Source organism: Grus americana, chromosome 1 (assembly GCF_028858705.1).
Source record: "Grus americana isolate bGruAme1 chromosome 1, bGruAme1.mat, whole genome shotgun sequence".
NCBI classification, from domain to species: Eukaryota; Metazoa; Chordata; class Aves; order Gruiformes; family Gruidae; genus Grus; species Grus americana.
Genome location: NC_072852.1, coordinates 118387419 through 118449931, shown reverse-complemented (window position 1 = coordinate 118449931; position 62513 = coordinate 118387419). Strand labels below are relative to the sequence as shown.

The following is a 62513-nucleotide window of genomic DNA, read 5'->3' as shown; positions in this document are numbered from 1 at the left end:
AAATATGAAATTTCTACCATGAAATTATCTAGCATTTCTATTATTTACTGAGAGAAGTTTAACAAGTTGCTTGCTTTCAGTATTTTATCTCCCTAGCAGAGTCTAAAACAATTCATTCACAAATAAAACACCAGCAGAGCCACTACTGCCATATATCCTCTAAATACTGCATAACCCCAATCAAACAAAACAGGCAATACCCATCGGCTCAGCGTGTATGTGGTACCTGAAGACAGACAGGGACAGGGTAGGATTTTTACAGTGCTGAGTAACCACAACTCTAGTGAGCAGGGTCCAAAGATAAGACAACAATCCAAACTGGGAAATGTGAAGTTGGGAATTGTTTATTCAGATGTAAGTGCTATGAATAGCTAACCCGGTGAAGTGATCTACAGACGATGAAAACTGGCCTCCAAGACCAGAATTTTGTCCAGCTGACAATTTCCTTTATTGTCAGCTCCAAAATGAAGCCTTTGCAGAACAAAAACAAACCCTGAAGAATTTCCATTGTAAAACATCATTATTGTTCCTTCTCTTTTTTCATTATTTGAGATTAAAAAGATAAAAACATGCCTATACTAATGTGAGACTGGAGTTTGAATTATATTCTGCATTTGTTTTAAGTAGTGCTGGGTGGCATATATAATCTAAGTTTTCTTGACACAATTTTAGACTGAGAGGAATGCCACAGCATTCAAAGTCAGGACACTGCCTACATGTTGGGTTTTACTACTGTAAGAGATGGGTTCAATTAAAATTATCTAAGAACATAGATGAATTCCATGAGTTCTTGTCATCTTCATTATCTATATAGGAAAACACTTAAATGGAAAATTTAAGGAAACAACATGTTAAGCTAGGTACATTCTCTTCATTTTTTTAGGTAAACTGACCTCAAACTCTGTAGGCATGTCTACGATGCAGTTTTGAAAACCAAATGCACTGCACTACTCTGCATCCGAACCGTAACAGAGACAAAGGTCTGGCCCATGCTATAGTTATCAGCATTGCAGGGGATCCAGATAGAAATTACCTGCTTGTAATCCCCTTTAAAGTCAAAAAGGTTTAGAGCAGACCAGTCTCCTTACTGATTGCCCCCATATCTTTAGATCACTGGCTTCCCAAAGTAAAGCTCTGATGAACAGCCAGCCTCCTACAGCCTTTGAAAATGACGGCTGCATTGTTACCCAGCACGCTGGGGTGTCTGCAACCTCTCCTTCAGAAAGTCCCAGAGGCCCAGCACACCATTTATATCCAGCTGATACGGCAGCAGCTACAGCTTAACACTCCCAAAGTTTTGCCACTGCTGCCTGACTGCATCCTGCGCAAGCTACTGCATCCCCAAGAAACTGCCTCCACTGAGCTCTCACAATTGTGAATCCAATTTCTTTATTCTCACATGTCACTACAGCTACTGCATTCCCAGACATTTCCTTTGGCTAATAAATTCCAAAGTAAAAAATGGTAGTGACATGCTGTAAAAAGAAAAATAGTAAATCACACAAGTTTTATACAGCAGAACAGATCATTATTATTTCATCCCTCTCCTAACCCTTAAACTTTACACAATAACTGCTCGGCAAGTGTGCAAGAATCTGAAAGCAACAAAACACTTCAGACATGAGGGACATGGGAGAAAAGGTGGGAGGCAGCTTAAGGAGGAAAAAAAAAAAGAAATAAATTTTGGTTGAACAGTGGAAGTCCTGTCCAAAGATCCAGCCTGCCACACACGCTGTACAGCCTGTCCTCTGATTCTGCTCTCAGCCTCCCCTGGCAGCCTGCCCGGCACGGTCCCAGCTCCGTTCCCAGGACACGCTCCTCCTGCCACTATCACAGGGCGATGTGCTTCTCCTGCATAAGCTCCTTCCCGATTCCGGCTGGTCCTGTGAACAGCCGGTGTGTTCTGCCTCTTGTTCCCACCTCCTACAGCTGAGGTTGTATCCATCCACACAGCTGATTCTCCTTCCTCCAGTACCATGCCACAGCTGCAAAGGTTGTGAAAGGATCTGTCCTCTGTTTTTCTTTCTGTTCCTATCAGCAAAAACTATATTCTAATCAATTTCACCACGAGAAATGACATTTCTGAAGATGACTACTTGGCCACCATCTTCCACTTTGCTTCCCTACCCTGGTACAGGGTAAGTTTAATGAAGAGCAAGCACTGTGAAAGGGCTTAATACAAGAATTTGAAATACATCATTTGCAAAACTTTCAAACTTATAATTTGCTTGACTTGAATGTAAAAAAACCCCAGATCCCAAGTTAGACTTAAGAAGGAGCTTTATAGAGCACAGGGGATATTTAGAAACTAATTTGTATTTAACAATGGATACTACCCAGCTTACTGAGGACTCTTACAGTTCTGTCTTTGCACAAACCCTGTGAAAGCAGAGTCAAGGTTTGTTTGGAAAGTTCGTACATGCCAGCCGGAAGGGCACACAACATTTGAAACTTAATGACTCAAACAGCATTTCAAGTACTAGGTATGACTCTCCACTGTTGGATTACATCTCTTAAATGTGTGCACAAGCTATTACTAAATCAGAACAGCCATGTGTTATTTTGCTGACATACCATTAATGCAACTAGAGGACCATACACAAATTGTTCTTTCTGTTGCACATCAGAACGCTAGTCAAGTTACTATATTAACTGGATGGCTTCTGGAGCAATCATACTAAAGGCAGTCTGTGGGCAGTACATAAAATCCATTAAAAACTTTATACAGGGGTTTTGTAGCTTTTAAACTAAAGGCCTCAGATTTTGTTCTTCATGGAGAATAGATTACCATAAGAACTTTTGTGGCAGCACTCATCCTGCTCTTCAGTGAGCTCTGGGGCATGACTCATTTTGCAACACTTCCACCTTCATAAAAACAATAGCTACTTTATCCTTAAAAGACTAGCTAATTATCACACCTTTGTTCTGTGCTGATAAGCGATTACTAAACCCACACATATTATTTATGCCCAATATCTTTTGATCCAAGGCTTCCCCAAACACAAACTGTACCAGGGGAAGCCAATGTAAAACTCAGCCAGCCAAGCCACTCTGGTACTGTCCTGCTGACTCCCGATTAAGATTACCACGCCCATTACTGATTTGTCACTACTGACGGCAGGTTCACAAGCAATTGTTTCCAGCTCCATGGGCTTCTCACAGCACGAGGCTGCTGTGCTCTGTGGGAGAGGCTGCTGCCCTGTGTACACCTTGCCCCGCGGGACAGCTCGGGCAGGGCACTGGCACCCCTGCTGCCATGGGTTTTGGGGCGGCTGGCAGGATGTGGGGGAGAAAGAGCTGCAGGGTTATAGCCTGGGGGTGGCCAAACTCCACCTCGCTCCTGCCTCACAGTGTGGGGCTGCCCCGTGTGCCCTGCCCTGCCTCTGCCACCACACAGCTTGAAGCACTGTGCCAACATTTCCAGATTGAGCATTTGAAACGTAATAACCAGCATTTAAAAAAATGGGAAAACACCACTGCTTCCTCTACTTGTGATTTTGCTTGGATGACTTGTTTCAGTTACCATGATAATTATGTATTTCAGTCCTATCCTGCAATAATATTGTCACATTTACAGTTCCTTTTCTCTATTACATGGAAAGCACTCAATCCAGGTTTTTAATGAGGAAACTTCTAGATATGCAACAAATGAACTGGAAGTCCTGAGGAATAGTTTGTTATATCAGTTCTGTAGTTTATTTTATCTTTATATAATCTGAACAACATACATTACAGCTACAAACTTAACTGCAGAAAATGAAAGTGTATTTTCAAACATTATAATTTTTTTAGTATCAGAGTAAGCCAGTTGGATGAATACAAATTCCTAAGTAATCATTTATTGACATATATATCAATTAAATCAACTGACTAAATTTTCTGATTTTCACCTAATTCCATTTTGTACTGATAGTAAGACCAGAACAGAATCACTGCTGTATAGAGATTCCTTATTAGCTGCTCCCCCCCTGCCCCGGCCCCGCAACTGATCAGACTGTAGATCTCAGAACAGCCTCCTCCTGCTTTTAAGAAACCCTGTACAACCTCAAGAAGTAACTATGGTCCCTAGAAAAAAAATCTAGGGTGCTGAGAAAGCATAAGGCATCTGCTTCCTCATCCCAACTCCACGTCAGAGATCTGTTGGGGGGGGGGGGGGGGGGAGGAGGAGGAGGAGGAAAAGTGTGAGAATGGCTGGCAATGATTTAATTAGCAGTAAATTCAGGTAAACTAGGTCAGGCACCTCTGCATTAGGGCAACACCGAGTTACTCTATCATCTGGGCTGGAACACCCCCAAATCAGATTTCAGGCTATAGAGTCAGTGCTGTGAGCAGGCTAATGGAGGCAACTGGGAAGTGTACCCTAGTGTAGGCTCAATCCCAGAGGAGTACCATAACTGTAACCCTCATTGTAAAGATAAAGCACCCGGCTGCTGCTGTGGACAAGATGAGACTGCTCTGGGAAAATGCACCCTACCAGGGCACAGGCTAATCCACAGTCACACTACCACTTGCATAGGCCCACGTACGTAAGCTCACCAGGTTCGAACAGTTTTGTTACTAAGAAACTGGCCATGAGGACCATCAGCATCAGAAGGCAAAAGGGCCAAATAAACTGGGGTCTCAGCCCCTTCATCTGGCGATTTAGTGGCTTTAGGACCTGCCATGTCTGTTCTCACCCATCCAGGACAGCAGGCATTGAGAAGGATGTGGTCACCTTTTCTCGTCTCATTTAACATCCGCGCTTGGATCCTGGACAAGACCGTGACACCAATTTTGGATACTCCATAGGCAGTATTTGGCCAACCCTCTTTCTCATGCATACTTTTCTTGGTATCTTCCACAAATTTGGTCATGAGTTCCACCAGCTCGTCCTCAGTGATTGTGTCGCTGCGAAACTTTTGCTGTAGCTCTTGGCTGCAGCCTCCTAGAGCTGAGCTACTTACCATACTAGAGACATTCACCACTCTACCTGGTAAAAGAGAAGAAAGACCAGTTACTTTTACACGCACTACACAAGCCTAGATACTGAACTGGGCTTGCTCTACAGTTATGTATTTACTACTTAGGTGAACACCTGTAAAATATTTTGTGTGGGCTATTTTGCAGAGCTTCTAGAAGATCAGTTCATGTCAAGTGTTTCCAGTGAATTCCATTACAGAGGGCAATTTAAGGTGTGAACCTGCAAAAGCTCTCTGTTGAACTTCAGGTATGCTTCCAGGAGACAGCCTGTTACTACCATAAATATGCCTACAGATTGTAAGTGTTTTTCTCAGTAATGGCAGCCAGACTTTAAATATACTCGAGGTTCTTGTGGAAAACATTCTCACTTCTGCAACAGCTCAAGTAAAGTGCTGCAAGAATGTACCTCAAAAGCCAGAATAATACAGAATTCAACAAAAGCAATCTAGTTCTTAATGCAGTGAGACCACGAGCTTGTTTACAGAGTACCTGGAAATTTACAAATCCCAGCATGCAGAACTGCAGCATATTTATCTCTGAGCTCTTCAGTACAGAGGAATGAGTCAGCTGAATCAGTAATTCACTCATCTTCCCCAAAATTATATTACACTTTCTGTCTCACTTGCTAGTTCACAGCCATTCAGGCAGTGAACTAGGGAAGGAACATGAGAATTTAGATCTTAAGAGCCATAGAAGTTAATCTTTTCTGTTAAAGACTTAACACACTTGTCCTTCACCCTTAGTACAAAAAGGGCTAAATTGCAATTTTGGCACTGTCTATTCTCTCCCCTAAAATTAATTTACTCTGGCCTTTCCTTCCTCCCTAAGGACTAAGAGTTCCCAACTTCTCTCTCATCTACTTGACTTCTTTCCTCTTAAAAAACCTAGATGTATTTAAATGTTAGTATAGACTACATTTCATTTATAGCAGCAAGCGCTTATCCAAATATCCATGAAAACATCTAGTGATCACAACTCTTGAAAAGACTTCTATTTTAAAATACAAACAACTTAGATTTGGTGTGGGTATTAGATACAAATACCATCCTTTCAAATCATCCGTGATACGTCAGTAGCATTCCAGGGCACTTCCAGTGCTCCAGGTTTTGAGAACAGGACCATTCTGTGCAGGACAGTCATGCAAAAGTACAGACTATTTGCATGATACTAACACCTCTTTCTTACTGATGCATCTATCTTTGACCCTGGTACATTCTATTTATCATTTTTGGTAAAGTGTTTTCTTCTAGTTCCTCCTAACATCACCAAATCACAGAAACTTAATGTACATCTTTGGGTGCCATTTATAACTATATCACTAGACACTTGCACATATGGCAAAAGCTGTGATCTAGATACAGACAGACCAACAGCCTATTGAGGTTTCTTCAGCAGTAGCAAGAACAGGCACGTCACATCAAACTCAGCTGAAACACTGGTTTTAGGTGGTACTTTATCCTAGTTGTATTATCTTTTCTGAAGCAATAACAAATTATGTAGGACATGGACAGAACATGGGTAAGTTCTTCACCTCTTCTTGAGGGCACCATGAGAATTCCACTTCAATCCATAACAGAAGAATGTGACTGGCTTGACAGTAGATTTAAATATACACAGCAGAAACATTTTGGGAGTCAAGAAAGGCCATCTGTTCTCTTACCTACAGTACAGCACGGTATACTCCTCTTGCTATGGGGCAATGTGCTTTGAAACAGGACAGGATTTTCCCATTAAATGATGACCAAAATTCATCTAAAACTATTTCTCTACTTGTTATGTTACACTTACCATAAGGCTTCACAAGAGGCAACAATTCTGTGCAAACATTTCTGGTTCCAAAAAAGTTTGTTTTCAGTGTAACTTCTGCTTGGACCGCAAATGGAGTTGTGTCATGAACTTTTCATAAGAGGTGGTAATGAGGGAAGGGAAAAAGAAAGAATAAAATAAAAAGAATCAGGATTGTATTACTGTTTAAAAAGAAGCTACCAAACTACCGAATACCAAAATTTTATCTTAGTTCCTCTTTTTTTTTAATTAGGAAACAGACATATGATCAATTATGTATAAATAACAAAAGAAAGCAACATCACTAACACTTGCATTGTTATTAATGAAAAGATCCATCTCTGCAATATTATATTAATAATGAGCTAATTATGTTTTCACCTCTTCTTAGCTGAAGGTTTTAGCTTTGCCCCAGGGGACTCAGTTGCATCACTCTGCAGAGTCATTTGACAACCCACAGGCCGTATGTCTTTCTGCCTTTTACATGGAAGAGACAAGGAAAGACTGCTCTCACAGGGTGTGCTGCCCAACCTGCCCATTGACCTGCCTGTACTTACTCACACTCAGCGCTCAGTCTGGGCTGCCACTACTACAGGCAAGTAAGCTTCGAGGTGCCTTCTCCTCTTAAACACATAGCACAGCACTTTGCTGCCATCCTGACATACCAGGGGAGGGGGCAGAGGGGAAATCAGAAGGGAAGATCCCGAATCTAGGGTGCTGCCAACTGAAGATGCAAAAGTTAGACTACCACTCCAGTGCTAACATCCAACAACATGTCAGACAACTGCTTCTATATCCTGACTCTTATGTTGTCATGTCTTGGGTTCTTGGCCATAACCTGAAGTCCAAGCAGTGCCAAATTGCAACAAAAACTGTAAAAGCGTCTATAAAGAATGCAGGGGTAAGATTTGGTGCAGTCTGAAAAAACAGACAAACAAAAAACCCCAACCAACTCCTAAACTGATAAATACTTGTGCCATAAATCACCCCCTGAACTGACAGATCCGTGCTAACACAAGCACAAGAGTGGGAATTAGCAGCTAGGAAAGGGAGCTGACTTAGGTAAGCATAAGCAGACCATGGAACTGCACTGCAAGGGTATGATTTCATCAGACAGAATTGACAACTTGCCACTACCAGAAGTGGGGTAGGATGTGCCATAAGCTGACAATTTGGCTCCGCAATAAGCCATATGCTAAGCATCCTCCACTTTGAGGGGGAAGTAAGAGTTAAAGTAACAACATTCCCCCTCTTCTGCTACAGGCTCTCTCTCTGCAGTGATGAGAGGTGACACAGGTTAGGTAGGTCTTCACTTGTATCCATAGCCCAGACCTACGTAAACTCAAAAGAGAAGGAGTAACAGGTCATTTAGTATTTAATGTAGTTGTGTTTTTATTGCAAAACACAGCTTTAATGACTGATTTATACTCTCAAGCAATGGGCACCAGTAGCATCAAGTTTTGCAAATCACTTGGTTGCATTTAAATCTGAGACACAAAGCCAGACTATGATCTATTGCAAGAGTTAGGACAGTGGGAGAAAAAACTAAAAGCCTACACAACCCCAAACTCCTGCTTCCATACCCACCTTGCAACAGAGAAGCTTCCCCACACTCCAAAACCCACTCATTTGTCTAACAAGATACATTACTTGTAACATCTGATAGATACACACTCCCTTGATTTAACAAGCATTACTAGAACAACTGTTCTCACAGAAGCTCATCTAGAAGGCAACCCATGGGTACACAATCATTTCATACATGAACAGTTTTTGCTGGACTATCTGTAGTGCAACACAAACTGCACAATAAATTAGATTTAATGACAAATCTAAACTTTGACAGATAGCAGTAACACACAGTACTACAATAAAGAAAGGAAAGCATAAATTCTAGGATGCTAGCAGAAACCTGGCAAGGCGAGAAGCAAGCTTGGGTAGAAACACCAATCTCAGAAGCAGGAATTAAAGCTAAAATATGAGATAAGCATTACAGCAAGTTCTTACACAGGTGTTAGTTAAACCCTCTAGTGTCTGTGCTAGATACTTAGGCAACAACAGTTAGAACTGGCTCCGCTATCACATTTCTTAATTGTATGACCTACTGCTGACTCATAGTAAGTTATCAGCTTGAAGAAAGTCTAGGCTAAACATCTGAAAGCAACTCCTGAATAAAAAACCAAATCTACAATGTAGTAAAGGAACTCCTACAAGTCACACTATTTTACCTATTTATCTGTTCAGTGGCTCCATGATAATAAACCTAGAGATCTAGCATATCTTGTTGCAGCAATCTGAGGAGCTTTTGTTTCACCTGTCCAGGTACCCACCTCAATGGAGGCTACAGCTGCTGCAAAGTCAGCAACAGGAAACACACACTGCACTTCAATTGCTGTAGTTGCAGCCCAGTCTTGCTCAAACTTACTGTCACTAGTAGGTTGAGCTAAGGCCCTGATTATGAATTGAAGAAATACTGGTCTGAGCACCTCAGGGTTTATAAATGATAAGCATGGACAGAGATACAATCTTTTAACTGTTGCTGTAAGGTTTGAATACCTCTTTATCTTGAGCGCATCCTGAAGCTCAGACAATTATATTAAGAGTTGCCTCATACTAAGCTGACCTTGAACACAATCTTCTTGCAAAGTACCACACAAAATATACAGTGACTGGACTTCAGAACACCACTGCTGCACTCCCACTACATGAGAAGCTCCATTTCAGCAGCAGGTGAGGTTTGATGCATACTACCTGACAGGCCTCCTTAACTCATGCTGTGAGCAAATGAGTCAGCACAACACTGTACTTGAACAGCTACATGTCCTAACTGGAGATCAGGCAAAGAGATTAAAATAATAATATGGAAAATATGGAAAGAACAAGTTTGTACTGGCAGGGAAATAAACTAATAGTTTGTGATTTGCTCTGTTTGGAGGTAACATGATTCTCAATTTGTTTTTATAAACTTACAAGGAGAATGCATTCTGCTACCTCTCAACTACTGTGCCTTCCTCACTCTCCCTGCCCTCCTGTCCACTAGAAGATGAAGGGGTTAAATTCCTGCTGAGCAGAGCAAGATTTAGGTTAAGACAGTTACTGAATGACTTGAGAAAGTTAAATAAAGATGACAAATCACCCAGGGCCAAAGGTTCTTTTTTTATCAGCTGGAGTCCTTGAACAGGTAATGCATAGAACAAAATATGAGGCTTGCAGAAGATTAAAAAAATCCAAACACACAGATCCCTGAGGAACACAGGTGATACACAGATGATGGGCTCCCATGGGCCTGCTGAAACTCATGGGCACTGAGGCAATAAACCCAACTCTGCTCATATGCACTGTGTGCCTAAAGTATTTTCATGCTTTGTATGCGATGCAAATACAATACTCTAGGGAAGCATCTTTACATGCACAGTTTGCCCAACAGATGCTAGGGGAAGAGCCATTTCACATTGCCCTCTAATCATGCTTGAGAAGGTAGGCAGCTTGCCCAGCCAAGAAAGCAGCATGCCATTGGCACAGAAGTCCCATATAAGAAGCTTGTTGGACTTGATGATCTTAAAGGTCTTTTCCAACCAAAACAATTCCACAATTCTATGCTCTACTATCCTTTTCCACATAGCTTTGTGGCACATAGGACTATCCCAGACAGTCCGCTTCCTACCTTTGAAAGCGATCCCTGCATTGTTAACCAGCACATTCAGCCCTCCATATTTCTCCTTCAGGAAGTCACGGAGAGCTCTGATGCTCTGCAGATCATCGATATCCAGCTGATGGAAGAAAGCATGCAGCCCTTCTGCCTGGAGCTTTGCCACTGCATCCTGGCCACGGCTGGGGTCTCGAGCTGTCAGGTATACGTCCCCCGGGAACTGCTTGCATAAAGCCCGCACAATTGCAAATCCGATCCCTTTATTGGACCCGGTCACCACAGCCACTGGCACGTTGGACATTGTCCTCTCTGAAGGTATGTTAAAGCGACAGTAACTGCAAAGAAAATTTCACACTTGGATGGACGAAGATGGCTATCTGAAAACAGAATAAAGTGTTTTTCCTTTAAAGTCCTATTTAGAATTCCACTTTGAATTATGCAAAACTACATTAGATTGCACACTAACTGTAACTTTCTAAAGTAGCATGAGGTATTCACAAAGAAATATATATTTGGTGTTAATACTTTGAAGAAAGCCCAACCAGTGACTGGGAAAAAACCCAACCCAACCAACCAACAACAAAAAAAGTAAGTGCAGGCTAATCTTTAGTACTAAATTAACTTTTGATGGGAGTAAGCTCTTCTGTTCACACATCTTACAGGAATACCATTTCCTTCTTTTGAGGATATTCAGCTGGTTCAGTTCAAGCACTCATGTAGACAAAACTGAAAAACTCAGGCTCAAAAAAAAGGGGAAGAGTGGCTTGAGCTTCAAGAGAGAGCCAGGAGAACCAATTCTAGCAGTTTTAGAGGGAAACAGTGGACCATAGATTGACCGCACAACTTTTCTTCTGTTTAACACACCAGCCAGCTCTAGATACAAAGCCTGCTTGCTGGTTTTCTTTTTTTTCCACAGACACAGCACATTTAGAGAAGATGTATTTCCCTCATAAAAGCAAGTTTAAGACGCTGGCTTTATTCACTGTTGACTTAATTGCCATTCCTCTGCCAAATTAGCTTGTACCTAACCACGAACAGACACCTAGTAAGGATGAAACCTCAACCAGCTCCTAAAAGCCTGCCCAGCTCCTCACTGACTTCACGAGGGCCAGGAGCCACCCCCCCGGTTCGCCATCAAGGTCCCACCTCTCTGCAAACCGCGTATGTTACTCACTACCACCTCCCTGGGACCGGTTTCCCCCTCCTAACTGGAACGCAAAGCAAACCCACAAGCCACACAAAAGTCCGACTCCTCAGGAGACTCCTTGCTCCCCGCGGTGACGATCCCGGCGACTGACTCACGGGCGGTCGTTCGGCGCCCCCGCCGCACCCCGCAAAGGGGCTGAATGCGGCAAGGAGCTGCGGGGCAGGCCCGAAGGAACAGCTGATACCCCCTCACCCACCTCTAGCACTGCGTACCTTTCTCCTCACGCCTCAGCTCTGCGCGGCGATGAGAAGACGGCGAGCTGGCCGCCAGCCTCAAACGCTCACACACCACAGGAGGTGAAGGAGGGGAGCGTATCTAAGATGGCGGCAGGCCAGCCCCGCCTCCCGTAGCGAGCAGGGGCGGGCGAGGGCCGGCGGCCGGCCGTGGGCAGTTAGCAGTGGGAGTGGTGGTTCCTGCGTCTTCCCCGGCAGGTGAGCTGGCGGCGGATGGGTGACTGTAAGATGGCAGGAGGCGCCAGGCATTGTATCTGCTTTTGCCCTCTTCGCCATCGTGAATTCAGCCCCGGAGGGAATCGGGAGCCGGAGCCGCTGTTGGGCCGAAGAGGGGAGACGAGATTTCTCGTCACGCTCTTCAGTTTCCACTGCCTTAAAATGCGAGGGAGCACAGGCGGTCCTAAGCGGAGTTCACTTCCCTCGGACCGTTCGAGGTTTTGTCTATCGGAGCAGGAAGCAGGGCAGAGGCCTACCCGTGCGGCAGGGAAGCCCGGGGCTATGGCCGTGCCGTGGCCGAGCTGATGTTTAGAGATTGAGGCTTACCCCCGCCCCCGGTCACCCACCTTCCCTCGGGGGTTCGCTTGAAATGCGTTTTCTAAACTTTAAAGAGGCAGCTTATTAAACAGGCTGTGCTGTGATTTCTCTTATTGAGATAAAGGAAACATGCGGTATTTGAAAGGGACTTTAAATATTTTTAATTTTTTTTTTTTTTTAAATTCAGGTTGTCTAAATAAGGCAAAATCTGTTTCTTAATATGAAGAAAAACAGAGGCCGGACAGGTCGAAGGAGAAGAAGAAAGCACTTGCAGAGTTTCATGGATGGAGGTACTTTTCAATTTCCTTTATTTTCCAACAGTCCTATTTTATAGCATTAATCCCCTCATTTTTATTTTTTAGTCAACTGCAGTCATAAACTGGAATACATTAAGCTTAAGAAGTGGCTGAAAGATAGAGGATTTGAAGACAAGAATTTAAGGCCAGCACAGTTCTGGGGTAACATTTTAACTATTCATTGGTGGTACATATTTCATTCTTCTAAGAGTGTTAGATTCCTGGTTTCATTTTGAATCACACACCTGGCTGGCATCAGGAAAAAAAGCCAGTTACTGTTAGTCTTTTAAGGACTTCTGGCAAATGCAAGTGGATGTCATGTAATGTAAACAAGTAGGTATGGAGGCCTGAAGTACTGTAAACTGTTTCTTATATAAAGATGCTCTCGTGTAAAACTCTGGTATGAGAATACTCTGGTATGCTACAATACAATCACCTATGCCAAATTCCTTGTAGAAATCAACATTTTAAGTGTTAGTAGCACAGTTTTAAAGAAGAAAGTAATATCTCTTAAGTGTTTCCAGTATCAGAACCTAACCTTGTTATCATCTTTTTTTCTATACAAGTTCAGCAGATCTAGTGATACAGAAAAGTAAATAATTTTAGAGCTGGGATTCACTTATTACTGTTTACAGTAAAGGCATATACTTGTATTTTTTCTCTTGAAGTAGATTATGTTTCAAAAACTTTTGCATTATTAAAGAAGGAGTAGTAAGAATCAGAGAAAAAAATATTGCGAATAGAATTTGTAAAGTTTAGATAAAACGCTGAAACCAAGAACAGCATACAGTGATGAAAGATGTGGTTAAATAAAAAATTGAGGAAAAGAAATTGAGCAATTGCTAGAACTGGACAGCAAGCAGTGCAGGGGATGCACGGGAAGGGCTTTCACAGGGTCCTGGAAAGTTAAAAAGAGAATCAGAGAATAAAGAAATGAGGTATATATCTGGAACAATCCATAATTGACTTTTACAATTTGTAAGAGATATGTTCTTTTAGAGCTTTTCCTTGCTGGCCTGTTAATTTATTGCAGCTTATCATAGTCTCCTGTATTTTACACATATATGTGTATTTAAGTATTCTCTTTGTTCCTGCTTCAGATACAGGAAGAGGACTGATGGCAACAAAAGCTCTTCAGGTTAGTAATGTTGATTCTAATGCAATTGCTCCTGAGGTTCTTTGAGATGTAATGACTTTTGCAACAAGCAAAGCTCAGAATTCCAGGTCTGTGTTGTAAATGTAATTTCTAGCCTAATACCAGAATTTGCAGTGTTGGCATATCTATAAGGTGATATCCTATGTACCCTGATGACTTGTAGGATGAAGACATTCCTGTACTCATTTACAGAGCTTTAGTATATAGTCTTGTGTTTCAGTTTAAGGCAATCAGTGGCTAACTGAAACCAGAAGGAGCAGGCCCCTTCCCTTCTGTATGTCTTTTCCCTCAGCCACTGGCTCCCACAGCTTCTTTTACACTGGCTGTAGCAGTCTTCCCCACTTGTGCAGTAAGTTGCATCAGGAAGCTAAACTAACCAAAAACTCTCTCTTCAAAAAAATTATTAGCTTTGATAGCTTTGCTCCTTGACGTCTCCCACCTTGGTAAGACCAGTGCTGGTACAAAGGCAGGGATGGCATATCAGGAAGGAGGATGGAGGAAAGGGATGGGGCTTTAAGCAGCATTTGGCTTTAGATTATTGTGGTGGGTTGATCCTGGCTGGAGGCCAGGTGCCCACCAGAGCCGCTCTATCACTCCCCTCATTCACTAGACAGGGGAGAAAAGGTATAACGAAACGCCTGTGGGTCGAGATAAGAACAGGGAGAGATCACTCACTAATTATTGTCATGAGCAAAACAGACCGAACTTAGAGAGGGAATTCATCCAATTTATTACTAAGCAAAACAGAGTAGAGGAATGAGAAAATAAAATCAACTCTTAAAACACCTCCCCCCACCCCTCCCATCTTCCCGGGCTCAACTTCACTCCCGGCTTCAACCTCCTCCCCCCTCAGCGGCACAGGGGGACAGGGAATGGGGGTTACGGTCAGTTCATCACACGTTGTTTCTGCCGCTTCTTCATCCTCAGGGGAAGGACTCCTCTCATCGTTCCCCTGCTCCAGCATGGAGTCTCTCCCATGGGCTACAGTCCTTCATGAACTGCTCCAGCGTGGGCCTCTTCCACGGGCTGCAGACCTTCAGGAGCAAACTGCTCCAGCGTGGGGTCCCCCACGGGGTCACAAGTCCTGCCAGCAAACCTGCTCTGGCGTGGGCTCCTCTCTCCACGGGTCCACAGGTCCTGCCAGGAGCTTGCTCCAGCGTGGGCTTCCCACGGGCCACAGCCTCCTTCAGGTGCCTCCACCTGCTCCGGCGTGGGGTCCTCCACGGGCTGCAGGTGGAATCTCTACACCCCCTCATCCTTCCTCCATGGGCTGCAGGGGGACAGCCTGCTTCACCATGGCCTTCACCACGGGCTGCAGGGGGATCTCTGCTCCGGCGCCTGGAGCACCTCCTCCCCCTCCATCTGCACTGACCTTGGTGTCTGCAGAGTTTCTTACATCTTCTCACTCCTCTCTCCAGCTGCAAAAGCTCTCTCTAACTGTTTTTTTTTCCTTCTTAAATATGTTATCACAGAGGCGCTGATTGGCTTGGCCAGCGGTGGGTCCATCTTGGAGCCAGCTGGCATTGGCTGTATCAGACACAGGGGAAGCTTCTAGCAGCTTCTCACAGAAGCCACCCCTGTAGCCTCCCCGCTACCAAAACCTTGCCATGCAAACCCAACACAATTATCTTAGTCATAATGTGAAACCATGGTTTTAACCTAACTTTTATGGCCCTCTTCTTTGTTGATAGACTAGCTAATAGAGTCATAATTTTATCATTCCCAGCAGAAAAGGGGAATGATAGAGAAAATACCTTGCCCTTCAGATATTGGCACAGAAAGACTAAACTCTGACTGAAAAGTGCATCTTGGAAAATAGACTTGTTGAAGAAGCTTCCTAACTGGTATGAGAGTAGTATATCAAATAATGGGGAATCAGACCCAGAACCTGTTGCAAAATAGAGAGTATAGCAAGAGGTAGGAAGGAGATGCAGTGGAGAAGTCATGTGTGGACAACAGTGTATATTCTTATGCTGGCTCAGGGTTAGAGCCAGCAGTTGAAGCCAGAGGCTCAGGTTATCCACAACACTGAGAGTCTGCAGTGAGTGAAATGAGAGCTAGACTCAACTGGGCTTGAGCAGGATAGGGAAACTCAGGAAAGGAATGGGAGACTAATGACTTGAGTTATGTCTTCTCCCTACATATGGCTCAAGCCCAACATGAAAGTTAATTTACACACACAGCAGCTTGGCAGACAAAGTGAGGATAGACATGACCTAAAATATGCCTACCCTATACTACTATGTTGATAGAACTTAAGGTATTTGTGAGATCTAATCTAAAATATATCTCAGTGCAAAGAAGGTGAGTAGCCAGACACCAAACTTTCTGTGAACAGCTAACTTTCTGTAGGTGACAGTTCCTCTGACTGCAGTTATCCTCCTTCCCAGGACTGTGACTCTCTTAAAACCATGCCAGTTTCCATCAAGTTCACATCACATCTGTTTGCTTCCTGACATTAGTGTTCTCTGGAGAATGTGCCTCTGTTCAGAAGTCACATAGTAGATGAGTCATTTACACTTGACCTTTACTATTCTTTGTGTGTGATGTTGGGTTTTTTTTTTTCCTCCCTCAAAGGCAGGGGATCTGATTATTTCATTGCCTGAGAAATGCTTACTCACCACGGGCACTGTCCTTAGTAGCTGCTTGGGAGAATACATTATGAGGTAAGTGAAAAGGGACACTTTATGGGCAAGCTAGCCTTTACTGTGGGTTGCTCATTACTAGATTAATCATCTTAAGTGGTGGTAGGACTTTAAACTGCATATGCTAACTTGTATGAGTATTTCTTGTGGATTTTCATGTGTATGGAATGCTTAGATAAGTAAGGTTTGGACACAGAGCATCCCGTTTTAGCTAGGCAGAGTTGGAGGGATAGTACAGGCTTGAACCTGATCTGTCTCTAGAGCCAGCTTGGACCTAAATGCCAGTTACGAATGGTTTCTGGGGAATCTGTGAATATGCTTCAATAGGAGGAGGATGAAGTGGGGTTGCAAAGCAGTCACGTGAACATGGCCTGTTGGAAAATTCAGAACAAAGGCCTGTGCTGGACATTGAGTACTTATTATGTGTCTTAAACCCCCTCCACCCCAAATAAAAACAATCCAAGAGGTGAACCTGAAATTGATACTACAAACCAGCTTTTATAGCTCCTTTGAAATCATCAAAAGGACTTGAACTACAGAGAAGTTTAAAATAGAAGCTATTTATAACATTTAAAAGAACTAGAAGAGAAATAAAATACTGCTGCATCCATTTCCTATCTCACCTCTGTGTATCTGCTATGTTAGTATTTTTATTTTATTTTCTAATAGATGGAAGCCTCCTGTATCTCCTTTGATAGCACTGTGCACATTTTTAATAGCAGAGAAGCATGCTGGTGAGAAGTCGCTGTGGAAGCCGTATCTTGATGTTTTACCCAAGACATACACTTGTCCTGTTTCTTTGGAGCATGATGTAGTGAGCCTTCTTCCTGAACCATTAAGAAAGAAGGCTCAGGAGCAGAGAGCAATGGTCCATGAGTTGTACATGTCTTCCAAAGCTTTTTTCTCTTCCCTGCAGCCTTTGTTTGCTGAGAACACAGGGACTATTTTTAACTACAGTGCTCTAGAGTGGGCTTGGTGCACTGTTAACACCAGGACAATATACATGAAACATTCACAGAGGGAATGTTTTTCTCTTGAGCCAGATGTTTATGCATTGGCACCATATTTAGATCTGCTAAACCACAGACCAAATGTACAGGTAAGAAACTAAAAAGAGATCACTTTATTTGTGAATGCAGTATCTCAATACAGTATGCATTTATGTGGTGGATTAGGAGCGTCTGGAGGTCTGTGAGAGATCTCATGGGGGGAAATTGTCCACCGAGGTCACCCGCAGGCTGAGCACTCATGGTTTGTATATACCCTGGAGCTTGTTATTCACGCCAAGGCAGCTGAATAAAGATGATTCAAATGTTTCAGTTTATGTAGCAAAGCAAAAGTACAGGGAGAGCCCACAATGGCTGGGTGAGATTTGTGTCTGGGGTAGCTATTGGGAAGAGCCACTTGTAAATATAACCCTGCTCTGCTCTCTCAAAAGGCTCAGCTCCTGAGACAAATCTCAAGTTACACGGTCCCTGTATTACTTCACCTCTGGCTGAAGCTTCTGGGCAGCCTTAGGAGAGTGTATAGAGCAGTTCTACCTTGTATCAGGGACTATGTGCCAACATAGAGCTGGGACAACACAGTAGCCAACGCTGCCTGAAGCCATCTTTATTTGTAAATTTGGGGCCTCTGTAATACATCTACACAGTGGGCGGCACATCCTGTGGACTAAGGTTTTGATGTTTGTTCTTCTTTATACTAGTATTTATAGACTAATCCTGGTGTGGAATTGTCCAAGTGGGTTGCCTGTTCAGGCATCTGTAACCCTATCTGTTCTGTTCCAGTGTTAGAGGAATGTTCAATACTCATGGGTTTTAATATTCAGGATCTGATTCCTTTTTTAGTCAGTCTTCCTGTCAAGAGTAAAACCTTTTATTTTTAACTTCTCAAAGGTAAAGGCTGCATTTAATGAGCAGACAAGAAGCTATGAAATTTGGACAAATTCACAGTGCAAAAAATATGAAGAAGTATTTATCTGCTATGGGCCCCATGATAATCAGCGACTGCTACTGGAATATGGATTTGTTGCCACTGATAACCCTCACAGCAGTGTTTATGTCTCATCAGGTTGGATTTATAGATTGTCTTGACATTGAAAGGTACAAGAGTAGAGAGCAGAGCATTTGGGCATATTAATGCTGCCTGTCTTCAACAGGAGATGTGGGTAAAAAGGGATAACTAAAGGACAGTGGGGAAGTTCACGCGCTTGCATATATATATATGCACAGTGCACAATATGCACGATGCTTATTAAGGCATTATGATTTTTTTTTTAGTACCATCAAAATATTTGTATGTATTTCCAAGAAGTGGAATAGAGTTTGAAACCACTTTGAACTGCACAGAATTTAAGAATTGGAGTTTTAAAATGGAAAGTGTTCTTTGGTAACTTTTCCTTTTGTAAAATTGCAATTCTTACCAGCATGTATTTAGAGTTTCCAATTGAATGTCTTAGGTTGTACCATTGACGTCAGGATTTAAATCCTGATCCCCATAAACTGAAGTTGCTGAGAATGGTTCATAACTTCAGTTTGAGTCAGGATTTCCATTATAAGGATACAATCCTGGAGATTGTGGATAGCTTTTGAAAAGTAGATACATTTTTGATTATGTTAAAGTTCACAAAAATGTAGCAGGTTTTGGTCTTCATCCTGTAGCTACTTGAAAAACATGGTTGAAACATTATTTCAGAATTGAGGATTGTGGTTTCTTCTACATACCATTTATTTAAATATCTAAAATGTGTTTTTATGCAGATACTCTCCTCAGATATTTTCCACCACTGGACAAGCAAAGAAATGCAAAACTTTCCATTCTAAAGGATCATGATTTCTTAGAGTAGGTATTGGGAGTTTTTGTTTCCCTGTGAGATTTCTTTTCAATTTTTCTGGGAGTCAAATTTTTCTTCTAGTATCATAATGCAGCATAAAATAATTATTTGGTTTGTTAAGCAACTGATTTGCTTGCTGTTTGTGAGAGAATGTAGGAGTGGTAAACACCAATATCAAAGCTTGAGATAGTTTTCAAGGTCCAGGCTGTCTCGTAGCTGTGGATAGCAGCAGAGTAAGGGGAGTCAGGGAGTCCCCTAGTTCCGAAGACCCGGTCTTCCCTTGTTAATGCTTGTCAGGAAGAAAGCTATCATGCTGTAAAAGATCACCTATACTTCCTGCATCTTATCACTTCTGATTTTTTAGAAACCTGACCTTTGGATGGGATGGACCGTCTTGGAGACTCCTCACAGCCCTCAAGTTGTTATGTCTTCAAGCAGATGAATTGTAAGTTTCAGTACTTTTTGAGTATTTAGACAATGTGCATATGCCATTTTCCTTTATTTGCTCTTTGCTGGCTGTGCGTGAGATACTGGGACAACTGTTTGGATCTCCTGGGTGTATCTTACTGACTCCAGGTGAGAATTCAAAAAAGAAAGGCAGAGAACACTATATAATGTAAAGTCATTGCATATTTGCTACTTCGGTCTTACGCTTTCTTGTATTAAACAGTAAACACACCCCATTGTTTTCCCTTTCCATTATGAGAATCAGATAGTACTTTAAGGTTCAGACTCCAGACCTTTTTCCTGTTGGTTTGATGAGACTTTTAAATGTATTGACCTTGCTTAATTTCTTTAAAGCATGTGTTCCACAGGCTGCTTCTGAAATTCTAGGGCCAAATAAGTTGCTGAATTCATCTCCAGTGACTGTCAGCACAGTTTTGATTATTTGTTCCAAATGGCAAATCTACCTCAAACAGCATGGCTCAGACAGAAAATGGCTACCTGCACTTTGGTTGTAAAAGTAAATAAATAACCCCCCCCCCTTGTTCGAAGCTGTTTATGTGTTGAAGATTCATTGGAATAAGTTGATTATAAGAACTAAAAATAAATCCCCATGGCAGGGGTTTCAAACCCATGAAATGTGTCAGCATGTGAGGCGAAGTTTAGCAGAAGCCAGGCTACTGAGTTCTGACTTAACAGCTTTTACTCCTTGCTGGTGCTACTGAAGTTGGTGGCAGCATGGCAGAGCAGCAAAGACCAGAAGCGTTGGTCTAAGTGCAGACTGTGGCTTGGGTTGAAAGGGTGGGGGTGGAGGATTGGAACCGCTGCTCCAGACCATTAAATCTCTTTTCTCTTTTGCTTGTCTTATTGGTCTCGTGTCTGAATGCCGTGTGCCTTTTTCATGTATGCTAATCTTACTTGCCTTATGCCAGTGATGTTATTCTTAGCATAATCATATGTTTATCATTCATCTGGGGAATACAGCAAATGATTGTGTGTTGTTCAATCATTTTGGTTCTAGTACTTGCTGGAGGAGAACGCTGCTTGGTGATTTAATTTCAGCCAGAAACGAACAGCAGACTTTGAATATAACAGCAAAAATATGTCATTTTTTAATAGAGGAGACACAGCATGTCCTTCTCCAGGTAATTTGACTGGAAGAACGAGGTAGCCCAGATTCCTTTCTCTCCTAGCATAAATGTACTGCAGTGTAATTTTCTGGGGCGAGAACAGAGTGACGGAGGGAATTGACTGCACTAGGGTGGGGTAAGATTTGTTTCCAGGGTGGCTGACAGCACTGAATTGCTCAGCAGAATTTGTAGCTGCAGCAAAGAAAGGAACCAAGTTACAAAGCTTATCCAAGTAAACAAGTGAAAAGCATTTAGCCTTTCTCTGCCTACAGTATCAGTGTATTTGCTGAGGTTACCTCTTAAAAGACAATGCAGGCTTTGTCTGGTGGGCACATAAGATGTTGCAGACCTGCTATGAGCGCATTGTTGCAGAAAGTGAAGGCTGTGTTCATTAAAGGCAGTCAAGTCAAATGAGCTACCCATGTCAGCCAGTCTCCTGTGAGTGAGATCTGTGCTCTTAAAAAAAATAATTTCTCCTTCCTTTCTGAATTTTGGCAAACAACATGTGTACTTAATGTCAAGTTGGATAGCTATCATGGAAAAGGGCTATTAAAACCACACTTTTGCAAAGGAAACATGTATATGCACAGACTATGAGGTGAATCTGGTCTTGAGCAACATCTTGAGGATAGTATGGACTTAGGAGCCTGATATCAGGTAAACGTTTCCCTTCCTCTCCTGGTTTTTGATCTACTTCCTGTCCACGTGATGATTTTTTTCTTTTTCTTTTTTTTTCTTGTACAGTTTCTCTTGTAGAAAATTTAAAAAAATACTGTATTTTGACATAGTTTATGGAATCCCTACCACAGATGAGCTTTCCACAAGTTTCATGTTCATGTCCTACATTAAATAATCTGAATTTTTAGTAATTTCATCCTATTTGTACAAACTTCAGATTTCCCAGTTGAAAAGGAGCAAGGAGAACCTGAAAAAAAACCTGGCTTTGGTAGAAGCACTACGCTTAGAAGATCTGAAGATACTACAAAAATCAGCTGAGATTCTTTGCAACTTGAATATGGCAACAACTTGACCCATCTGGAGCTGTGATAGCTCATTTGCCATGGATGCACCTTGCTCAACTGTTTTAATGGACCTGAGCAGCAAAGAATAATGTAAAAAGTCATCAGAATATGCCTAGTTCTCTTTACAGGGTCACACAGGACCCAGAGTCTTATTTAGTTCCTTGCTGATCTTCAGTAATACAAAGGGTTATGCTGGGGTGAGCACAGGTGGCTTTCATCACATCTCATTGAAATCATGGCTGCTGTGAGCGGAACAGCTTCTGGGGTAATTTGAGCAGCCCCAGGATTGTGGGCTCCAGCAGTCCTTGCTTTACAGCTGCCTGTGTGGCTAAAGCGTGGATGGTAGGGTCAAGCAGACACTCCTTGGCATTTATTTGAGCTCTGGTGCTAGACAGAGGAAGAGGACAGAGCCACTTCTATTTGTTGTGTACTGATCCTTTACTTTTCCCTGAGATCTATGCATGTCCCCAAGATTTAGCAGCTCATGTAGTGCCTGTTCGTTGCTGGAGTAACAGATGAGGACTAGAGCACAGATCAGCCCTATTCTGACCAACGCCAAATCATTCCCTTCGCAGTTTCAGCCGGTGTTTCTCACATTGTAAGGAAGTGTGAATTTCCCTCCTTTACTCTTAAGGCTCCGTAGTTCCTGTTCTGACTCCTCCTGCTGGGAATGAGAACTGAAAGGATGTATCGCTTTGAACTCCCTTGTTTGGAAGACCACCCAGGCAATTCCTTCTGTTTCTGCTCAGTTCTGGTGATCACACTGGGAAGTGTTCCTATCCTGTCTGTGAGGGGATAGTCTCATGAGCTGCCTTTCAGCATTAGTTCTACTTATGTAGGGAGCTTGAGCTCCCTATGTTGTTTGGAGAAGGAAGACTTCTTCAAAAGGCGTTTCAGGGCAGGACCCTTATTTAAGCTGTATAAACGTCATTTATAATTGTGATTGTGATTATTTTCCATTTTGTGGGGAATCACATTTTATAGAATTTTTCATTACTTTTTTTAGCAATTTTTAAGAACTGTGTATTTAAAAAGTGTTTATTTTTGTAAATATACTGCTTCATTTTCTACAGGACCTTTATTTTTGAAATAAATGAAATTTTGTACACAATAGTAAAGGCATTCTAGCTAATGATATCATTTAAGGAAAAAATCCAGTAAGTGAAAACTGTTAAGTATTCAAACTCAAATGCACTTTCAGACTTTCTTTGGTACCTTGTGAACAAGAATGTTACTGTGTAAATGTGCTTGGATATGAGAGTTCCAGGGCTTTTCCTTGCTCTTTTTTCTGCCTCAATCTATTTGGGGCTGGAAATGTCTTAATAGTCTGAGAAGGGCCCTTCCTTACCTAGAAGGAAATTTTGGGTTAGGTTCAAAGGACTAGGGGAACTGAGAAGTGTAACTGTTTGCTGTTACTCAGTTTTCAAAAACAAAAGTTCTTGGTTTTGAGGTGTCATCTTCATAACCTTTTCTTAGGATTAGGAAATTCTGAAAATAAGCTTTTTTCCTGCCTTGTTTACTCTAATGCACTGAGACTCTTTTGTACTCTCAGGCTTTCTCTGTTGTTCATACGGAGATGCTGACTGGGTGGTCACTTTACATTTCAGAGCAGAGGGCAGGGTGAATGGGTTGGGAGAGGAACTGAAGTGCTTTCTGGAGCGAGAAGCGCATTTATTACATCTTTTGGGCCAACTTACTTTCATATTTGCCTAAACTGTGGTTTTAACCCCTGAAAGTCACTTGGCATCATATTTTATGCTCTGGTCAGGCCTGTCCTGAAGTACCTCCTGGGATGAGACGGCTGGATTTGGGAATGTCATCTATTAATGTCATCAAGGGCAATTCTCATCAGCTCGCGTAAGGGTCCTTCTGTACCCCTGAACCTGGCTACAGCAAAGATCAGGGGCGCTGAGAGCCTGACCCTGTGACTGTTGCTCATTCATTTTGACTAGGTCTACAAAAAGGTCTACAGGAGTCATGGATGACGTGAAAAGGGTGAATGGTGACTGAGCAGTCACAGTGCAAGAAGTAAGGGCTTTCAAAGGAAGCTTGAAGGAATTGTGTTCAAAACTGACAGAATGTGGTAAGAAATCCATTGAAGTTACTAAGGATACAAAAGTTGACATGGATGCAGCGCACTTATAGACAGAAGATGGAGCAGTTGCCAGCCAGCCAACTTTGGTCTTGTGTAGTCCCCTGATCTCAAAATACTTGAAGGTTAGAAGGGTATTGCTGGCAAGTGTTGTGTATGCTTGACCTGTGCTTGCTTTTTCGAGGTGTTGGTGGATACTGTGGGAAACAGGGTACTGGGCTAGAGGGATCCTTGCTTTGAACGTGTCCTGCAGTTTTGATCATTACAATTGAACTGGTTGACCTCTGACTTTATTTTAATAAAAACTTTTTCATTCTCTAAGAACAGATGTGTTTCTCATTTTATAATTTTATAATGAGATGGTACCAGAGTTAAAGAAGATAAGGATGTTTGGTTATATTTTTTCTTTTTTCTGGAGATGGCTATTTTAAGAACAACTTCTGTACGATGTGTCTTGCAAGATGGATACTAGTTTGACAGAAGTTTATTTGCTTCAGTATTGCACTATAGACCACACATTGATACCAGGTGGTTTGAATATGGGCTCTACTGCTGTAACTCCTACATGCCCTCCAGGGAGCGTAGGAAGGGGATCTGGCAGTGGGGGAGAGTGGGCAATATGAACTGCTTGTCTGCCTCTTGCATGTAAGCACAGCAGTAAGCCCCCAGCTTTACCTTAAGCACTGTAGCGAGTGTTCTGAATAGAGCCACGTGTGTTTAATGTCAAAGGCAAAATCCTGCCTGTATAAACTATGGAACTGGAGCTAGTGGATTTTTAACAGGAATAAACCAGTGTAACACAGGTCATGATTCAGCATTTATCTCTATATATGCCTAGTCAGCAAAAGCTTAAATTCTTTTTTTGAATCAAACCTAAACTACATGCAAGACAGGGCATCCTAAGCTGGGCTAAGAGCTAGGGTGCCTGAGGAAGTAACTGCACTGGGAGTGCTCTCCAGCTGTCTTACAGAGTAGAGTGCTCAATCAAGTTTTCAAAGAGTGAAGATGCTTACTCTCAGCCTCTGCTTTAACTGGAGCCCCTCTGAGCTGCAAACATCTTAATCGCTTAGCTTTAGTGACATGCTGTTAACATTTGGCTTTGGCTCTCTGTTAGTCTAAGAAGGGATTTAGCTGTGATCTTAGTGTGGAAAGGCATACTGAATTTCCCTCTTTGTATAAATTTCCTTTCAGATTGTATCTGCAAATCTCAGCAATAGCAGGAATAAACTGCGGCTTTTTACCATCAGCAATACAAACCAAGTATAGACCATGGCAGTGAGCTAGATTCTCTTCCAGCTTGTGCAGTGTTACTCAGAGAGAGCTAAAGTAGGACTGCGTTCTGTGACTGCAGTGAAGACACTGGGTTTGGGTAGGTGTAATGAGAAAAGCTTTATTTCTTGTGATAACAGTGTGAGACCGAAATAGCACATCTTGATTTTTTTTTTTTTTTTTGAGAGGAGGGAGTTGATTTAGTGCAGTCTGAAGTCACTGAAAAATGATAAACATGAAACCTCATGACAGTATCTTTCCTGTGACAATTTATGTAAATACAGCATGGATTTTCTTTGATCTTCTACAGAGAGTGGCTTCTAGTTTACAGTTTTCTTCGGCTGTAATGTGTGGAGATCATCCATCATTACTAAGTGCCTTTAGACCTGTATGTTTCAGGACAAGATAAGGGAGTATCAACTCTCATACCCTGATAATTAAAGCTTTTAGGTACACTATGAAAACATTTCAAAGATGACATTCCCAAAGAAAGCTTTTAAAAATGATGTCTCCCAGGGTACATAGTCCCTCCCCACCTAGAAGGTAAAGAGCACCCCTTTAAAAATGCCACACTTTGGCATAATTTGAAGTGTTTGTTTGCACTCAGCACATCTGTGACTACAGAGATGAAGACAGTGAACTCTAGGGTGGAGGGAAATTGTCCCAAAAGAAATTTATGAGTTTCTTTACACAATACATATGCACTGAGTTCTTAAAGGATTTCTGATTTTTCCCTCAGTTTGGACTAGAAATTGGTTTTGAACAATGTGAAATTAATGATTTTTATCATTTCAGCACAAAAGAAGGGAAATCACAGCTTAGTGACTGGATTCAACTAGAAAACTAACGATATTATTCCTATCTGCAGCAACGCTTAGGTGGCATCAGTCTGTTGCACGTTGGAGTGAAAAAACAAAAAATACATTTCCAATTCATTCTACTGAATATTTTAGTGGATGTCTGTAATTCCAGAGTTAAGTTTTAGAAAGCACTGCAATGAGCTATATTCAGTGGAAAAGCAAAGAGACTCAATGAACCCCAAACTAAACTGTGTAAAACTAATGCAATCCCTGTGTTGTCCACTAGATGATGCAACTGTACTACAGAGGAATAAGAAATTACAGTATATCCACATGCAATTGTGATCCTATTTACTGTATTTTTAATAGTAGAAGTGTTGTCTTCAATGATGCACCATGTTTGCTATCAGATAAATAGTTGAAAATGTAGTTTTCTTTCTGCTGGTTTCAAGTAAAACGTGAAGCTTTGCAATCTTTTATCTTCTCTCAGTTTTATTGTATTTTAACTTTGTTGGAGTTGCTCCTCTCTCAAGTTGAATCATGTTGTTCTTCCCTGAAACTATCACCCGAGACATAACTAGTGGTTCAAATCATCTTTGTTACATTAACTTAACCCTCTGCAATGGAGAACTGTCTGCTCATGTGTTTTTTCTTCAGAGATTAAGGGACAGAGTCATCTTTTGCACAGATCTCTTTCAATGATGTCCTTTGATGTGGCCGACTGAACTCCAATCGAAACATTTCCTCTGTGTAGGGCAACTTTGTGGGGTGTCCCTTGTGTCAGTTCTCCAGTGTCTAACAGTAATAAGCTGATGTTTGACCCTTTCCTTCACTGGGGATTTCTTCATGGCCCGTTTTCATGATTTGTGTTTGTTTATTACTTTTGATGCGTGCTTGTTGCCTTTCTCACTTTCCCAGGAGCTTCTGAAACAGCCAGTGTGCCTCTACACTGCAGGTCCTTAGAGCCCCGACAGGTTGTCCCAGTTGTCCTATAGCTAAAAGAGGAGTGGAGGGATCTGCTGCTTGCAAAGCTTGTTTTCTCCCGAAGCCCTGTCTCCTGTTCCTTAGCTCTTTTCCCCTGCCTCCGGTGCTGGACCGTACTGCAACATGCCAGTCTTGATAGCACTGAAGTGGATTGGGCTCTAGTACCACCCCGTACATGGCAGGAGGCAGGTATTTGCAGTGCACTTCTAATGTAAGAATGTTTTTCCTCTTTACATACACCTGCACTTGTTCCAAGTCTGACAGGGCCAGCTGTGTCGGGCGCATTACCGCTCCACTAGGATGCCAGAGTTGGGCTGGAGAAATTGCTAGATGAACACTGTATCCCTTGCAGATACATCCCACAGGCACTGGATGTGTTATTTTAGTAGCTCCCTCCTGCTCGGGCTGCTCTGGAAGGAGCTGGCAGTGGCACTTTGGCTCCTTTGACCCTTGGCAGGCAATGATGACTATGGAGAGGACAGAGGGACATTCTCAGCATGAGGCTGGTGCCATGCCTGTCTGTACCACCCTGTCTGGGCCAGCATCCAGAGCCTGTATCTCTATCCATAAGAAGCCAGCCCTCTTTGCAGCAAGAAAGTGCCAGTGAATTTGTGTATCTGTCCCATGAGATGAGCTTTGCATCGACAGAGATGCTTTGGTGTGGGTAGGCTGGCCTGCAGAGGATGTTGGCGAGAGACCAGAAGGGACCATGCCATCCCAAGATGACTCACGCTGCTCTGAACTGTTTCTGATGAGTACTTAGATGCTGGGCTAGCCAGCCCCTGGCTCAGGAGTGGGAAAACACCGTGTAGGTCATGGGAGACTCCTAAAGGCCTCGTAGGAGTGCAGTGAGGGTTGGGCTGTGGAGGTGGAAGAGGAAGGGTGGACTAGGACAGGAGAGGCAGAGTGGTCCCACTGGAGAGGGGATGTTTTGTACACTAATAAAGAGCACACACTCCTGTTTGGCTTTTCTCTGCCTGTCAGTTCATGTAGATAATTGGGCCGTCCTGGTGCTCCGTCAGAAAAGGTGTGGAGGCCAGGGTGGCTGTTTCTGTGCAGATTGGGAATGTGGTGGGAAGGTGAGAGGGATAAACATATAGTCTGGGACAGTAATCCTTAGAAATATATAGCGTCAGGCAAGTACGTATGTGTGTGTCTGTGTGCTGTGCTGTGGGTAGCCAGCGTTATCCTAGCTTCGTGGGAGCAAGACTCTTGGGTTTACTTGGCTGCGTAACCCTGTTTTGCAAGTCTTCTGCACTGTTAGAGCAGGGGCCTTAGGCTGAAGGACAGGGTGAAATAACGCTGTTTGAGCCAGAGTTGCAGTGATAGAGGAAGCCTTTTGGTTGTGCTAGGCCATCTCAGTGTGTTGCTGCTTCATGCTGTCATGCAGAGATGGAAATGGGCATGGACCTTTCCGTGTTGCTGGGTGGGACATCTCTCATATCAGGCTTCTGGTATGGCAGCGTGGTCAGCCTCTCTGTCATGGAAAGACATGCAATGCATCCCACCACCACTCACTGGAGAGGTTGTCCTGCTGTATGCAATAGGAGTTGGAGGACTCAGTGAGCTGCCCTGGCTGGGATGCTCTCGGGCATGGAGTTGTCTGGTATGGTAGGGAATGTGTATTGGAGGAAACAGAAGGCAGTGAGCAGTCCCCAGATTTCCCCTGGCTTTTCAAATGGGGTGCTCTCACGATCACCCCTTTGAGTATGCTCCAAGGCTAAGACAGTGTGGATGGTCAGAGAGTGGTCTCTGAGCATATGGCCAACAGCATTCACAAAGGCCGTGTAGGTGCGGCCTTTGAGACTGCTTTTTTTATGTTGTATTTGATGGAAATTGGCTAATATGTTCAGAAAATCTGGGAGAGAGGAAGAGGAGACTATCATATTCAGATAAATTGAGATTTGTCTTCTCATGCATCCAGGCTAAAATCACAACAGAATATTAGAAATTTTGAACCCAACCTTGAGCATAACTATGTTGGAGACAGTGGCAACGATGGGTGCTTGCACTCCTCCAAAGAAGTCCCTGCCTATGGGAATGGCCATTCCCTTTTTAGATACAGGTAGAGCACCACTTATGCTTGGAACAAGCCCTGAGGAGCACAGCAGATCAGTCTGGTCTGAATCTCACAAAACTTAACGGTGTCTCTGTCCCTGGCCATTTCCAGCAAAAACTGTGAAAAATCAGTTCACCCCATGTCAGTTTTATGCTGATGTAATTCCACTTGGCTCGAACAAAGTTACACTTCACCTTTGATATCTGGCCTCAGGGCTTCATTAGGCATACTTGTGGTCCAAAGCTTGCTGACAGAAATCGGTTGGTTTATGTGGGTTCAAGCTTTATTTTTCTTTCTTTTTTTTTTTTTCCCCCCAAGAAAAGCACAAAATGCATTGCAATTATAGGGGAGTTACTAAAGCCTGGTAGGAGGATCAGAGAGCATGAATCCTCTTCCAACCTACTCTTTGCACTGGAAGCACCGGGGTATCTCCTGAACTCTTACATTTGCAAAAGCTGTGTGACAGCACCTGGCACAGCTAAGTGCTATGGTTAGGCTGTCATATGCCAGATTTTTTTACTGAAAGGAGTGTTGTTCAGGTGGAAAACACAGAATTTGGTTCTTACTCTGGGACTTCCAGAAGCCAGAGAGCTCCTTTGATGCAACTGTGACTGGAGTGTGCCTCACCAGCCACATCGATGCAGTTGAGCAGCGCAGCGAAGGCTTTTTATGTCCAATGAGACCTACATATGTTGCTCTCCAGACAACAATTGTCTCTGCCAGACAATTGATCTGCCCCCGTGCATAGTCTGATACATGCTACCTGTATGTGCTCTGGCCACCTGGACCTTATAAATAAAGTCACACATGGACAATAAAGCCACGTCATTCATGCTTGTGGGGCTTGTTGGCAAGTTAGTCCCTGGTTTGTGCCTCCCTGAGAATAATCAGGGAGCCTGAGGCAGGAATATCCCTGCTGAAGTTTTGAGCTGTAACATCAAAAGTAGGTGGAAACTCATATCACAGCATTCATTATTTTTATTGACATAATTTTCAGAATTCTTGGGAGAATGACCTGATGAGGATAAACACACACACACTCCCCTTAAAAAAAAAAAGGGAAGCAGCACTGGAAAAACAATGGGTTAAGCATACCTAATTTCAAAATAAAATGGTTTTGTTAAAGAAAACAGAGAATTATTGAACAAAGAAACCCTAGACCATTGCAAAATGAAACAGCATGAAAAATGTTCTTAATGTACCCACATTCACTGGATTTTCCCCCCTGCTTTCCCCGCTGGTTCAAGATGAAAGTAAGATTTGAATCTAAGTCAATAACAAGATGCAACTGTTGAACGTCAAGTAGGGGGGAAAATGTGAGCATTACTTGGATAATTCAGAAAACAGCTGCTGCAGCTACGTAGTGTTGTACTAGTTAGGAAAAGATGCTGCTCCCCTTGGGAGGAAGAGGCAAATTTCTGGTAACTCGGTGTCCTAGGGACAACAGGCAACATGGTTGTGATGCCGTGTGAGCCCAGGGCAGGCACAGATCGGGACGGGGATACCTCAGGGGGTTTGGGCTTTGGGGTCTCTGCGCCATGCTTCCTTCCTCCTGGCCGCCTGCCTGCCTGTGGTGTGGTGTAGAGTTAGAGACAGTGAGGTGAGCAGATACCACGATACAAGGACCTCAGACAAATACGCTTGACAGTCTCAGGTAGTAAATGTAGACCTAAATGGACCACAATCCTGTGTGTAAAAGGAGAAAAGGTCAAAAGAGGACTAATAGTTGGTTATTTAAATCATTCTTTAAACACCTCTTCCAGTCATATAGCTTGAGCTATTTTTACCTGTCTGGTTGCTCTCCATGACTGATAAATATTTTTAAAAATATGGTCTACACTGGGTGTCACTGGTTGCAGCGTATATGTAAATCAAGTGCTGCTGACAGAAAGCACCACTGTACGCCCTATTTGCACTCTGACCACTTCAATATTAGAGAATCATTCTCTCCATTAGTGCACTTATATTATGGAGAATGATGTGGAACAGAGGTACTAGCAACTCCTCCTTTGTTTATAGCTAGAAAATATCTGACTGCTTAAAAGAACATGAAAACGAGTTTTGTCTTCCTTTCCCATTACTGTCAAACAAACTTCACCTCCGCGCTCAACATCACATGGAATTTGTCACTGGCAGGAAGCGTAAACCCTACCTTGTGAATATATAACTTACAGTCACTTCAGAGGGAGAAAAAAAATCCTTTCATCATGTTCAGTTTTCTTCACTGTTTTATTTCACTTAAAACATCACTCACTACCAAATGGTATTTGTCAGTAGTAATTGGCAAATGCTGGAGGCGGTTTTCAAGGCTGTCTGAATGGAAAATCTCAAAGCAGTTGTCTGCACTGAAAGAAAATATTACATTTGATCTTTTTATGATTCTTGCAGACATGATGTATGTCTGCATTCCTTAGCCTGAAGAATTCTTGGTGTTTGGGTTTCTTTTCCTTGAAATGACAGGAAGTAACACTTCACTCTTATTTTGCAGTATTGTCTGAGAATTAACCACAACATAATGGTAATGTAAATTTTTTTATGCTTTACAGAGATTCGTTTTTATTAGCCATTTATTGTGGTTTTGCTTGTTGGCAAGATTCAGATCCTCTGAATGATAACTGTGGCTATTGCATTTCATCTGCATTTGTATTTAGACGTGTATTTCTCCTGATGTCTTCTTTCTAAATAATGTCTCCTTCAAAGATTGCCTTGCAATAAATCAGCTTTCCCCTAACGCAATTGTACAAATGTGTTATTGGTCTTGTCACCTTTGCCCGTGCGCTTTTTGGTAACCAAGACACAGGATAGACAGACTGTTACATTGACACCATGGTTCGAGTCTGCAGGGCTGGGTTGTTCCTAGTGCCAAATAAAGCCTGGTACTAGGAAATGGAGGACACAATGGCAGGTGAATAGTAACTCTCGGAGTCCCTGACAGCCTCCAACATGGATTAAAAATGCCACTGCTGGGCTCCTCAGCATTTTAAAACCTAATGGCATGTAAAGTGTAACCGATTCCCATCTTTTAATAATTTTAGCTTTGGTTTTATATATAACAAAATGCCCACTGAGGGATTCTTTTACCTCCAGTGTGGGTGATGGCTAATTCTGCAGCATGCTGACAGCCTGGTAGCACAAATCAGGCATGCAAAATGTCCCTCTGTCCCGGAGGTGAGCATGTTGTTACTGGCTGCAGACCTACTGCCTTGCGTCTGGAAAAGTCACTAATGCCCTGGCCTAGCGATTCCCAAGCATCTGAAATCCCAAAGTGATGCCTGAGCTCCCTGAGGGCAGCACTTGCTCTGCAGTAATCGAGACTTCTCCCTGAAGCACAGCAACGTTTTGGTGGTACCATGGCATTCTCAACAAAAAAAAAGAAAAAAAGAAAAAAAGAGACAAGTGAGCATATCACTTTCCATGGGATGCTGCTCCAGTGGGGGATGGCTGCCTGGCTCCTTTCTGCTGCTCCCAGCCCGATGAGGGAAATCGTTTCGTGCCTTGGCACCCCATGGGGCTGACTTCTCCCTTCTTCCTGCGACGAGGCACCGCCAGGCTGGCCTCTGCCATCAAGGTCTGCATGGCAGGCAAGGCTCTTCTCTTCTGCCATCTCCTGCTGGCTGCTGGACCAGAGAAAATTAGCACCGCTTGGAGGTCTTTCTAGAAAAGGCAAAATTGCTGAAAACTTTTTCAGAGAGCACCTTTATGGTGCCTAAGGGCCTGACATCTGCCTCTCCCTGCTATCACAGGGCTGGCCTGAAAACGCCAAGATTACATGAAAAAAACCTGTGCTGATTTTTGGTAGTGTTTTACCTGTCTTCTGGTTTCCAGCTGTACTAATCTCAAACTTTCTTTATGATAATCGGAAGAAGCAAGGAATGATCTTTTCATGCAAGCTAGAAGCTTGATTCCGCAAACGGAGGCTTTGAGCTCTGCAACAAGCAGAGGCTGTGGGCAGCTCTGAGATGTAGCATCTTGCTTATATCACCAGAAACAAATGAAATATTAAAATCCTGGCTATCTATCTCCTGCAAGAAAACTGTGCCACGTGGCTTGGTTTGCTACAGTCAACCAAAATGCTGTCAGTCATATAGATGATGCTTTGAGAAACAGTGCTTATTGTGAGGGGTGTGTGTGTGTACAATATATACACAAACACACATGTATATACATACAATTTCCTTTTAAATGTCAACACACCCTTAAAAACATTGTATAAACCCATGGGAGAGAAATGACAGCTTATTTGCCAACAATACTGTGTTTGTTTTATTTTGTACCATTAATGAATTAAGTTATTTTCCCTCCACCAAGGATTGTGGGTTTTGCACTGACTCATTTTGAGACTGTTGGTCAGGGGAGGTCAGATAAGGCTTGTGTGGTTGCAACCCAAGACCTGGTTAGCTAAATTAAGTGTTTAGGGGCAGACAGGGGCCTCTCTTGGGGTGCCTGCGGGGTCTGCAGTGGGCTGCGAGTGGGCAGGGTCAGCTTGCAGGTTGGGAGAGGGGAGCAAAGGCATTAACCGAGGTCGTGGCTGCTCCTCAAAGCGTTAGAAAGGCTGCTGGGGCTCGGGGGGCGGGGTTGTGGGGATGCCACCCTCCAGCCATGCTGACTCTGCCTGCACCCCTCCGCCTGCTCCCTGGGGTGCTGTCGCCCCACTCCCCCAGCACCGCAGTGCAAAGCCTGGCTGCTCCAAACCCAGTGGGGCCATTCCCCCTGCACGTTGGGGCACCGGCCGCTGGGAATGGTGGATGCAGAACCATAGGAAATGGGCGTTTGTTAATTCTGCTTCCTATGGAATGACTTGGGTTTAGTGCAGTATATTACTTGGTGTTTTCTCTCTCTCGTATGGCTGCGATGAGAACTCCTTCTCTCCTGTGTGTAGGGATGGGCTCCCACTCTCGTTGGGTAGAATTCAGTAAGAAATAATGATTTTTTTGCAGCCTGTGACTTGAGTTATTCAGCCACATCTGTTGTGGCTCTGATGACTGTCGCTTTTCCACAGTTCCCAAATTAATGCCACATCAGAGATTCCTAAGCCAATAGCACAATTAGTTAATAAAAACTATGCAAGACCATGAAAAAAATTAAAGAGAAGCTGTGACAGTCTTCTATCCCCAAAAGTTTTGTGGGCCTTGTTTAATTATTATCCTCAGGCAGTTACCGTTGTCATCTTGTAATCTTGTGTGCAAGTATTCAGGAATGTTTTGCTTTATTTTTGTCACCAATCAGCAGAACAATAAATGCACAAAACACCCTTCATTTTTCTCTCTCTGTTGACACATGAAGCCAAGGACTTGGTGATGTGTGTGAGAAATGATCAGTCTTTTACAAAAAAATGCTAGTCAAACATTTTCACCAGAAGGAGAGGGTGTGATGCCAGATCCAGCAGAATAGTTCTGCCTTATGTCACTTAAGTTCTTTACACACAATACATGCGGGGCCACGTGGTCAGTGAAAAGGCATGAGGAACCACAGAGGCCCACGGAGGTGCTAGAGCATCCTTCAGACGTAGAAGGGCATAGCAGTGATGGATCCAAATAAGGGCTCTGGTTCTAAAACCTGAAGGTTTTGAGGTGTTTCAAGTCAGTCTAGATTTGGTAGTCTGGATCATCTCTAGATGATGACTTGAGAACAGCCTTGCACCAATGAATCTGCAAGTGCTGAAAGGTGCACGCTAGTGTGTCAGATATGGGAGGAATGGAGAAAGAGAGAAAGAGAGAAAGAGAGAAAGAGAGAAAGAAAGAAAGAGAGAGAGAAGGAAGGAAGGAAGGAAGGAAGGAAGGAAGGAAGGAAGGAAGGAAGGAAAAGAAAAGAAAAAAGAGCCACTGTGCTGAAAACATAGGTGGCACAGGAGCACAGTCTGGTTCTCCACACTGAGAAAGACACAGACTGTAAGGCATATAGGAAAGAGAAGAATATATGCAATAATCACGAGGGCTTCAGACATTAGTCTTGGTTTTCACATGAATGATCACTTCTGAGTACGTCATGCACTTTTTCGCAGCAGAAGCACTCTACAGAAATGATGGGCTGCTTTTGTGTAGCATGATATCAGAGTTTGCTGTGTAGCTTTCCCAGGGTGCCAGCCAATGGGGTATGGTTTTAAACAGCCTTTTAAATAAAGCCTGTAACCTAGGCTGTAATTAATTGACTCATTATATCTGAAAACACGTTGAAGTTCCAACCAAGATCAAGACTTCTTTCATCTGAGGCAGTCATTAGAAGTTGTTTTTTCTTTGTCAGTTGCTCTAATTTGTACATAATGTTTTAGAGCATAGAAATTCTGCAAATGCATATTTTTACTTGGTTTAATAATTCTTAATATGTTTTAATAGCTAAAATATATTTTTATCATTAAGTATGTGTAATTTTAAGATTATTTTAGGGTCTCCTTCCAAATGTTCATCTCACTATCACAATGCATAAAACTAAACTCAGATCAAAATACTTTATTGATTGAATTAATTAATCTTAGTGCCCCTCCTAGACAGTATATGTCTATGCTCTGCAATATAATTTCTGTGTTCAAGAGCCATGCAGATCTGCTGAAAGCCATCAGGAACAAAAAAAGTGGAGGTACGGAGCGCTTCCTCTTTCCTAGAACAATTTGCTTATGGTCAGAATGAGCAATAAGCATTTGTATCTGCCACATGTACACTATTTCTGACCTTTTAAGATTAAATAAATGAATCAGAGTCTTTCTTGCTGAATTCATGCCAACTAGTACTGGCTGGCAGTTCAGACTATTTGGGGTTAAATTCAGTTCTATGCAAAATAGATGTTCTTCCACTTACTTTCTAACACGAGCTATTTGAATAGGAGCTAAGAGATGCGCAGGCCATATTTCAGCCCTTTCTTCAGGAATAGATTCACTCCATTGCTCATTTGTTCTTCGGCTGAGACACTTTGAAGTCAATGGGTATTTAAATTGGGGATTTGACTGCCTTCAGGATACCGGTGTCACCTTGTGACTGTTGGGTTGTGGTATATGAAAATACAGGTTCAGTGCTCGGCAGCAGTCAAAAAGGCAAATAGGCTATTAGAGGTTTCTGGGAAAAGGACAAAGAAAGAGCGGAGCATTTTTCAGCATCTGTATAACTCATGAGCATACATCCTTTTAGATAGGAATAATACAGCAAAGTATAGTAAAATACAATGCAATATGATGTAAATAATTTAACACACATGTCTTTGATTATCACTTCTTGAATACAGCAAAACTAGCAAAGGTAAAGAGAAGACCAGAGACTGAAGTGATCCCTGCAGAAAGTAAGTTTAAACATGCCAATTTTCCTAAATTTTGGAAAACAGACAAATGGGATAGGAAAGGGTTATGATAGGAGATTATAAAATCCTAAATAATATGGGGAAGGCAGATAGGGAAAGATTAAATATTCTTTCTCAAAACACAAGCAGTAGGGGGTGCCTAGTGGGATTATAAAGAAAAAAGAAAAAAAAAAAAACAAAAGGGAAAAGTTTTTCACAGTAGTGTGTAGTTGGTTTATGGAGCTTATTGCTGCAAGATGTCCTGAATACCAAAAGAAGAAATGGTTTCCAAAAGAGTCGAGACAAGGACAGAGCCGATGGTCTGGATGCAAACTGGAACATGATCATCACGCTTGTTCTCTGTCTTATGCTTCTCCCTTGAGCATCTGCCCTGAGTGTTTGTCAGAGGCTGGATATTGGGACAAATGATCTTAGTTCTCATAGGGAACTGACATTTCTTTCTATGTTTTTATATTCAGAAGCTGTTGGATGGTAGTCTCACCAATGTATGTTTCGCTGCTGGCTTTCTTCCAGCTCCATAACCATGAAAGATGCATTATATGCCCGTGAGCCACCAATTGCCATAGGAGGTGATTTCTGCTTCCTGAATGGGTAATTTGTGTGCTAAACTCTTACCCAAAGCAGCTGAAAATGTGAGCATGCCATTATATTTTTCAGTAATGCAGCTCACAACACGGCTAGTTCGTCACAGCTAATTTCTGAAAGATGTCCGTGGGGTTGGGCTAGCACAGCGCTTGAGGAGCATGCTGATAGGGAGCAGTAAAATAGCTCGTTTCTGGTTTCGCAGAGGATTAACTTGAGAGAGAACGCTGGCTGACAAACCGAATTATTCATGGCAGAATGAAAGGAAATGATAATATAGCTTCCCAGAATGATGGACTAACACTATGGTACTGCAATAAATTTGAGAAAGTTAAAATAAAAGGAGGAATTGGCACAGGTCTGGCAAAGGACCAAAAATGCAGTGCAGAGCCCACACGTTAGCAGGTGATAGGGTTGCAGTTTGGAAACTTGCAGCGTGTGCCCCTTTATCTAGACAACTGTGCTTATCAAAATGTACAAGTATCCTGTGTCCGCTCTAAGCTGTCCAACTTTGTGACTTAAGAACAGACTTAAGAATTGCTCAACTTTTTTATTATTTAAGTTTTAAAGAGCCTTTCTTTGGCAAATCCTTTCTGGTTTACAAATTGTATTTAGTATTTATTAGTCAGGATAAGCTTTTAAGGGAAAAGCACTGGCACTGTAACAGTGTCCTACTCCTTAAACTGCACATAATTTAAAATCCTATGATGTTTAAAAGAGAAATATGACCTGTTTAGTGGATTTCAGTGGCATTTCAGGACCTTAGGATCCTGAAAGTCCATCTCAAAACCAAATGGTGTTTTATTTCTGCCTTATAGTTCTCCTCCAGATGTTTTGAGACCTAAATGCAATTTTAAAAAATTTTATTAGTAACCTTGGCTCAGTGTGTCTTTCACTCAAATTTTCATTTCTTTATTCAAAATTATTTAGGACAGTAAATACTAACAAATAGTTGGTTTAAGATTCTTTGCGTGTATGGCCTGGATTTGGTGTTTCATCATTAGCTGCAGACAAGCATATTTTTAAGAAGCTCTTGTAAGACTTGCAGGAAATATATATGAGATTTAAATGTCATGTCTCAAGGGAGCTGAGAACTATGCGCAATTGTTGTTAGTTTTTGACTTGTGTGATTCTACTAATGACGCGAATGCTTTTTTTTTGCCTTTTTCTGCTCTTTCCAGGATGCCTTTGCAATGAGATGCTTCACTGAAATAAGATTCTCCTGTTTGTGTAGTCCATGCATTATTTTAAGAAGAAACCAAACGAACAATTATGGCAATGTAACTCTGGGGTGCTAGTGACAAGGAAGATAGGGTGCCCTTGTTAAACAGGGAACAGGAATCAGAAAAGCTGACTTCTACGTCTACCACTATGTACCCTTTATCTGTCTTTTGTCTGGTTACCTGCCTGTGAGAACTGTAACAAAATCAGTACAAAATCCTCTGGCTGCTGTTTTGACTGTAGGGAGAGCGGAGGCTCACTCTCTGCCCCCAGCAATCTCTGCATGGGATTCCCTCATGGTTATTCATGTTTGTTATTCATTTTGGGGAGGAATAAAAGCACTTTGCAACACCTGTTCTGGCAAAGTGATTACTCTGTTGAGTATTTGGCAGTGAGGTATGAATCACAACATTACACAGTGCTGTTTGCTTTTATAAAATATACATGATGCAAGAGGGGTCACATCAGATATTTGCTTATCTTTCAGCTTGTTTGAAGACCAAACCACAGCCATGTTGGGATAAAACAACTGAGGTTAGATAGTGCTAGTAGCATGCTGTTAACTCCTCTCCCAGCTTACCACGAAAACCTCAGTGCTGATACACTTTAGCAATGTGTACAGACCAGCAGAGTAATTAAAAAAAGTAGCTTACTGTAACGTCGCAGTTGGCTCTCACTGAGCGGTGTAAGGGAACTGCAAGCCTGCGCTGGGAGACAGTGAGAGGTGTAAAGCCAGTGCCTTTCCTAGCACGGTCAAGCTGCCGGGGGGACACATCTGCTTGGAAAAATACACCAGCTGGGGTTTTCAAAGGTGTGCGAGGTGTGCCCAAAGAAAATCAACACGTGTGAGTGCCTGATTGCCTTAGGCACCTTTGAGAATCCAAAGCAAAGGTGATATCATGGCTTATTCTTCCAACATAGGTACAGAGCCAAAGAAATGTCTTAAAGACAAGAATTTTACAGCATTTTCACTGTAATAATATTTTTTTATTACACTTCTGATTGATTTATAGAGGACTGTATAAAGGAAACAAGACATGGGATATGTGTAATCACAGCTCCTGCAAACATACTTGAGCTGGTGCAGTGCTGGCTCCAGTGCTGCCAGGAGTGCAGGAAGCAGCCTGCAGCACTCATCCGAGAAGTTGGTCAGTTCTCAGATGATTAGAGATGTTAATGATCTCATGGATTCACAGATGACTAGAGCTCCATCCTGCTTAGCTATCTGGTTAATCAGAACCGGATTTAGCTACCTGACAGTTACCTTGGTTACGCCTCCAACAAGGCATAGACACAACTTTTGACTGCAGTATCAAGGTACCTACCATAATTTGTACTGACACAAGCTGTTGCATTGTGGTCAGCACTGCCTTGGGCCTCATGCTGCCTTGTGTAACCTCTGTGGGGTTAAAATGTACCAGATGAGGATGGCTCCATTTAATTCCTGTGTTGCACACACCTAGAGGTCTGGAAGAATCAGAAAACCACCACCTCAATGTCTCTTGCATTGCCAGGGTTTCTTCACTCTATGACAAGTTTTAATGTGAAGTCTGCAGGATTTGGGCACTCTCTAGGTTCACCTGGCAGCTGAGCACTTCTCAGTCCACAATGCTTGCCCGCAGTGCAGTTATGTTTCGGTTGTGTGCTAACGTAGCAAATTTGTGGATGAAACTTTATGTCTCAAAGGAACAAATGCCGTTTTACTGTGTCCTGACTTCATACCACTAAATGGTGAGAGACAGACCCCTGTCCAGTAATAGAGAGTATACTGCAGTTTTGTTTGTCTTTTTGCTTCCATGCAGGATATTTTGGACCTGCTAGTCTCCTGAGCCAATTGCCTCTTATGCCACATGCATGATGCAACAGTTACGGGATAGATACATGCAACAGGACCTAAGATGTGCATGGTGTGGACCTTAACCAGGTTTCTTAACATCTGCAAGGGCTATGTTTCCATTTCCTGCAGAGCCTGTTCTTTCTGTGAGTAGAAGATGCTGTGCTTTTCAGGGTGTCATTGAGAGTAGCACTCACCTTGGGACCTTAAAATGCAAACTTCTTCAGCCTGAGATAAAAAAAATAATAATCTTAGCTCTTGAAGTAGTAGCAGCCAGTCATGTGGCCCACCCACTCTTCAATGCCACCAGAGCACCACGCAGAACATGTGCGTCTGGATGAGAAAAAGCCATTCTGGCAAGTGCGTCTCTTCCCTTGTTGAGGTTTCCATCTGTTTTCACTCGTTCTGAAGGGATGTGGGCAACACGCCTCTTCAATATTTGAAGATAACTGCACACTTCCGCTCTGAAGAGCAAATAACTCCTTGATGATAAGATCTTTGATGACATATCATGGTTTTCTGCAATGAGGGATTGCTCGTGTCCTGTGCTATCAGGTGCTGCACATGGAAGAGCTGCTGCCCTGGCTGATAACGTGTTTGCTGGATGTGATATGCCAATAGCCTCTGCCTTCCCAATGCAGAGAGAGCTGAACATCCCAGTGCCAGTGAAAATTGTAGCAGGTGGCCGGGAAGATGATCAGGACCAAAAGTTCATATGCTGAGACGTTAGTTGTATTTTGGCAACAGTGCTATTCACTTAAAAGGGCAGTGCACTTTCTTTTTTTTTCTCCTTTTTTTCTTTTTTTTTTTAGTATTGTAATGTTAAATGTAGAATTTACCACGGCACTTTCCAAAGCAAACACACACTCCCTTTTGCGTCATATGAATTGTCTGTACCTGCTGCAATATAAAACATGATAAAGAATTAGCTCAAACAGATCATGGGGCAAATAAGTGGTAGGGTTAAGATAGCTGCTGCTGTTCTGCTGAAGTTTTCTTTGAGCTGGATGTACTTCTATAAACCAGATTTTGATAATTTTACTCACTTTGAACACTAGACTCTTACTGCAAAAATAATTCTCCTGGAATCTGTGAAATAATCTTCTACATCTTCTCCCAGGATAATCTCACTTGTAAACACAGCATTAATCTTCATACTGATGAGTCAGAGGTATACCTCTCTAATCCAGGTCATCACCTTCTGTCCAAACAAAAATCTTGGCTGTCCCTTGGCAATCGCCTTATGGGTGTCTAGCTGTCAGGTCAACAACAGCATCACTGCGAGTGCACAATAGCATCATTTTGCCTGTCATTCAGTTTATAATCTGCATATTTGTATGGGGCCAATTTCTTGTCTAATTCAAATAGCAGCAAAATCACCCCCCCCCCCCCCACCCCCCCTGCATAAAACCCAAAAAACCCCAGAGATATTCAGGAACAACTTCAGTACCTTACTCTTGCTTTAATGGGCCTTCATCTGTTAACTGCAAGCTAGATTACACACAGGACAAGATGCCTATATCTGCCAAGCCACTTTGTTATCGCTCCTTTGCCTTGCTGCTCACAAATAATTGCACTTGTTTCCTTGTGTTTCTTGCCTGCATGTCTCTTGGTTTGTACTTCAGCTGTAAATATTTTGGAGCATGGGAGTATTTTGTGTGCTAAGGTTGTACAGCATTCAGCATGTTTGGGTCCTAAGTCCAAGAGAAAGGCTTGAGGGCGCTTAAAAACCAAAATCCACACAAAGTCCATAAAGAGCACTGTGGAGTATTGTCTATTAAACCACGGTACAGGGTCAGAGCCTGGTCATTTTTAACTTGCTGATCTTTTGCAATTATGTAAAAAAATAAAATTGGCCTTTTGTCCTTAATTCAGTTCTCATTTATGCAAAAAAATGACCACTTAGATTGAAGGACTGGGTCTTTCGTGTGGACACACTGGTGCCATGAAGCATTCTGAGGTTTCTTGGCATTGCAGGCACCCAGTGACACAGGCTATGTCTGAAAATGAAAAACTGCTTCAATCTACAGTGCTTGATACGTCTGTGAAATTTGTCTGGTAAACCATTTTAAAAAATAATCTTTCAGGTACGTTTTCAACCTACAGCATTTTTCCTCTTTTCCAAGGCACAACTGCAGGAAAAGGGTCACTTAATGCTTTTGCTGATGCTTGTAGTTTACAAGAGATCCACTTTGCAAAATATCACTACGATTTTGTTATTCAGAAGGCAGGCAGCAAAGACAGTCTTACACTTCTTTACAAAGCAGATGGCCGTGTCAACAAATGTATGTATAGCATCACAACTCGGGCATCAGCCTACACTCTGGACAGCCAAAACTCTTGTGATGGGCACCAACCTTTGCATCCTATATGATTTATAGTAAACTGGGTTTGGATATTGACTGGTCAATACGTGCCCTTACTCTGAGCCATCACTGAGCTTCTTTACATGCCTGGTACCTTTCCTGGGCAATGTGACTGTTATCTAGCCATTGAGCTGCTGGAGTGTGTAGTTTAGGCTTTTCAAACATCTTCTATTAAGATGCTTTCTGCGTCTGAGGCAGGTCAGATACTCCATTTGTATCCTCCTGGGTTCGAGTGACAATAAACTAAGGAATAGCTAGCCTTATTAAAACATTTCTTGATGCATTCACTGTTGAAAAGCAGAAGAGACAGATACCCAAGGAAAATAATGAACCCCTGAATGCAATTCTGCAAATTCTCCTCTGATGAATTCCATGACGGTTTAATCTGAGTCTCTTTCTGCATGGCTGCCTTGCTCTCCCCTTATCCTCTCTTAGCAGAGAACAGTCCTGTTTCCTATCAGCCATGGCCACTGCCTCCATGCATGTGCTTTGCACAATTCCCAGGCTTCTTTTCTCCTTTGCTCTTACACTTGTATTAAAAGTTGTTTCAAGACACATTGGGTTAAAAACATGGCTTCTCTGCTGAACTGATGCCTCCAGCATTGCTGGCCCTTGACGACTCTGCCACCCTTTCCTGGACGGAGGTTAAGTATTACCTCCCTTACAGATGTAAAGTGTTACAGATGTAAAGTCACACTGAAGGTGACTTTTAAAAAGATGCGGTCGTGGCTTTCTGTAATAAGAGTGGCACCCATAATCTGTTGCAATCATTTCCTTAATTCTTCACATGTGGGAATAGCATAACCATGGTGCCTTATCAGAAAGCTGGCTTCAAGGCTACAGGAAGATGCGGTCAGAGAAAACTTACTGGAGGTTTGATGTTGCTGATTGGACCGTTTCTCATGTTCATTCAATATGTAGGAAAACATCCCCCAGACCACAATCCGCTGCTGTGGATTTCAAAATGCAGCTTCTGCCTGGGCACATAAAAGAGTCTAAAGGAAGGGAGTCCCCTCTTGTGGTTCAGGTACACAATCTCTTTCTGGAAGCCCTGAGGTTCAGGCAAAGGAAGAAACCACCTGGGTTTATTTTCACTGTTGGGAATGAGTTGTGGTAGCTCAGCAACGAAAACTGGAAACACAAAAGATAGGACGGCTGCCCGCCCGCTTTGTAAACTCAGTGCAGGTGGCTGAAAATAATACCTGGGCAAATATCACCAGTCACTTCTGAAACTTTCATTGTATGAACATTTGCTGTAGGTGGTTCACACATCTATTGGTGTTTGCTTAGCAAACAACCTGCTTTGGAACAAAAGAAAAAGGCTTCCAAGGAACAATTATGCATTAATTAACCTTACAGATAAAGTTATCGGCGTTACTTTTTCTGCCATTATGAACTGTAACACTGTTCTCCATTTTAATCTTAACATTGACACTGCTTGAATAACTTTGGTGGTGAATTTTTTTGGCCTGCGTGTTTTGGAGACCCCTTAGTAGCTTCTCCTTGTCCCCAAGACTGCATTTTGCAAGGGTGGAAGAGTCCAGTTGATCAGGTAGCAAACTGTGCAGTGTCTGTTCAGCTCCCTGATTCTCCTTCATGGATGTGGGCAACTTTTTAATATTTGTGGGTCTCAGTTTTCCTCTGTAAAATTGGAAAACTCCATTGTCCTATCCTTTCAGGACTGTCTAATTACCCGTAGAAAGATATATATGTACTGTGGATGCATATTTCTTCCTGTAGGCAGGTTTTATTCAAATAGGGAATTCACATCTTTGCAAGCTCCATTTTAAATAAAAATTCATTCATATGAAGTGGTCTACAGGGTGGCCTGGGGAAAGCTTTCCATAACTGAAAAATCTGTCCTTCAGCCTCACCATTGATAGGGTGAGTGTTCAGAGAAGGAATTATCAATTGCTTTTATTTTTTCATAAAGAAAGGGGCCTATTTTTTTAGATTGTTGCATCTTTCCCTGCTCAAGTTCAGCCTTGAGTGACCAAGTCTGGAGTTTTGGTGTGGGCCTGTCTTACATATTAATCAGCTCAGAATGTTTAATTAAGATCTTTAGGAAGAAAATTGTTTGCAGCTTGATTTTGAGAGGCCCACCAGCAGTTTCTTTTAACCCTCATAGTTCAGCACAAAAGAGCCTCGACCCCTGAATAAGGCTATGGCTACTTTACTGTGATGTAGGAACAGAAAGATAATTTGAAATGTTCCATATAATTATTTTTGGCAAAAATGTGGCAGATGCTTCAGAACATGTAAAAACAATATACATTTCCTTGTGGTGCCCTTCGAAGTATTGCATTTTTGGGCCTGCCTGAAGTGACGAAGATCCCTGTAGGATCAAACTTCCAGGCCTCCCCGCCCGGCCCTTGCCTCCTACGCCAGAGGGAAGATGCCATCCGTGGTTCGGGTGCCCGCAGCTCTGCCCAGGGCCTGAAGAGGCAGCCGGAGCCCTCCAGCCCCCAGTCACACCAGGGCTGTATCTGCCCCTCACTTGGCCAACAAGTTTAGGAGAGGACAGAGGCAAGGCTCCTTGGGGCCCAAGTCACAAGTAATGGAAAGGCAAACCTTTCCCTCCTGCCCTGACTAGCGCCGTGTGGTGATATTCCCACCAGATGACGTTCTGCCTTTAAAATAACTTTGTTAAGCATCTGCCAAATAGCCAGAGCTTTATGCTCACAGATGTGAAAAGCAAGGGTTTTTTAATAGGAGAAATACAGCTCCCCTGGGGATAATTTCATCTCCGTCAGCTGAAGCATTGCCTGAGCCAGTGTTTAGAGATGCTCTCACTCCCTTTTTTAGATGAAGAAAAACCGGCTCCTCAGGCTCCTTCCCCCAAGGCTGAAAGCACTCGGGACCGCAGGGCTCTTCTCCTCTAACTGATAAATATTTTAAGGTTTGAGCTTCCTTTCAAAAACACATTTGCAGAAGCAAAGGTTGAGCTCCCAACCAAGCGGATTTAATTTCTGAGGCGAGCTTCCCACTTCGCTCCAGTGCTTGGTAGTCCAGGATGAGTGTGAGCCCAAAATGGTGGGCATGGCCCGTGATGCTGGTTGGCAGCTCCAGCCTGAGGAGAGTCCCGAATCCTTGGCATGGGGCATGCCAGCACAGCAGGGAATGCAGGTGCTCCAGCACATCTGGTCTGCACTCACACAGGTGTGATGCTGGCAGCGAGGACAGCCCTGAGAACTTCAGTATCTCCATGGGGTTCTAGGAAGGTGTTGACCACCATTACACTCATTAGTGGAATAAAACCCCAACAACATAGCAAGAAAGACTTCTAGCTCCACAGAATAGTGATTTTTTAAAAAAATTCGTTGTTAAAAAATATATTGGGTGACTTTAATTTATTGGTTAATTAGAGATCAGATGTTTATACTTAGCATTTATATTTGTCTTGGTTGGTAAAGCCCTAGAGCGTGATAGTCTATCTTTTTCTTTTAGCATAGGTCTCTGCGACTGCTGGAAATGCTCACCCTGGTAAACCTCCTTCATAAAATAAACCTTCTAGGACTTCTCAGGAGGGGAGCAGTGTGATTTTTGAGACATTTGCTAGTGAATGTTCCCTTTTCTTTGGAGGCCAAATGTGTGTGGACTTTGCTGCAACACCAGTTTTTCCTAGAAAATCACATGCTAATAGTTGTGATAAAGTAAATTTTTCAGTGCAAATCATTACCCGACCTCACTGTTATGTTTTTCTGATGCTTTTGCTCTTGATGGCTGATCTGCAGCAGCCACCTGTGCAAAGAGGGCTGTGTTTGCCACAGTCATCCAGAAGACATCATGGCAAACCTGGGCCTGGGGCCATGCATTGCTTCAGCAGCGGAAACGGGACCTCGGCTCTGCGGACCCCGCGTGTCCTTCCTTCCCGAGTCCCCCCCTCCAAAGCTGGCTTCCTTCAGCCATAGGTGGGGTTTGTGCCGCTGCATTGTTCCCAAAGTCCCGAGCCCTATTTACCCAGCTGGTGTCAGTTCAGAGCGCTGTTTGGATTGCTCTGTAGAAAGGTTTGCCTGAAAGGTTTGCATATTCCAAGAAACCGCAATGATTAAGTACACATGAAAGAAAGCATTATGATGAATAATCAGGACATAATCAATGATACCCTTTTTGCATTATAAATGATGACGCTTATACTCAACAGCTTTTAGGCAGAGCGTGGGTGTGTCAATTTGAAAAACAGCGTATAGCATGACATGAGACCTGTCAACTCTTAAATGAAGTAATTAATGACCTGCTAAGCATGCAGGTTTTAAATGTCAGTTATTTTTTTTAAATATCTCAAGAGTAAAAAATTATTTGCAATTTATCATTCTTATTAGTAAAAACTCAAAATAAGAATACACAAGTGCAATGAGAAATAACACTAACTGTTATGACAAAAATGCTTTATGGTTTTACCACTAAAAAAATAAAATCAAACCTCCGTCTGAGATTACTTGCACTCAACATCCTCTTCAGTGTATCACTTTAGAGGTAGACGGCTTTATTTTTGTATACATGGACTGGCTATATTTTAGGACATTGTCCTCAAGGCCAGAACCAGTTGCTTAAAACCAAGGCTAAAAAGAAAACCATGGATTAATTTATTAGGCCAAATGTCTGATACTAATCCTGCAATACCTGAATTTGTGTAACCCTTCTTCCAGGACTTGACTGGTTTCAAAAAAGGGACAGGTTTCAATTTTAAAGGAAGTTTATAAGGCATCAGTTTTCAGGTGTTTGTCAAGTCTTGTAGGGAACCAAGACACAGATCTACCAATGTCTCCTTGCTCTGCTCCTGGCTGCGCCTTGTTCTGCTAGCTGTGATTCATTAACCATTGCAGCTCTATAATTTTTTTATAATTTTATTTTTTGGCAATGATGCATACAAGATGCAAAAATGGACAAATTTCTTCTCCACAGAAGACCTTTAAATACCTTCTTCTACTTCATGGATTAAACAGGGGTTTTAGCACAACTCCACATTATGGGATATGGTGTTTGTACCCAGTGCTGGAAGCTGATGGTGTGGGAACTACTCACCCCAGACACACTCAGGGGCAGTTTGCCAACTCAAACTTCCATCTGTTGATACAATCCACTTTCTGGTGTGTGTCCCCTTTTAACAGAAATCCCTCTGAGCATAAACCAAATGTCTCTAAAGCTTGTCTCTTGGTCCCCTCTCTCCACTGGACATTAACAAAGTCGCCTTCCTTTTCAGACGTTGTTCCCTTCTGCCATGCTTTGGAGAGTGCTATGTGGGGTGTTGGATAGATAGTGGGGAGTTGTGGGTGTCACCCAGCCTCTACACTTATATGTGGCCTAAAAAGACCATGTAAACCATTTTCTAGAATTTATTAGCATTAGCTGTCTGAAGTCTGGCTGTTTACAACATGCCTTATTCTTATGAGAAAGTTCTCTGCAAACCTTATTGCCCATTTTTTTTTTGAGTCCTTGTTCAGGTGGCTGTTCTGGTTGTATTGCTTGGCAACAGTGGATGCTGCGTCTGGTGTATGCATGCCCCTTCCCTGTGAAGCCTGTACAGTAAGGAGATCTCGGAGACTCATCGTTGCAAAAGCTGTGTGCAGCACGGCCTGGGTGGCTGTAATATAAAGTCCTCATCCAACGCTGTTTTACTGTGCCTGGGGATATGACTATTGACCTTGAATGAATTCTTCCATTCCCTAAAATAGCCACTCCTTAGACCTTGTTTCACTGAGCGTTAATGTCCTCCTCTTGCTCTCTGATTTTTTTGTTCATATACTCTTTCACATCTTTCAGCTTTATTTGTTTCATCTTTTCTTGCCTTTCTCTGATCTTCCATAATATTTAGGTCCTCATTATTCAGCCTATCCTGTCCATGGATTCTTAATGCTTTATTTGCTCTATTTCCCCTTCTGTCTGCCAGTTTTCCCTCCATTCTTTAAGCTCCTTTGCAGTTTTCTCTCACATCCCCGTGGCAGTGTGGACTTTGGCATCTTCAGGGTCATCCTGCGTTGGTGGCCAGACCCCTTGTTGCTGTACAAGCCCCTGCAGAGGGTACCTGGGCTGCGCGTCTCTGCCAGCGTGGCCACACACATGGTCCCTGCCTTGCCAACATCATTAGAAAGGGAGCGGGGGGAGCTGCAAGCTTGCAGCGCCTGTGAAGGGAACGAGGATGCGGGGGGACCCTGAGGGTCTGAAACGACCCATGAGAGCACGTGCAGCTTCCAGATGTGCTGCTCACATCGGTGACTATAGCCAGTACCTTCTGTGTCTGAACGTACAGCTAAACTCTGATCTCGCACCCCCCTAAAAAAAGAAGGAAAAAAGCTAGATAACGAGTGAACCATAACTGTTCTTGTAAATTAAGAAGGCTTCTGTTGGCTGAAATAAACACGTGGGATACTTCCAAATTGGGGTTAATGTATCAGTGGCAGCATATGCAGAGAGTTTCATTGTCTCCCTCAAACAACACTATGAATTTGTGTTTTGGTACAGTAAATCTTACCTTTTATCTGGTTTTGAATTCTGAATGTTTAAAATAACGCATAGAAAAGGTACAGTTTAGTTTCTCTAATGACAGCTGGAACATAGAGTGAAGCTCAAGAGATTATAATTTAACAAAGATTGTGTCCTAAGTGTTATCTTAAGATTGTGTTTACCATATGCATGCATGATGAAATCTCGTTTATATGCTTTCATAAATGAAAGGAAAGAAAAAAACATGCTGATATGGTGTTTGGAGCACTTTGTGCCAGGAATCGTAATCACTGAAAACTAACTTAATCCTGGTTTAAAAATCAAAATGTCCAGTTTTGTTTAGGTGTCTGTCCTGTAATGTTCATGCGACCAATAACAGCAGCTTTGCCACCTCATTGTAATAAGATTTCCATAACGATGAACACCCACATCTTGCAAGGCTAGATGGATATTTTCTTCTCGGGGAAGAAGAAAGGATGCAGGTGTGCTTCCTTAGTCTTCTTCCATAAGTCCTGTCTGGAGGGCAGAGCTGCCCTGGTCTGTCAGGACAGCATGCTTAATAGGGTGCCTCCAACTCTGAGCTTTTATTACCAGCGTGGCAGTCAGTTTATTAGTTTGAGTCATACAGAAGAAAAAGGCATCAGCAATAACATAAAACACAGAAAAATATGAAAGTAGTGGTGTCATAGGAAAGATAAGATTTGATGAATATATTTCAGGGGGTTGGTGTTGGCTGCTCATTGTGGAAATACATGAATTGTCAACTATGCCAATGCATAATATTAATGCAGTCTAAATTCCTGTCAGCTACAGACTGATCCAAAGCTCTGCTGAGATGAATAAGAGCCTTCCTACAAATTTCAGCAGGCCTTGTATCAGAATCCATATATCTGCACACAAATAGGCGAGTGTGTGCCTTACACAGCAGAGAGCAAAACTAATTTCTTCGGGTGTTGGAAGACAGGTTATAGCATATAATGTGTGAGCCAGAAGGCTGTCAGCTCCAGCTAGTGCATTATGACCAGCTCCTCAAGTTCATAGCTCTATACGTTAGTAAATGTTGTCTTTTATCTAGTTACTATGTGCGCTGGAGATCCTTATCAGGCTAATAAAATAATGTTTTTTAAAGTATAATAATTTTCATTGTTGACCCCCAGCAATCTCCATTCCTGTGTCAATATATGTGGCAAGCTGGTGGATACATCTAACCTAACTTTTTATTTTTTTTATTCCTTTTTTTTATTACTTCACCTGATACTTTTACTTCAGTTTATATATCTTCTTGAAATTGCAATTTGGAAAATAATCCTCCAACAGAGCGTACTATATAGTTTAAAATAAAAACAATTTTCTCTTACAATGTCAGTGGAGTAATTTTACTCCAAAGTAGTCTACAAATGCTTTTCATTGCACTGTATATTCAGATAAACTCAGTCTATGCAGCATAACCTGTACCTCTTAAGTTAGACCCAAGCTTCCTACTGGTTTCAGCCATGTACAGTCATAAAAGACCAAATACATTGCATCGTCTTGCTTTGACTGGGCTTTGGCAGAAGCCCAGAGTCACTCTCCTGTCCCCCTTTTCTGATGTATGCCCCCTTTTCCGATGTATGACCCCTTTTCCAGTGTCTAGTAAATAACACAGTTTATCTACTATGATGCAAGATAAAATGGACTTCAGGCCTTCCTTTTGATAACTATGCTAGCACTGACTAATTAACATCTGCGAAAGTCAGAGCACTTCTTTCCAAAGCTTCTAAGTTTCTGGTGTCATTGTGTGCAGGTATTGGCATGAATGTCTGCTTTGATATTAATATCACATTGCCCTCATCAAGAGGCAGTGTTTGAGACTTCATTTTATTTAGTACTTTCCAAAATCACAACCTTGAGCTTTTGGTTGAACACAGTTGTGCTGTGTTTCTTTGCCCTCTATTCAACGTAAATACCTATGGCTTTTCTCAACTATCCAGGTTCAGGTTTGTTTTTGATCCTGGTTCTCTCTGAAGCTGACAGGGGCGTACTTATACTTCATATTTCCTTAGAAAATGTAGGGGCCAAGCATTGAGATCTGAATGAAAATCTCAGGTACTTGCTTGAAAGATTACTTTGAGTTCAGTGGAGCTACATTATTTTTTTCTTGCTCGATGTTTGCAAATTAAACAGCAAACCCTTCTGGGAATATGTCTTAGCAATTGGAGAATTCAGTTGGAATTCTGTACTGTGCTATGCTGTGCTAGCCTAGCCTAGCTTGACTCTTCCTCACATATTTTTCCATATATTTCATTGCAGAGCTATGATATTTTGACTCATTCTGGTCTCTTTTGCAGAGTGCTGCTCTGTGGTAATGATCAGGCTCTGTGCTGACCAAGGAATCCCGTACTGGCTTCTGTGTCCAGCTTGATCTCTAAACAACAGGTTGGGCTGGAAGCTCCCAAGGTCCTTCCAACCCGAGTTACTCGAGGAGGCTCTCTTTTTTTTCTTCCCCAGCAGTATTGCAGCAGAACATACTTAACAGCATAATTAGCTGTAAAATGTGGCAACATTAACAAGCAAATCTTTACACTGTCATAGGATGAAAGGACTTAGCAGCAGCCTAGGCTGTCTGATCAAATGTTCCAAAAATGGCTGAACTTTGAGGAAGAACCAGTGATTTTTGCACAATGGATTCCCCTTGCTCTTTGGTAAGGAAAGAATGAAATGAAGTATATCTTTCATTGCAAACCCTGTCAATGACATGTCAAACTGTAACCACAGTGGTATAATAACTGGAACATCATGGACTGAGTCTCTGCTGAGCTCGTTTAGAGCCTATTTAGGGCCTGTCAGTCCCCAATGACAGTACCAAGAAGATCCAAAGGAGACTAGTTTTCTAACTTTGCCACCTAGCTGAGGTCTAACTTTTTGCTGCGATGCCCAGAGCAATGTTTTCTCAAAAATAATGCTCTGGAGCAGCTCCCAAATGTTGGTGAGAATATCCTGTTACCCCTTTCTGGACTGAAGCATTTGGGAAGTAGTTTGGGCCCTACCAGGTGTTTTCCATTAGAAACTGAGGCTTGAATCAATGTCTTACGATCAAGCAAGAGTAGCATCTTTGTAACAAATTCAAGACTTTCCTAACAGTGCTTGCTTTAAAAACTCAGCTTTTTCTCTGCACCATGCTGCCGCAGCTCCTGTGTTCGGTGCTTCCTTGCTGCCTTCTTTGTTAGCTTTTCTGATTTTTTCTGCTATTGTTTCCTTGAAATTCCTAGCAAAAGAGCAAAAGAAAAGCCAGCTCCATTGATGAGTAGTCTAACCTGTCCTTTTTCTGTATCGAAACTGAATGCCTTTACACCAGATGGTTTCTACTCGGGACTAGATCTATGCCGATGCTTTGATCAGCAGTGGGTGCTCTCACTCTTTTCGTTGTCTGGTTCTGTAAAAGAGCTTAATAGCTTCTTTACGTACTTCTGCATCAAACCTGGGCATTAATTACAGTTATCACTAATTTAATCTATAACACCATTTTTTGGCACTTCATGGATTTAAAACAGAGTACATTTTCTCTTGCACTAGTTGCTATTTCTAACATACAAATTGTTGGTGAGCCATTTCATGTCAATACTTCATACAGATCAAATCCTGTTTTTGCAGACATACCAGAGCTGTGGTTGCCTGTGCTGCTGTCAGTATAAAAGTTGTGCAAGAGTGCACCTCTTGCACCATCAACACTGTCTAGAGAAGACTGTGCAATACAGTTCTGCTGTGCAAAAGGAAATATAGTCACCTGAGGGGCTTTGTCAGAAAGACAGTACTCCAGAAAAAAGCATATTCCTATGTTCTTGCCCTCTAACTTGCAAAATGTTGTTGTCCTAGGAGGAAGGAAATATTCTCCAGAGGGCTGCTGAGATGATGTGGCTGCACGCTGGCTGGCATGGTGGTGGGGTGGGAGCTCTGTCCAGAGCACTGGAAGCAACTGTTCACACAAATTAGTTTCAATTTCCAGATGGGACGTGAATTGGTTTTGACGCCCAGGCTAGTGATGCTGTGGGCTCCATTTTGATGTTTCACTTCAAAGCGTGTCAGTTGAAATATTTTTTCCCTGTTGTTTAGGTGAACTACAAATTAGATGGGTGATGAGCATTAGTTAAAAAAAGTGACCATGGCAATGACATTACAGCAATGGATTTGCTACTACAACTCAGTTTGCTGAAACAATTCTGCTTTGCATCTGCTATAAGCAGCAGTAATCCTAGTGTGGAAAATGCAACACCCTTGAAAACCAAATGAGGCCTCTTTCTTCTGAAGATGACAGTTGAGTCTATTTTTTTATGATGATGTCTTTTAAGGCTGCTAAATTGTTGTCTAATCCTTACCTCAGGGCTAAAAGCCTTTCAAGAGAACAAACACATGTAATATCAAAAAGGAAAGGTCTGTGCTGCACACTCTCCAAAGCAGCTTGTGTGCAGATAACTCCTCAGAGGTTGCATTCAGATGAGCAAATGTGACAGAAGTGCATTCGGTAATAACAATATCCTCAATCAAAGGCATCAGCTGCACTCATATGCACTAAGCCTGACTTCTGAAGTCTTTGAAAGAATGAAAATTGGCACATGTGGATACGGCACGGCATTTGCAAGGAGGTTTGTGAATATCCTCACGTTATCAGAAAAGCATCTGTCTGAGAGAATTTGAGATGTTTCACCTTCCTAGCCCCCAGAATTACAATAATTAACTCTTTTTTTTCTTTTCTACATAGTTGGATTATATCATTTTATGACAGATATATTATTTAATTGGTAGATTAACAGAGACATTTTATCTCATATACATAGTAATAGTTAGATTTCATAGATCTCAGATACTTCTTTTACCTGAATTTTAAATTTTATTTTATTTTTTGAGCCTTCTTTTTATAGTGGACTACCCAGGGGAATCTTCCCGCTCTCTAAAACTGGAGTTTCATCTGTTCTGGCAGATTAGTCAGCCTTTGATTTTGAGTAATCTCTGGGCAAAATCTTGACAGAAATGCCTCAGAATAACTTCCTTCACATGTTTAGAAATTTCTGGAGACTGGGGGGGACTTGGATTCCACATCAGATATGCAAAGATGTGCAGAAGGACTCTCAAGACTGGACATCAAGGCTGTAGTATCAGCTGGGATATCCAAGCAGAGAGTGTACGTGAAAGGACTTGTACTGCTTGGAAATGATGATGAGAGCCTCTGGTGCAGATCAGTGTGCAGTCAAAGCCCCATGGTCCCACAGCAACCACCCCTCCAGATCTCCATTGAGGGCCGTGGAGGAGAGCCCGGCGTAAGGATGGTGGCCACTTCTGCACGTGTTTTGAGTCAATCAGAGGCTTGGCTGCTGTCAAAAGGGCAGCAGTCTTGCACTGCCCCTGCCACAGGCTGCTCCTCATGAAGCACGTGGAGGTCCATGATGGAGACCCATGAGATTGGACTCCTGCTGCAGCATGAGGGGCTGTGTGTGCAACAGGTGACCTGGTCCCTTGGTCAGGAATTGCAGGCAGAAAGGCAAGTTGTCCCTCCAGGATTAGGTGAGCAAACTCCAAACCTGAAGTTGTACCTGGTTTGACCGAATAGGGTGTGTAGCTGGACTGCTGCATCCTCTGACTGCCTCTTAGAGATGGGTTCCTGGTGCAGGCACTCTTGACCGTGCATGCAAATTTGCTTTCTGACATATCCTGCAATGTTCACTGGAGAGTTGCTGTCTTGGTGAGCATTTTTGCCAGTAAAATTATTTATGAGAAGTGTGTTCAAAAGGTCACCGGAAATTAATTTAAATAGTCAAATGAATTTTCATGGGAACTTTCTATTTCATTCACCCAGAATTAAAAAGATCAGTAATTATTTAATGAGGCTCTGCTCCTTCTGGCTGATGATGTGAGAATCATTTGTATCATTCCTCTCCTAAATAAATGTAAAAATCTTCCAAAGTAGACTCCTACCAGGAGCCTTGCCATGATCATACTGTGGAGAAATCAGCTTGTCTTTTAGTGTCTTTGCACAGAAACACGACTGAGAAATGAATTACCATGCAGGGAAGAAGCAGAAATTCACCGACGTCCAGTGAAAGAAAGTCACGTGAGCAGAGCATTAGCCATGCTAGAAAACTGCTTTACCCAGCACATTTGAGTTGAACCCCCACTTCTAATTTTTTTCATACAAAAAAGCCAAAAAAAACCCCCAAGATCCTCATTGTGTGCTGTTGCCTGTCCATCCTTTTGAGTCACTGAACTCCATACTTTCTTCCTGACCCATGTTTTGGGGTTGGTTTGGGAGGAAAAAAAAGCAGTGGAAAAGCCAGCAGACAAGCTGTGCTCATTTAGTTGCAGTTGCTAAGCACAGTTGTACCTGGGGGTATTTGCACCTGACGTGGAGGCTTGGGAAGAAGCCAAGAAATTTGTATCACCCAGAGGAAGCTTCGGCTTCACGGGGCAAACCAGCGTCGGGGGCTTTTTACGTATCTAGAGGGCTGAACCGTGTTTGTGGCCAGACCTTCAACACCCAGGAGTGCAGTGGGACAACCAAGCCAGGAGGGAAGAATTTGTCACACGCTGGGAGGAGATATTCCCAGTGCGGCTCCCTGTGGCTTCCTCCTGTGATTTTTATAGTTCGGTCTGCCCCAGAGGACTAGCTGCCTGTGTTTGGGTTCCTTTGGGGAGAGCCATCCTCAAAGGGTTATTGTCATCCGAAAATCACTCATTCATCCCAAACAAGGCGTTCGTATTCTGAGCTAAGAGTTGTATACATGGGGTAGTATTCAAGAAGGGCTATTTTGCTTTAAATTTTCATCCTATCTTAGTTGGGATTAGTTTTTGAAAGTTGACAAGGTCTAAGGTTTGTGGGTGTGGAACAAATTCAGAATTAGGCCCCAGAGATTTGTACCTGAAATTGCTGACATGCACAGTCACAAATTTACCACTTTTGTCTTTTTGCTGGTAATTTGTTTACCCACGGAATTGCACATTTTTCCCCCATGGGTCTTTGATAAAGTTAATATGGGAAACAGCTGGTCAGTGGAACTGGTTAAAAAAAGCAGAAGAAAGTTTTCTGCATTCATGTACATTTTCCATCAAATAAAAGCGATATTTAAAAAGCTCTGCTGCTTACATATAACTCCAGCACCCATGCATGGAGTCCGGGTAGCCACCATCTGTTAAACATATTGCTTAAACCATCTTATTGTCTATGTTTTAATAGGTTATATATTAAATTCTGAACTCCTAAATACAGATACAGCATAGTTCTCAGTCCATATCATGAACATCTCAATGGTTCCACATCAGCACTGCTGCTTAAAAGCAGGGTATGATACACAGATTTTTTATTAATTTAGCAACAATTTCCAGTAATTTCACATTCCTTTTATGACCCTTTGTGTGGGATTTGGGAAACTTTTTTTTTTTTTTAAGGGAGAGAGATTTAAAATATTGTGCATTTTATGCAGGAATGAACTGATTTTTAGCTAGAACAAAACCTTGATGAAGTGAGAGCATAAAACCAGCTTTTTAGCTTACCTTCAGACTCAGACTTGAGTGTGTTCGTGAAGGAGCTCATTCCTAATATTTTCCTGCATTAGCCTGATCTGGTCACTAGATGTTGCTAGGTATCTATGTTAGCAGTCATTTTGGCTGGTTTAACTAGAGGGCTTTATAGGTATAAGAAGAGAACATTTACTATCCGTTACAACTTAAAGACTTATTTCACTCAGTTTATAAAAGTTACCAATAAAAAAGTTACCATTTTCCTCATTTCATGTGTCCACCTATATTAATAGACTCCACCGAGCAAAGCAGATTTCCCCATCGCCCAAAACTTTAATCTCGCTTTTAACACCAGCTGTTTTGGGAAATGTTATTTGCCCTGTAGAAACAAGGATTTAGGCAAACAACCCTTGTCGCTGAGGACCTGAGCGTGGCCCATGGGGAACAACGGGCACGACCTTACTCTGGCTCTGCAGTGCGACCAGGGGACCTCTCGCCTTCCCCCCGGGCTGCTGGAGAGTCATTTGTTCCTCCTGAGACCTTTCTCCTCAGTGGCTTCCCAAGTAAAACATAAGTTTAATATTCCCAGTGTGTGACCGCTTCCCAGTACTGCTATATAAAAGCATTTATACTTAAATATATATAAAGTAGATGTACCAAACAGTCTCTTTAATTGCTGATCGCTACTATTTTAGAAAAGGGATTTTGCAAGAATATAGCAGTTGTTTGGGTATCAATAGGACTTTGAGCTAATGGGTTATGGTCACAAAATAAGGATGGGCTAGTTATCCTCTTTCATCTGACCAGTCCTTAGGGAAGGCAAAAGGGTGGTCTCTGTTCTCTACCTTGGACTCACCAGGTACCTGTGGACAAAATACTCAGGTACTCCCTGAGCAAAAGTGCTCCTTAAATCTTAGTCAAAGCTTAAATCTTAGTCAAAGTTTAAGCAAAGCTTAGTCTTTCAAATGGTAACACCCATACCATTGGACTTCCATATGACAAACATGCTTTTGTTTTAATTGCTGAGGCATGCCCTTTTCTTGAAATATTTCCCATATCAACAGCTTCTATACAAGTCACACATCTTGAAATCAGTAGAGTACTTCAGTGAATAAAAATTAATCAACAGAGCTATGACAAAGTAATTTTATTTTAGCCAAAACATTGAGTTCTTAACATTAAACTTAATTTCAAATTGGAGATGAAGACATACAATTTCAGGAAAAATTACATAACAATTCAAAAAAATTAACAAGTGTGGAGTAGAGCATTTATGTAAGTAATTTGGGATTAAAAATAGGAACAAAGACTTACCAGTTAAAAATGCCCACACGATTTGCTTAAATGTACTTGAATGTTTTCTGTCATAAACAGTGATATTTTTCATAATGTGTATATTCATTGTGGGTGGAAATCCTCCAGCCAAACTTTGGCTGTCTCAAGGTTCAGGGCTTAATCTAAGCCAGCAGTTTCACCTCCCCGGCTCTAGCAAATGTGATTCATCCCATCCTAGGAGAGGTGACTAAGACTGGTAGGATGAATTCACCTGGGCGCATGCCTGTCTCTGTTGATTACAGAGGAAGTCCAAATGGCTGGCTCACTAAATGTCTAACTTCTGGAAAGCTGAAATTAGTTGAAGTGAGGCTGAGTCTTTCTATAAAAAAAATGCCAAAGCATGGCAGTTAGTGCTTTTCTTTCATTCTTACATGTTCTCATGTTGAAAATATTGAAACAAAATGTTTTGCTCTTTTTTGACGAGTATATTTCCTAAACCAAGAAATACTGGAGTGGCCATTTGCTCTCAGGGGTCAGGGAAAGAAGAGAAGAAAAAGAATAAACATCTCTGACCAGGGCAGATTGTGATAGGCAGCAGGGAACTTGGAAAAAAAATGGAAAAGAGAAGGACACAGAGGAAACCTTGAGAAGAAGCAGAAAATACCCAGAATAAATCTGAAAACTTTGAATGAAATGCACTTTTTCAGTTAAGTTGTATCTGTCTGATGAAAAACAGGTTCTCTATTTTTCTCAAAACCAGCTATCGTTAGAAAGAGCTTGCTGAATTGGACTATCTGAATCTTATAATTTATCACTGTTCTCTACCTTAGAAATATAAATTGTCTCTTCTTTCCTGCACTAGAAAGATAGTTTACTTGAATCAGTCTGAAAGGCAAGAAGAATCTGAAACCACATTCTTCTATTTTTTTTTTTAAGTCCATGATGTACAGAAGTGCCAAAGACTAGGAAAAAGTATATATTTTAGAACTGGTAATCACAGCATCCATAGGACTGGTAATCCCAGCATTCAAAGACCTGTGATTTCCTTCACAGGATTTGATAACGCACACTCACATTGCTCTCCTTTTCTAAGGGGTCTGTAGGGAAATGTGGTTTGCATCCCTCCTGGGAATCTCAGGGTCTCTCTTGTAATTGAGTCTGAGCCCATAATCAGCAAAAGATCCCCTAAAAAATAACTACTTTGCTCCAGGATTTAATCCAGGGGCAGCTGTTTCTCTTCCATTGCTGGGAGAAAGGGAAACAATACTGACTGGCATTTGTTTTAGCCTGTAATCTGTGGGCTTCTGTGGGCTTCTGGTCTGCTAAAGGTAACAGAATCCATCAAGCACAAACAACTGAAAAACATTTGCCTATGAGGTTTCTATACTAGTGAGCAAAATAAGGAAACATTTTCTCTCTTATATAATTTTTCCCCAAACCAATAAAGAGCCTATAAAGGAGGGGTTTATTATGTACTTTTTATAGTTCTTATATACATTAGTCATCAGTAGGGTGCGTGATGTTTTGCAAAGATGATGTTGCTTTTTTGTTTTACAGGTGAAGTGACTGAAGCACAGAGAATCATACTGCAACTTACCAAACACTGCAAAAGCCATTCTGCATCTCACATATGTGAAATTGCCTCTCTTCAAGCATAGTTTTGGTTTAAAATGGGCAAAACTGGCTAATCTAAGATCCCCTTCTGGGTTTCAGTGCCCAGACTGCCTTGGTGAGGACCAGGCGGGGAGGCAGCGTAAGCACAGGGGTTAGTGCCTGCTGGGGACGTGGACACCCATTAGGGTCATGCCGGCTGCTGGACCGCGGGACTCTGTGGGGCAGGTGGAGGGGACACCCTGGGGAGCCGTCCTGCTGCTTCCTGCTGCAATGCCAGCAGGTTTCTAGTTTCTCCTCTGCCCAGGCTCCCTATGTGCCTGGTCACTCCTAGTGCTCCTTCTCTGGCTCCGCCTGACCCTTTCCAAGACGGATGGGAAGGATGGGGAATTCAAGGGGACGCCCCAAGAAAATGTCAAAACTTTCCACTTGGCTGCCCAGTCACTGGCCCCTGCCCACATTTCTGGACCTCACGTTTCCCCACCACTGAGCACAGTGGGGAAGAGCTCAGCAGCTTGGGTAGATGGTGCTGCTGGGAGGCCTGTGCAATCACTGGTGCTTGCTGGCAGAGGCTCACTGGTTCCTACAGTACAGCTGACAGGTTGTCTGCTCTTCCCTTCAAGGATATGCTTCCCAAAATTGCTGATGATAACATGTTTTCCTTGGCTTCCTGACTCTTTGATGCACCCACCTTTGCAAAGCTGCTTTTCTGCAATAAGTGTGCTGCATGTAGCTATGCCCACATATTTATACTGCTCTTTTTTTTTTTTTTTTTAATTCAAAGAAGGAGAAGGAAAAAAGAAAACTTCCATTTGTAGCTAAGTTTTGCATGTATGGAGAGAAGTCTACAGATTCAAATGTGTTAAGTATCCACACAGTTAACAACATGTCACTTCGTGAGAGAATTTTCATAATTAATGAACTGGTTCAATTTGCTCTGCCGCTTGACTTTGATTAATACATTTTTGAGTGTTCCCACTGGGACTCTGTCCAGTTTGTTTAGTAAGCTCTTATGTCTATATCCAGTTCATGTGTATGGATCAAAGTGTTGGCACCAAATACTGGCAATATTAGGTTATGGTACAGCCATTCTGACTCCACTTAAAAAGAAGATAGCAATATATCTTAAATCAAGTTCTTTGTGACTCATTTAAAACAAAAAGAGGAAAGAAATTTCACACTGTATTGTGTGGAAATGCTGTGATTTAAAAGTTCATCTCACGCAAGCTTTGCCAATTAAAGAGGTATTTATCAATCCAGACAGTAATTGTGCAGACCCAAACTGGCAATTTGTTCAATATTAAGCACTGAGCTGCAAAACTTCCATAATTAACAAACCTAACGAACGTTACCCTTTTTGCGCAGCTGCTGTGATGGCATTGCACGCTTATCTCACAGTTACACTTCGGAAGTCCCCCCAGCCCCCTGTACAGCACAAGAACGTGCACGAGGTTTTAAAAAGGGGTCGAACCCTGGGCTGATTCAGGGCACGAGGAGGGTGGGCTCCACCGCACACATTGCCCCGGGGCAGGGGCTGCGGCAGGGGTGCAGGGAGCTGCCCGCGGGGGTGTCCTGGAGGGGGCAGGGGAAGGGGGTGGCTGCCCTGTACGGCTGCCCCTGGGCACTTCCAGGGCCCCGTCCAGGGCCGCCCCTTCCCTCTGCGGCTGCGCCCCGGCCCCCACTGGGCAGCCTCCCTGGCCGGTTGGCGCCGACGGGCTCTCAGTTCATGTCTGCCTGAACAGGACAGTCTGATGAAGAAGTAACTCGTGGCTTTAGGGTATTAATTCACCTCGTGCTTGGTCGAGCTACAAAAATCCCGTTTCTGTCAGGAGCAGTGTTTAGCGTCAGTATGATCCCAACAGGGTGCAAAGGGGGCACATGTTGCAGGTACGAAGGTTTCTTTTATAGTGAAAGCTCTAGCGTAGCCAGGAAAAAACCAGTTCCTTTGGTTTTCATCTTAAAGGAGATTTCTAATTATCATTTACCCCTCAAATGCCGTGGAGCATATTCTGTGCTTGGTGTAGGTGTATAAATGTCGCCGTGCCTGATTAGCATTAATGAGCATGTTGGGGAAAGAGGAGGCTTCGCCAGGTAGTGCAGAGGGCCATTATCAGTCTGCCTGTTAACTCAGGGCTATCCTAGCCTTATTTTGAAGGCTGACATGTGGTGCTGAAGTACTTCTCTGGCTCTGTTTCCAGGGGTAAATGTCATCCCCAGAGAGCTGAAGGCATGAAGAGGATCAATGACAGTCAGAAAGCCCCCTGAGAAATCCTTTGTAGTAAGAAAATATGAGAAGGCTCAAAACAAGTTTTCAGTAAATGCTGTATATATATCTCCACATTGGCTCAGGGCTCCCAGCTCTCTGCCCTTGGCTCCCAGCACTGCGCTTCCAAATGACGGCGGTTAGAGAAGCATATCTTAAGCCTATAGGGTTTAAATTAATTAGAGAAATTCCCCTGAGCTCAATCTCTGCTTTCCCTGGGGGTGACGGCGACCAGGCAGTTAATCACCAGCAGTAACAAACTGTCATGCCTGCTGCCCTGGTTTTGTTCAGATGTTATAAGGCTGAATGATATTGGATAATGAACAATGGGAGACAAGCTGATGGAAACACAGAAAACACTGGCAGATTTAAGTGCACATTGTTTAGCTACTAGTAGGAGAACAGCCTCAGAAAAAAATGTATTCTTTTAAACTTTTCCCATGGGGTTCCCGCTCCCATAATACTCCAGTGGGTTTTATAGCTGTTTATTCCCACCCGGCAAGGACGCCAAAGCAGTGTTTGTATCTAGCGGCTCCATCGGCAGCATTTGTCTTACGATTTATGTCTTGTCATTTAAGCACTTGCAAGCAGTCTTCGGCCCAGCGAAAAGAATGCGTGGAACACGCTGCACGTAGCAAATAAACTCTGCAAATAACTTGCAAGGATCATTCAGTGCTTTTAGTCATGTGGTTATTTTCATTACATATGTGACAGGTGACTTGCCAGCAAATTATGAGTGGGTTCATGGCCGTTTCCCTCTACCATATACTGAAAGAACTGTAAAATGAAATGACTCATTAAACTAAGCACACTGTCTAGCATGGTATCCACACAGATTTGTTTACCAATAGCTTATACATCTGAAAGAGTTCTTCCTTTTTAAACCCTTGCCTGTAAGCACTTTCTTTTCCCCTGAAAGAACTGGGGCAACTCAACCTGAGAGTGAGATACAGCTCTGTGTTTTCAAAACAGTGTACAGTATAAAGTAGCCCATTTAGCCTGTGCTGGGTTTTTTGACCCTATTTTATATGGAGTATACACGAGTACTGAA

General features: G+C 42.5%; 2 protein-coding genes across 8 annotated transcripts; one reads left to right on the top strand and one right to left on the bottom strand.

The window, feature by feature from the left end:
* Positions 1-3670: 3670 nt before the first annotated feature.
* On the bottom strand, positions 3671-11936 carry LOC129210353 (carbonyl reductase [NADPH] 1-like). 5 transcript variants are annotated; one of them, XM_054836172.1, is made up of 4 exons: positions 11797-11936; positions 10409-10728; positions 6748-6855; positions 3671-4969 (listed from the first exon to the last, which is right to left on the bottom strand). In XM_054836172.1, exons 2-4 carry the CDS (start codon positions 10692-10694, stop codon positions 4533-4535), a joined length of 831 nt encoding a protein of 276 aa, XP_054692147.1. In that variant the 5' UTR covers positions 10695-10728; positions 11797-11936; the 3' UTR covers positions 3671-4532. The 5 variants fall into 5 exon arrangements, with proteins under 5 accessions (XP_054692147.1, XP_054692146.1, XP_054692149.1 ...); XM_054836171.1 differs by having other exon boundaries at positions 10409-10770; positions 11797-11935; XM_054836174.1 differs by having other exon boundaries at positions 10409-10770; positions 11813-11935.
* Positions 11918-26528, top strand: SETD4 (SET domain containing 4). 3 transcript variants are annotated; one of them, XM_054836166.1, is made up of 11 exons: positions 11918-12031; positions 12555-12657; positions 12730-12825; positions 13764-13801; positions 16397-16485; positions 17134-17563; positions 18360-18534; positions 19224-19305; positions 19662-19742; positions 20763-20886; positions 21767-26528. In XM_054836166.1, the coding sequence occupies exons 2-11, from the start codon at positions 12588-12590 to the stop codon at positions 21899-21901; spliced, it is 1320 nt and encodes a 439-aa protein (XP_054692141.1). In that variant the 5' UTR covers positions 11918-12031; positions 12555-12587; the 3' UTR covers positions 21902-26528. The 3 variants fall into 3 exon arrangements, with proteins under 3 accessions (XP_054692141.1, XP_054692145.1, XP_054692144.1); XM_054836170.1 differs by lacking the exon at positions 20763-20886; XM_054836169.1 differs by lacking the exon at positions 12730-12825 and having other exon boundaries at positions 21767-24306.
* The last annotated feature ends 35985 nt before the right edge of the window (positions 26529-62513 follow it).

What these genes read in the sequence shown, in the direction of transcription:
- LOC129210353 (XM_054836172.1), bottom strand. Translation starts at nt 10,694, where the DNA reads ATGTCCAACGTGCCAGTGGCTGTGGTGACCGGGTCCAATAAAGGGATC. An exon ending in TGCAGGGATCGCTTTCAAAG is followed by an intron (nt 6,856 to 10,408) that starts GTAGGAAGCGGA and finishes TCTTATGAAAAG; the next exon opens with TTCATGACACAACTCCATTT. An exon ending in GCCTCTTGTGAAGCCTTATG is followed by an intron (nt 4,970 to 6,747) that starts GTAAGTGTAACA and finishes CTCTTTTACCAG; the next exon opens with GTAGAGTGGTGAATGTCTCT.
- SETD4 (XM_054836166.1), top strand. Translation starts at nt 12,588, where the DNA reads ATGAAGAAAAACAGAGGCCGGACAGGTCGAAGGAGAAGAAGAAAGCAC. An exon ending in AAGGCCAGCACAGTTCTGGG is followed by an intron (nt 12,826 to 13,763) that starts GTAACATTTTAA and finishes TTCCTGCTTCAG; the next exon opens with ATACAGGAAGAGGACTGATG. An exon ending in AAGGATCATGATTTCTTAGA is followed by an intron (nt 19,306 to 19,661) that starts GTAGGTATTGGG and finishes CTGATTTTTTAG; the next exon opens with AAACCTGACCTTTGGATGGG.